At 42.0% G+C, this 72,089-nt stretch overlaps 1 pseudogene; it reads left to right on the plus strand.

Moving 5' to 3' along the window:
• Positions 1–6,599: 6,599 nt before the first annotated feature.
• Positions 6,600–9,241, plus strand: LOC131813026 (large ribosomal subunit protein uL30-like; annotated as a pseudogene).
• The last annotated feature ends 62,848 nt before the right edge of the window (positions 9,242–72,089 follow it).

Below are 72,089 nucleotides of genomic sequence, written 5' to 3' on the forward strand. Positions count from 1 at the left end.
ACGGGTTATGCTATGATTTGGACCTAGACAGTGGTGGTGGTGCAGGAAATGGGAAAAGTGGATAAATTCTGGGGTTACTGGAAAATTATATTAAGAGCTTATTGATTGATTGATTGATTGATTGATTGAATATTTGATGGAATGTGTGTTTAAGAAGAAAAGATGAGTCGGGACAATGCCCAGGTAGTTGACTATGATAACTGGTTGGGTGGTGGCATGTTTCATCAGCATAGGAAACACAACATTTAGGTTCTGTTGGCTACTACTTCTTCTTGTTATACCCTTCTTCCCATATCTGGACAGCAGGCAGACATGCTAGGAATTTAAACATTGTTCTTTCAGTAACTGGGAGAACCTGAAGCTGGTTGGTCAGACGAATGACGTGAAGCAAGTTGTTCCTTAGGCAGAGTTTGTGGTTTACAGTGATGCAAGACCGATGACTCTATCTTGTATCAGTTTTGGTCTGTTCATATTTAATGTTCTTCATGGCATTAATGGGGCCTCATCTTTTGCATAGATAAAGCACAATTTTCTGGTAGAAAGTTTCAACTGTAAAAGAGAGTGAGAAAAACAACACTCTCCAACTTAATGAGAACATAGACTGCCCAGATTCCCAGGGAGAGGGTGTCTGTCAATCTGATTATTATTATTCAGAGGTCCCATCCCTTTGTATCTCCATCAGCCTAGGGTGACATCCCAAATGAAGTCTGTCTATCACATTGTCCTGTATCCTCCCTCCAGCGTGGTCCTCCTTTATGATCTTTGGTTAAACTCATTGCTCATAGCTCCACGCAGGCAGCTCTGGACTTCTCCAAATGCCCTCTGGCCAGGGAGGGCTCTTCTGTGATATTTGATCTGCCAGCTGGTGTCAAACAGGCTTGGTTTTTCCTCAGAGTAAATGCACTGCAGAGAAACTATAAAAAACACATATCGTGATGACATGAATCCAGATACAACATGATAGGCAATTTCCCCCTTCTCCTTAGTAGCCTTACTCTAGTTTTTTTTTAAACTTTGTAATAACATGATCCCACATTTTATGCAACAGAAGATTTGGACTCTGTTTGGTGCATTATAATGGAGCAACAATAAAAACCGCAATGAAACTGTTAACAATTATGGTAACAACAGCAGCCAACTTTAGAGTGTGTTTATTACATGCCAGGCCTTGTGCTAAACGTTTTATGTATGCTTATCTCATTTAATCACCATTAGAATCCTTAGTGATGGGCAATTTTTGTGTCCATATTACACATAAGATTTAGATCAAATAATTTGCCCAAATGGCTAATATGGAGTGAAGCCGAACTTCAGCTGCAGGTCTTTCTGATTTGGTTCGCCTGGTGCGTTAAGCATATTCACATGATACTGGATATTCACATCGGACTGCCCCGGAAGGTTTTTGGATGCGTTGGGTTTGACCTGAGCTTTGTCTTGATGAAGGACTTGCAGTCTAGACTGGTTTACTTTACTGAGTGCTGTACAGGGCCCTGACATCCTGCTGGATGGGAAATGATAGAAACACATTAGGCAATCAAAATGTAAACGTTTTCACTTAAAGAGCAAATTGTGGAACACGTAGGGGACTTGAGATCCATCACATTGGAATTCAGCAGCCAGGGTAAAAGATCCAGGTATGGTAATAAGTTCAGACCAAGAGAATGTCTGTGGAGTGGTGATTTAATTAAAGATAGAGGGATAGGTTTCATACCCCCACTGCTACTGACACAGGCAAGTGGCCAGGGCTCTGGAGGACAGGTGACAATCAGTGCCATCCGCTAGGGCTCCGGGGGAGATTTGCAGAGACTTCTTGTTGGAACTCTTTTTTGACTAATATCTTAGAACCCATTCATGCATTTATTATGGCATCTACACCAGGCAGGAAATGTTAAAGAGTGATGAGGACCAGACGTGCAAGCACTAGGCAATGGGACAACCAGAGAGCACACGCTCCTTACAGAACGGCAACCTCCACTTAACTCTAGCCCATAGTGGTATATGGTTATTTCATCTATCAGGGTGTTCTAGAAGAAACCCGAAGCCCAAAATGAAGTCATATGCTCCCATGACAGCAAACAGAAACCAATTACAATGTCAAACCTGTCCCAAGAATGTGACCTTTCAACAGCCAATCCACAATTTCCAGATCAGCACTAGTGAGGTCATGAGCAACGACCGACCAACAAAAACCTTGTCATTCCCTCACCCCCAAAAGAAAGATGCCCTGGGCAGAAACAATCCCCATCCCCCTCCCTTTTTGTCCTTTTGCTAATAATTTCCTTGACCCACCCACGTGTCTCTAAAAACCTTCCCTATGTACAACTCCTCAGAGCATCTTTCTACTTGCTGTATGTAATGCTGCCTGATTCGTGAATCGCTTAATGAAGCCGATTAGATCTTCACATTTTCTCGGTTGAATTTTGTGTTGAATTACAAAGGTAAGCTGGGCATCAGAATGCCTGTGTGAAATACGCAGACCTGTAAATACTAGGCAAAATAAAGAAGAAAGTCCTTCTGGTCCACATCTGTTGGGCAAATAAATCCCATGTTTCTGGTTGGAAATACAAAATTTATTCAAATGTCACTTGCTCTAGGAAGCCTCTGTGTTACGTTTCTAGGGCTGCTATAACAAAGTACTACCATCTGGGTGGCTAGAAACAACAGACATTTTTCCTGTCATCATTTTGGAGACTAAAATTTGAAATCAAAATATCAGTAAGGCCATATCCCCTCAGAAACCTGCAAAGGAATCCTCCCTCCCCTCTGCCTAGCTTCCTGAGGTTTTACTGACAATCAGTGGGGGGGAGCTGGGGGCAGGGCGTGGGGAGGGAAGGAAATTTCCAACCCTCTAATCCCTTGGTAGTTTCCACAGATAATCAGCCCCAATCCCTAGGTGCTTTCCAGATGTCACTCATTAACATAACAAAAGATGCTCTTACTGCTCTCATCCCTTAAGAAATTCCAAGGGGCTCTGTTTCCCAGACCAAATATATATTTTTTGTTATAAATCACAATATGCCAAATATCTGGGGAGAAGGGTTTCTGGAAGGCATCAGAGAAGAGTTATTTATGCTGGAGGGTACAGTCCGAAAGGATGAATAGAATTTCTTAGGTGGGAAGGGGAGTTGGGGATAGAGCACATTCTGGGCCCAAGCAAAGCCCCGGCAGGAGTTTATAAGAATGCTAAGAAGTTTGGGAGAAGGGGGTGGTATTATGGACATTGGGGAGGGTATGTGTTTTGGTGAGTGCTGTGAAGTGTGTAAATCTGGTGATTCACAGACCTGTACCCCTGGGGATAAAAATATATGTTTATAAAAAATAAAAAATTATATTAAAAAAATAATAATAATAATAACAAAAAATTAAAAAAAAATTCTAAAAAAAAAAAAAGAATGCTAAGAAGTTGGGGAGACTCTCCAGGCAAAGACAAGGCACAACTCAAGCCACGGCCAGAGGGCAGAGTGCTTGAGAAGAAGTGACTGGCAGTGATGGGGGCATGTCAGGAGGAAGGGTGAGAAAGGAGACTAGAAAATCAGGTAGGGCCATCAAAGGAAGGACCTTGAATCCCAGGGTAAGGACTGTGAATCAGGGTAGGGGCCCTGGGATGGGGAAAAAAAAGTATCCTTTTGAGGTTTTCTCATGTTCTCAGGTAGAATAAATAAGAGGCAAAATTTGGTCCACAGAGTCATGTGGACAGGTGTACAAGAGAGGACCTCTTTTACTCTTATAACTGAAAGTAATTTCTTTTTTTTTTTTTTAAAGATTTTATTTATGTGACAGACAGAGATCACAAGTAGGCAGAGAGGCAGACAGAGAGAGAGGAGGAAGCGGGCTCCCTGCTGAGCAGAGAGCCTGATGCAGGACTCGATTCCAGGACCCTGGGATCATGACCTGAGCTGAAGGCAGAGGCTTAACCCACTGAGCCACCCAGGTGCCCCAACTGAAAGTAATTTCTGTTTTAAGCCACTGTTCTACTGCATGGTGATCATTTCTTTACCAGAGATGTGGGTAAATTCTCCCTTCTGGGAAGCTGGGTCTAAGTCCTGTGGGATGTACAGGGCATAGTCATGCTGAGTGTGGACTCTGTCAAGATCCGTTTTTCTCCTCTTCTGGCCCTGGCAGCTTACCAGGAAGCTGCTGAATCCTGCCATCTTCTGCACCACAAATCTCTCCACATGGACCATCTTTTCAGACCACAGTCTGTGCCGCAACCCACGATGCACTGTCTTGTCTTTGGGCAATTCTAGAAACATCTCTCAGCCCTGCCTGCCCAGACCCTGGGCTCTTAGAAGCTTCAGATGCCCTAGACCTATGCTGGATTTCTCTTAATTTCTTGGTCACCCTCGGGCAGAAAGAACCAAGGGCACCTTCCTCAAACACGTCAATAATGTCCAACATGCTTAATTTGTTTCACTTTTTACCTTTCCTCTTCAGTTTGAATAATCATTCTTGATCTCAACATCATCAGTGAGGGGGGATTCTCTTTGTAAATCTAATTCAGAGATTCTTAATATGGAGGCTAATAGAATTTTAAAGGTCCTTGAACTTAGACGGGGGAAAAATGCAACCTTTACTTTTATTAACTTCTGACTAAAATGTGTCATTTCCTTCCCTTACGAATCTAAGCAACAAATCAGATTGGTTTTAACAGTATCTGTGGCTTGTAAAATACAGAAATAATAGATATTTTCATAACCACATTACAGTAATTACAGATATCCTGAAGTATTATTGACATATTTTATATATATATATATATAACTCCTTCCAAATTATAGTAGTCATTATAGTATCTTGTTAATATTTCAACAAAGAAGCACATATATTACTCTATTATGAAATTCTAAACTTTTAATAAGTGTATTTCTGTATAATTGGCTTCCTCTATGTATTTATATATTTCATTTTTCGGGAAGAATTATTAATTAAAAAAAAAACACCTTTGGGGTTCCTGGGTGGCTCAGTCTGTTAAGTGTCCCACTCTTGATTTCAGCTCAGGTCATGATCCCTGGGTCCTGAGATGGAGCCCCACATCAAGGGGTCTGCTTCTCTCTCTCTCCCTCTGCCCCTCCCTGAACACACACACTTACTACCCCCCTACCCACATAAGTAAGTAAATAAATCTTAAAAAAAAAACCAAAAACCCCACAACTTTGAAATGGTGAAAAATGAGCGCTATAGTCTCCTATAGAATGTGAAACAATCTCTAATGCTCCCTCTGGTTACTTGATTGTGCAGTAGTCTTCACCTTTCATTGTCTTTAAGCTATTTTATAACTCTACGAATTGAGCAAACGGACCAGTGGAAATAACTCTTGTCTGGAGAGGTGAAATGTGTCCTGTAGAGGTATAGAAGCTCCATCTCTGAACTTTCCCAAGCACCCAGGTGCAAGCAAGCTTTGCATGCACTAATACATTCATGTCAGCATCTCTGATCGCCTATATATATGTCTGGTTTTGGATTTGCCCTTTGAACTGGTTTTTAACACCTTCCAGATTCTTTGATTCACTAGTGCATTAAACCAATACTCGGGAAATCCGTTCATTTTGCAGTTGTGTAAGAGTTGCGATTTTGTGTTGTAAAATTATTTGCAATATGGCTTATGCATGGAAAGAACTATTCTCAGGTGCTGTTAGCAAGAGGGGATGGTCAGGGGAGCCAGAAATAGCAAGGGAACGATTGTTTTCATCTGACAGAAAAGGAAGGGTCTAGAGTGATGTTAAGGGCTTTGTCTAAAGTCACTCTAGAATCCCAATCATCATTTTCCACAAGACTATATTCCACAGAAAGGGGCATGGGGGGGGGGGGTCACTGTCCACTTTGCACTGAAGGCAGAACCCAGGAGAGGCTGGGTACAGGCAGAGCATCCTCAGGCACGCAGCTCTGTATGCTGAGCAGCCATTTGGTTCCTCACTGTAGCTGTCGTTTTTCTCAGTAGGACCACGGCGGGGAAGTGTCAAGCTGGTTCCCCATTGTACACATCAATGTAGCTGTGTTGTTGCTGGTATATCTTTTTTTTTTTTTTTTTTTTTTTATCACAAGTCTGGGCCTTCTGGTAATAGACAAAACATGAGCCTCTGCTCGCTTGCTTTCCCCTGTGCGTGTCATCGGTGTAATCAGGGAACAGGTGGGTGCAAGCGATTAATAGGGAGGGAGGGAACTGAAGGAGAGGGGATCTACTCAAGGGGAGGGGGGAAGCAGGAGTTAATTTGACCCTGAAGCTTAGAGGCACTGTCTCCTCTAGCAAGGCTGCCACCACAGTTATCGGTGGGAACAGCCTTTCTCTGGGCTCTCAGTCTCATTTCCAGTCTGGGCATGCTTGAGAAGCCATTACCATATTTATAGAGCTACCTGGCCCCACGGCACACGCATGAGAGGGTTAGAAAGACCTATCTATTTTTCCAGCTGTGCTGCTATCCTTGGCGGCAAGGCTGGAGGGGGAGAAGGGAGGGCCCGGTCCCAGTATTAGGACAGACGAGAATTAGCCTGCGGAGGCTGGCCAGAGAGGAGGGACCCGCTGGCCTCCTGCTTGTCTCTCCCAAGGGGTCAAGCTGAGCCAGGGTGGCTAGTGTTGATCTCTCAAGGCTGTAATAACGAGCATGGAGGACTACTGGTGAGCGAGAGGATTGCCCAGGAGCTATAGTCAATGTTTGTTCGCCTTCACCCTCAACCCAATTCCCTTATTGAAATGCAAAGCTGCCAGCAGATGGTGGTGGGTTGGGAAGGGGGGTGTCTGGAAGCAGCGCCTGAAAGTGGACAGAGCATGAATTTAAGAGACAAAGAGATCTTATTAGTTGTATAACCTTGGGCAGATTATCTAATTTCTCTGACCCTCATTTTAGTCGTTTACACAAAGGGGATGATAATGAATTGTTGGGAGAATTTAATTACAGACATAGTTGGATGTGTCTTAATAAGTGCTCCTCTTCCTTCACCAAGTCATTCTGCTCCACACTTAACGTTTTGCCTCACATCATTACATAGGATGTTTGTTGTAGTGGCCATAAATGCCTGTGTGAATGTATCCACCCCCTCCCTACCTCATCGCCGAGCACATGTGTGCTTCTGTGTTCTCTCTCTCTTTTTCTCTCTCTCTCTTTTGCTCTCATGTACACGTGATTTTGTCCTAATCTTCAACTGTGCCATATCGACCTTGTCCTTTATACAAGTTAGTGGGCCCTGCAACTAGCAAAGTGGCTCTGATTCTCAGGACTATAGTCCCAAATAAGGGTCCTGAGACATTTCTGATTGTTTGTGTCTCTAGGCACCCAGTGTTCCCAAGACCATTTGGTAACAATATCAAGGTTGCAGTGAGAGCTATTGCCAGCATGCTTTAGCCCTTGCTCAGTCTAGCTAAACTTAACTATATTGGTAACAATTTGAGATTTTATTTCATCTCATGCTCTGAAGGGCTGATGAGCAAGAGAGAGCAAGCATCTTGAAGTAAACCTTTGGTTCCAGGAGAGCTCTACAACTGAGCCACAAAAGATACTATGGAGTCTTCATGTTGGGACCATCTGTGGGCGTTAGTCACAACCCCCATTTCCTCTTTTCCTTTAATTAGGACACCTGATCCCCAAGGGAGAGGGAAAATTTGGGTATCAGTTGAAAAAACAAATATATGCCGAGAAAAATACTTGCAAATAGAAGGGCATCACAGCTGCATATGCATATTATGGGGGTGGGTGGGTGGAAGTGGGTTCCTGGCAATTAGAGAGGCCCTCCAAGCACAGGCCTCTGGACAGAGATGCCAGGGCAAAAGCAAGAGAAGGCCAGATTGAAGGTGGGGAGAAGTGAGGTGTTCTCAGAAAGTACAGGTCACAGTGTGAAGATAAAAGAGAGAGAAAGAAAGAAAGAGAGAGAGTGCTATAGAACCAGGAAGCTAGAAAATCTGTCCTGACCCACTTAATCTTCCCAAAAGTCAGGGAAGACTAAGCTCACATCAGAATAGGCAACAGAAAAGGATCAAGTTTGAGTCCCATACAAATTTATTAGTGAAGGGAAAGGGGACCGGAGAGGACAATAATATGTCTATTGGCAATTTATTGGCAATGAAAGTGCACCATAAAAACATACTCTAGACAGATGAAAACTGTGGGCTCAAATTTCAAAATGAACTAAAAGAAATTAAGGTAATAATGGAGAAATGAAAGAAAACATAAATCTGTAACAGAAACAGTAATAAAGTTACAAACTCCAAAAGAATTAGAAAATTTTAAAAACTCTGTTTTAGAAATAAACATTAAAGTGGAAAGAACAAAGAGTGAATGAATGCAGTAGAAAATAACCTAAAAATAAAGGTGAATAGGAGTAAAATTTTAGACAACAAAACAAATGAAGAGATTAAAAAAAAAAAGATTTGATAAAAAGTGACAGAAATAGAAAACAGGTAAGGGCAACAAACATGTATATAATAGGTAAGAGCTCACAAAAGAAGAAAACCAAGCAATGGAACAGAAATCATAAAAACCACCCAACCAAACAACAGCTCTTTTCTGGCTGGAACCAGGGAGGGTGCAGAAGAGAAGACAAAGAAGTTTCCTGCTATGCCAGAAACCCTTAAGAAACAGCAAAATAATTTTGCAGAGTTGAAGATCAAGAGTCTGAGAAAGAAGTCTGCCCAAAAGATTCTTGGAAAGGAAGGGGGAAGCTTATCTCTGAAAAAGGTAAACATTACCACAAGGAATATAGGAAAATGCTCAGAACGGAGATTCAAATGAATAGAGTGGCAAGAAAAGCTAGCAACCTCTGCATACCTGCAGAACCCAAACTGGCACTTTTCTCAGCATCAGAAGTATCAATTGTGTAAGCCCAAAGGTTGGAAAAGGGTTGCAGCTTCTTCACCTTTGCCAGATTGTCAAACGCAGCTTTGTTAAGCTCAGCAAGGCTTCGGTGAAAATGGTAAGGCTTGTGGAACCATACATAGCATGAGGGGCCCAAAGTCAGGAAATGAATTGATCTACAAGCATGGTTATGGCAAAATCGACAGGAAGTGAATGGCCCTGACATAACACATTGACTGTTCCGTCTCTTGGTAAATACGGCATCTTCTGCACGGAGGATCCGATTCACTAGATCTACTGTGAGAGAACGTTTCAAAGAAGCAAACGACTTCTTAAAGTCCTTCAGATGTTCTTCTCCATGAGGGAGAAGGAAGAAAAAGACCACACATTTTGTGGAAGATGCAGATACTGGCAATAGGGAAAACCATATCCACAGGCTTACTAGAAGGATGAACTAAGGTATCTACCATGATTATTTTTGTAACCTGGCCAGTTAATAAATGATGATTTTCACACTGAAAAACAACCCGATAACAACAACAAAAAACCCAGCTTAAAACAAATTTGTTAAAAAAAAAAAAAAAAAAAAAAAAAAGATCTGTAGGCACATACTGGAAAGGAACATATCCTTGAGAAAAATGAACCAGAATGACCAATATCAAAACATTCTAAAAAATGCCTTGAGCTCCCAGGTAAAAGAACTAAGTCACTCACTTAAAAAGGAAAGAAAATTTGATGGCTATCAGATTTCTTGACAGCAACACTTTATATCAGGAGACAATGGAATGACATATTTAAGATACTCAAGGAAAAAAAAAATATGAGCCATATATTATTAATCCAGCTGAACTTACCTTCTAGTATAAAGACTGCAGACAAATTCCTATCAATAATCAGGAACTCAGGAAATATTGTCCCCAGGAGTCTTTTCCTGAGTAAACTACCAAAGAATGAAATTGAGTGGAGAGACATTGACATAAGGCCTGGTGGCGAACATTAAATATATAACTACCTGTAGAACAAAGTATGAATGATGCTTATAAGGGAGAAGGTATCCGCCAAAACAACTATATGCTCTGAAATTGTAGGAACACAGCATCAACTTTTAAAAAGGTGGAAAGCAAATAAAAAGTAGATTAAGCTCATGATCACTTTACAGTTATTACCTAGGAATAAAAAGATATTGTTTCAAATCAATTCCTGGGATAGAAGGTGATGAAGAAGAGATTATTAGCAAATTTTAATATTATTCAGAGTAGTAAACCAATAGACAATTGCCATAAATACAAAAATACCGACATAAAGGAGGCAGTTTGAACAAACTTACAAACTTTCTTACGTACTCTATCCCCCCTTTAAAAATGTACAAATATAGAAATAAATAAAATAGACCAAATTATGAAAGACTATTTGTATAAAATATAATAGATTTATAAATACAATATAAAGCATGACAGAGCAAAAGGCAAATATAACAACCTTATCTATAAGTATCACGAGCTTAATTCACCTCTTCAAAAAATTTAGATTCTCTAACAAAATAAATTGCATACAATGCTGTAAATAAGAGATTTAGACCTTGAAATTATGAGGTAGAAACAGGTTAAAAATAAAGCAAAACGACGGGAGCATATATACAAGGCAAATGGAAATAAAAATAAATCAGAGGACATTTTCATCACCCCAAAAAGATACCCAACCCCATTAGCAGATAATCTTCAGTTTCCTCAAATCCTCCAGTCCTAGGGAACTAATCTACTTTATATCTCTATAGATTTTCCCATCCTATACATTTCATCTCAATCAAATCTTACAACATGTGCTCTTTTATGATTGTCTTCTTTTACTTAGCATAAAGTTTTCAAGATTCATCCATGCTAAGCATGCATCCTTTCTAGTCCTTTTGACTGCCAAATAATATTCTATCGAATGAATAATTCACTGCATTGATGGTTGCACAATTCTGCAAATATACTAAAGAACATTCTACTATTTAAATGGGTAAGTTTTTGGTATATGAATTATATCCTAGTAAAGCTGTCATCAAAAAAAAAGTATAATAAATCAAGGTTCACAGTCTGCATATCAGAAACGGTAGAATTTCAATAAAGTGACCAATTTGTCCAGTCAGCCTGGGATCTTCCTGTGTTTAGCACTGAAATTCTCGTGTCCTGGTAAATACACGGACAAACCGGAATGTTGGTCACTATAAATGTAGACCATTGCTATTTAAAGGAAACATAGAAAAGTATTTATAATGTTATATACTGTAAAACACAATAAAGACAGAGTTGTTAATAATACTTAAGCATGCCAAACCACAAGAAAAACATAAAGTAAAAATTCTAGAAACAAGAAAGAATATAAATTCATAGGAGTATCTAACATACCTAGCACAATCCAAAATTTATGAAGTAGGCAAAGTTTGATGCAATTTAGAAGACCTAACCAACACAGTGAATAAAATAGGTAACTGAATCTTAGTAATTCAGAACACAGATTATTTTCAAGGGTGTATAGAATATTCACGTAATTGTCTATACTTTAGGACACACACACATATACCCTTCAGGAAGTTCCAAAGAATAGAAATAATAGATTTTATGATGACATTCAAGAAAAGTAGAAATGATAGAAAAAAAATTTTTTTTTTTAAAGATTTTATTTATTTATTTGACAGAGAGAGATTACAAGTAGTCAGAGAGGCATGCAGAGAGAGAGAGGAGGAAGCAGGCTCCCTGCCGAGCAGAGAGCCCGATGCGGGACTCGATCCCAGGACCCTGAGATCATGACCTGAGCCGAAGGCAGCGGCTTAACCCACTGAGCCACCCAGGCGCCCCAGAAAAAATTTTTTTTAAAGTTTTCTGTGTCAGGAGATTTTTTTAAAGGTTTACTTAAAAACCTTGGGGAAAGTGAAATAAAATTATCCAATTATTTGAAAATGATAGTAGTAATGAAATGCAGTATGTAAAATCTGCAGAATAAAACTTAAGCATTTGTCAGAGAAAAAATCAGAGCATGAAATACCAATGTTGAATAAATTAAAAAGATAAAAATAAATGAATAAAATACCCAACTCAATAAAGTTAGAAAAACTAGAACAAAGTAAACTAAAAGAGAGTAGACGGAGGAATTAATGAAGTTGAAAGGGGATTAATGAAGTGGGAAACTTAATTTAGGAAGTCCAAAACTTAGTACTTTAAAAAAATATCCGTAAAGATACTTGCAAGCCTAATGGAGACATTGGTGGAAGAAAACATTCATACATAATATAAAAAATAGCAAGGGGAAATATCTATTAAAAGAAAAAAAATAATCTCAAGGGATTATTTTGTATGTTTTGCATGGAATATACCTGAAAATCAGAGAAATTCATCTTTTTAAAGAAAACTACATCTTAACAAACTTCAGAAAGTTGCAAACAAACCATCTTCGAAAAATTAGTGAAAGTTGTTACAAAGTTCCTCATACAAATTCACTAGGACAGGTACTTCCATATTTGAATTCTACCGAATCTTTAAAATCAGATTATGTCAATGTTCCTTAAATTATTGCAAAGTATGGAAACATAAGGTACTCTTCCAAATTCATTTTATAAGATGAACATAATGGTTGTTCCGTCTTCCTTAGCAAAGCTTGCATCAAAAAATAAAGGTACAAGTCAACATTGCTTATGAATATCAATGCAAAAAAAGTAACATCAGCATGTTAAAAAGACATATATTACACCAAGTGGATTTTATTTCAAGAACAGAGTGTGGTTCAATATTAATAAATCTATTAATATTATCCATCATATTAATAGAACTAAGAAGAAAAAAATCATATGACATGTTTATAGATGGATGAGCCATTTAACAAAATCCAACACATTACACATGTTGAATAAACTCAGTGAAATGGGAAATATCAGAGGATATTTCCTTAGTCCGTGCCAACATTTCCATTCATTATCCAAATTAATCCTAATGACACTCTTACAAGGTAGGTAATATTCCTATTTGCTTATAAGAAAACTGTGGGTTTGAGAGAGAAAATAAATTATACAAGGATGCACGCATATCATTAATATGTGGAAAAGCTGGTATTTGAATTTAGTATCATCTGACTCCAAATCCTATTAGCATCTATACCCACATTATTCTTCTTTCTACTGGCTCTTCAAAATTGTCCTTGATCACCATAGCTCTCAGCTTCCACTTCTTGATTCTTTCATTCCTTCCTTCTCCCCTTCCTTCCTTCCTCAATCCTTCCTTCCTTCCTCCCTCTCTCCTTCCCTCCCCCACTCCTTTCCTTCTTTCCTTTCCCATGGCATTGCCTCTCCAATGCTAGAGGCATTGACTGCCTCTAGCAAGTCATTTGTACTCTTCAAGTGGACTCCACCCAGTGCTCTGTTCATTTCACTTTATGACCTAGAGACAGTTATGTCTGCTTGAGTCTCCTATTTCCCACCGTGCTATGAGCTCTCTGAGAGAAAGCCTCCCACCACACATGCCCATCCTACAGAGCGTCTTGGGTGTTCTTGAGTTCAGAGGAGTATCTGTGCATGGCCTGTTGATCATTTTTTGATTAAGTTCTGGAATGAGAAGGTGGACTCCAAGAATTCAAAATTAATACTGATACTTATCATCTGCATAGCAATATGATCATTGTCCCCATATGTATTGATTATACTTCTATATCCCTAGATATCCCCTTGAAGACTCACTGCCCCTTGCCATGTGGCTGAAGTAAGGCTGAAGTCCTCTCCAGGCTTCTACTGATTCAAGATGAGAATAAGTGACGTGGGGCGCAGAGAAGGAGTTTATCTTTGTCAGTGCCCCTCTACCGCTTAGACACTCCGTGAGTTTTGCTTCCATCACATACTACTTCATTCTTATTGTAAAACGTACACCAGAACCATCATGATGAAAGTGACTTATTCCTACTACATGAGAGTATATTATATTTTATAGGGGAACTGTGGGCAGTCAAGGCTGGAAGGAACCACATCAGCCAGGACACATTTCCTAGCTTTCTGCTCATTTTCTACACTCCTTTGTTTCCTTCCTCCTTTTTTTTTTTTAACCTTTCCTCCTCCACCTTTTCCTGTAGAGGAAGAGCCCCCAATTCAACCACCTGTATGATAAAGAACAGTGCATCAGTTTTCTTACGTCTTCATGCCTTCCTTATAAAGCCGGTATGTCAAAATTTACACTTGTTCTCTCCAAAAAGATCATTCTGTCTTTAGTGCCTTCCATTAAGTTTATAAACATAGCCCCCTCATTGTTATAGCTATGAGATACAAGCATCCCCATGGGCCACAGGGGCAGATAGAATAAAGTCCAGGGAACATACATCAGATAAAAGTTGTTGATGCAGGGGCTCCTGGCTGACTCTGAGGGTTAAGGGTCTGCCTTTGGCTCAAGTCGTGATTCCAGGATCTTGGGACCAAGTCCTGCACTGGGCTCCTTGCTCAGCGGGAGCCTGCTTCTCCCTCTGCCTGTGCTCCTTCTGCTTGTGCCCTCTCTCTCTGTATCTCTCTGTCTCAAATGAATAAATAAAATCTTAAAAAAAAAAAACTTGTTGTTGGGGGTATGCTATGGAAAATGGTTTGGTGATTTTCCCCAAAAGTTAAATGCCATATATATACTAGGAATTCCATATATCCATACAGAAACTTACTTACACATGAATGTTTATAGAAACATTATCATAATAGCCAAAAGGTGGAAATGACTTAACTTCTCAAATTCTCATCATCATCAACTTCTCAAATCCTCATCAACAGGATAAACAAAATTTGGTATATCCACACAGTAGAATATTACTCAGCTATAAAAAGAATCAAGTACTGATCCATGCTACAATGCGGATGAACCTTGGAAAAATTAAGTTGAGTGAAAGAAGCCAGACACAAAAGGTTACATATTACATGGTTTCTTTGTATGCTACATTCATAATGGGGCCATTCTACAGACAGGAAGCAGATGAAAGGTTGCCAGGTAATGGGGGTGCAGAGAAGAAGACGTGATCACTTGATGTGATCAATAAAGGAAGGAGAGAGGGGAGGAGGAAGAAAGGGAGGAAGGAAGAAAGAAAAGTAATGTGAGATGATGAAAATTTCTTAAATTTTGCTCGTTGCAAAACACCGAATTTTTTTAAATACCACTCTACTGTACACTTTGAAATGGTCAATTTTATGATATGTGAATTTTATCTCAATAAAAATAGGTATATGACACACACACACACCACACAAATAGGTAGTGGTCAATGGTATACATAGTATTACTTGGGGATCAGTGGGGGAAAACAAAATCAAACCGTAGGTATCTTGTGCCAGATGTCCTTGAAAGGTGAACCTGGGATGACAGCTTGAGGCTCCCAGATTCTATTGCACCTGCTTTCAGCTGGCGGAAGCCGGCCTAGGGCTCAACTCTGTGGCTGACACTGAGGAAGAGTCCATTAGTAAAACCCAATTTAATCTTCAAAAAATGAAGTGTTTCCCCATTGACCTCAAGGAGGCCACAGAGTCCCAGGAAATATCGTGCTCATGATCTTCTATGTCAGCACATTTACTTCCCTTTAATGGTCTTCAGTCCAAGGAAGGCCTGTCTCCTCATTGGACAGTGTGTTCTCAGGGGAGAAAAACTGACAGCTCAGGTGCCCACAAAGAATGAGAAAGGCCTGTGGTTCGAATGTCATCATCCAGGAGCCATGTTTAAATGTCTTTTGTTTAAAAATTACAGCAGCTTAGAAGAAAATGCGAGCTTATTCAAGGGGTTGTGGAGGCTGAAGGAGACCTAGGGATGGAACTGCCAAGAAGTGGATTTGGGCTTGGGGTCCTTAAGGCCCCCGCTGCCCCCCGGAGCTTGTCAGTGCTCCCCCCTGCTGCTGCACATGGGAGGCACCCACAGGGAGCTCTCCATCCTGCAGAAGAAGAGACAATGAGTTACCTGCTTTCGAACCTGTGCGAAGCGTAGTTTCCAACTGATAGAAAGTATACCTGGGGGGCACCTGGGGGGCTCAGCGGGTTAAAGCCTCTGCCTTCGGCTTGGGTCATGATCCCAGGGTCCTGGGATCAAGCCCCACATCGGGGTCTCTGCTCAGAGGGGAGCCTGCTTCCTCTCTCTCTCTGCCTGTCTCTCTGCCTACTTGTGATTTCTGTCTGTTAAATAAAATCTTAAAAAAAAAAAAAAAGAAAGAAAGAAAGTATACCTGGAAAGAACATTCGAACCTGGTCATTATCTTTTCTGTGGAGCAAGTGGTCAAAAAACAAAGGTGCCAATATGTCCTCCAACCATTTTTTGTCTCCTTTCAAATAAACTCACTGTACCTTTCACATAGAGTTTCCCTTCCTAGCGCATTTCATAAATGCCTGTATTTCTAGAAATTGCCGCTGACTCCAGATATTTCTTTCTATGTGTTAAAATGTGTGCATTATCCTATGTCAGACCATCTTAAAATCTTTAAAGTTACCAATATATGACAAAGACTGATCTCACAGGTTAAATGACAAATGACAACATTTGTCTTCCCAGGTGTGTATGTGAACAAAAATCTTCAATACCTTCATCCACAAAGAGAGAAGCACAGAATTTGAGAAATCCAATAGCTCAAAGCTCTCAGTGAATATTTTGGGGGGAAAATACTAAATGAATAAATCATAGGGAGTATCTACTAGAAATCAGAATAGCTGGATTTCAACTCTAGATCTGCCTGCCCCTCAGAAACTGTGTGCTCCTGTGGAAAGATCAGGTCCTACCAGCGAAAGAGAAAAGGACAGGAAGAGAGGCAGGAAAGATGCATGTTGGAGATTCGAAATTGGGAGTGTTATGGAGACTGGCTGAAAATTGAGAGGTAGGTTGGGGTTAAACTGTGAAAAATATTGAATATCTTATGAAGGAACTTGAACTTGGTCTGGTATAAAATGTGTTTTCACTTATGGTTTTCTAGCAAATGATTAGCATGATCAAAGCAGCATTTGACAAAGAAATAGAAAGAGGACACTTACAAAGTGGAGGACAGAATATTTTGACAAAGACTGGGACCCGAGGGATCATTTAGATGCTCCAGTCCAGGCTCCAATCTAGGATGGAGACAGTGTCCACGTATCTGGGAGTGGAAGTTCATGGAACGGGGAGTGATGATGGCCTGGGGGAGGCAGGAGCCAAAGGGTAGTTAGATGTCACACTGGATGATCAATCTAGATTTTTCAGGAGTTCTATAGGGAGAAAATACAATATTAAGAACACAGAGCTGGCATCAGACTCATTCTTATTGGACTCCGGGATCTGTCACTTAATAAATCTGTGAAATGAGCTGTGTCTTCACTCAGCATCTTAGTTTATACATCTGTAAAATGGGAATAACGATAATAGTCACTTCCTAGGACTCAAGGAGGAAAATAATAAAGTAATGTTGCAAAGTAATCACCACATGGGAAAATGGCCAATAAACCTTACATACAGCTGTTAATTACGTATAATTACATATTATGTGATAGGTGGAGAATATAAAATAAAATGGGTTTAAAGGTGACATTTTCCAGAGGTCAAACACCCTTAAGCAAAATCAGGGATTATTTTGTTTTATTTTGTTGCTGTTGTTGCTCCTGTGTGGTCTGAACACCACAAAGCATTTCCATCTTTGCTTCTCTCTTCTCTTTGTAGAGGTTTTGTTCTCTTGGAAGAGTCTGTCCCCATCATAAGAAGCAGAACTAGAAGAGTTTATAATCAGACATCTCAACTTCGTCAACAAAGACAGGCTGGCTTCCCTGGAGCACCATTTAAGATTTTCCAGGGGGTGGGAAATGTCTGATTGGCCTCATTTGGCCATGTCACTCATGGGAAAATCACTGTAGCAGAGGTGGGTAGGAGGATCAAACCCTCATTCTTAATACATGGCTGGAGTGGGGAAGAAGCATTACAAAAATAGTCTAGTTGGAGACCTATCGATTCTGCTGAGCTGGCTTTATAAGTTTGTATAAGGTCCTTCCTCATGCCATGGTGGACACAATTTGTTTGTCTATGCTTTCTTTGCTGGGCATAGGCACTGGACAAGGTAAGTGCTCCCTACCTTTATGCTCCCAGCTTCCCTTCTTTCAGTGCTCCCATTATAGACTCTTGACCAGATAACATCTCAGATACTTGGGCATTGAGGGGCTGTGTGGTTGGGTCATGCTGTCTTTGCCTGGGCCAGTCACCCTTCCATCACTTGAGATTCTGGGCAGAGCTGTGAATGAACACATTTCAAATGCTATCAATATTTTATGAATTTCCATCCACTTACTTTAATGGGGAACCATAAAAGCATTTAACCATATTACACCCCATCTCTCAGGCACCGCATTATTCCAACAGAGCTGTTTTATTAGAGTCAACCACCAGGGCCTTCGGGATGGCTTTATCCACCTCTCCCCCACCCCCAATTTGTTCACTGGCATGTATGTAAGTCTGTTAGTCTGTCTACCAACCTATCTCCAATCTATGTATATTTATCAAATAAAATCAGCCAATAGCAAAGGGAACATCACGCCGGTGCTCATGTGTACATACACCCACACGTGTGCACACATTTATATGCATGCACTCTAGCGCACTGAGAAAGGTTTCATCTCTTGGCCTTGCTTGACTAGACTTGGGCTTTAAAAGGACATTTGGTTTTATGGACTCCCCTGGGTTCTCTTTTAGAGCATTTACTCCTTTGTCTTCTGGGGGTAAAAATCTCAGGGAAGCATCTTACCTGAAGTTTAAATATCTGAAATTAATGGTTAAGCATCCAGGCATTGGAGTTAGATGGACATCGGCTTCACAGCTCCACTGTACCACTTACCTTTATGATCTGGGGCAAATCACCTGACCTCACAGTGTCCTCTCTATAAAAGGGGCCTTTCAGAAGCTATCTTTCCAGGTACCGAGGATCAGGTGAGAGAGTGTGGGAACACATAGTGCAGGACCTGCACGGCAAAAGGATGAGGGCAAAAACAAGCTTTCTGAAGCTGAAGGGCTCAGAGCCATTTTTTCTTTTCACTTCCTAGAACTTCTGGTCTGCAACATGTATTTGTTTCTGGAGATGGCTTCTGTCTGCACCATCTGCCTGAGCCCTGCTTTCCTCTCATCCCTGCTTATCTACCATCCCTAACCTCCTGCAAAACCCAGCTTCACACCCCAGCTGGGTCAGAACTTCACTCCATTTCGTCTCTTCTGAGAAGCCTTCCTCCGTGTCCCTGGACTGGATTAGGAAACTTTCTCTGAGCTCCCCATCACCACCCAATCTCTTTCCATAATGCAGTATTTAGCTCACTCTGTTATAATTGCCTCTGGATGACAAGCTCTCTGTGGTCAGAGCTCAAGCATTGTTTCTCAGCACAACTAACGAAGCCCATGGGATCTGAGCTCTGCCAACCTTCTCTCTTGAAGATCTTTTAACCAACCTCTCTTCTCCATCCATTGAGTCTAGCCACCATTTTGTTGAGCACTCACTCTGTGTCAGACAGATTCTAACCACAGTATGTGCAATAACTAATTCAATCCTACATCAGCATTATGAGAGAGACTATGCTGATGCCTGTACAAGTGAGGATGTTGAGGTTAGGAGATGATAGGAAATTTACACAAAGTCCCCAGCTCTTAAGAAGCAGTGCCAAGTTTCCAGTCTTATGGTCTCATTCCAGAGACTTCACCCACTACCGTGCTGCACTCCTTATTCATGTACTCTGTTCTACCCATCGCTCCAACAAAGCTGACCTCCACACAGCAAAGCTGACCTCTACCCATCGCTCCAACAAAGCTGACCTCCAACACCCATGTCATGTTCAATGTCAACTTATAGCATCTGTACACGCTATCCCTTCCCCCGCAGAGCCTGTCTGCCTCCCGGCTTATCCTCCACTTGTCCCTCAGACACCAGAACACTTTCCTCAATGCCTTGTCTGTGTTTGCACCTCATGGGGCACTTACAGTGTGCTCATCTGTTTACTTGCCTTTTTACCAATTAGGCTGGAGGCTTCTTGGGGTAGGAGTTGTGCCTTTTTCATGTTCCCGGTACCTAGTGCAGTTCCCAGTCCCTGATGGACAATTTGTATCTACTGGTTGAAGAAATTCTTTTGACATTCCTGAGAGCAGAAAGCCTTTCTCAATATTGTCATCTCTTTGAATCCTGGCTTCCTCATAAATTGTATATGTAAATCTCTATCTTTGATAACATGGTTACCGGCACACATAACTAAGTAAGATGCCAGAGCAAATGAAATAACTGCTAGAGAGAGGTACAAGCAATGTGTGTCTGTCTGAATTAGATAGGGACCAGCCAAATGAGTCTGAGCACTCGAAAGTTAGCTAGCATCTACAGAGAGTTTGGGGTAAGGGTTTGGTGTCTCACTGTAATCTCACTATGAATCCTTGAGGAGGAAACTGTGTTCACAAGGAAAATGGAGAAATGGGAAAATAAAGTATGGACTTTATACCTAAACCTCTGGGCCCATGTAGCTCTATCCAAATGCTGAGCATCTTTGAGAAGAGGTTCTGGCATACAAGGTTTATGGTAAGATGCTTAAACATTTCCTATACCACCGAATCTAAACAGTAGGGTCTGAAGAACAGTCTTTGAATCCACTTACTTGAAAAGGCTTTGGACAAGAAGGACTACCTGCTTCTTCATCTAGAAGAATGGGAATCCATAGCAAAAAGGAGCAGGAACTCAGACTTACTCCATTTTTCAGCAAATTTCTGAAAGCTGTGTGCGGTCTGGTCCATACCTTCTGGCTAAAATACTGGACATGAGGCAGAAAAGTTCTTCTCCTGCTTAAAACATCTCACTTAAAAGACTAGGCATGGAGATAATTAGACAATGGGTATGAGACAAAGTACACACAAAGATGGGTAGTGTCAAGTATCAAGTGTTACGGCCAGAAAAATCAAACTAAGGCTTTCAGTAGCCTTACTACTGAGTCAGAAGACATAGAGACTTGAAATAAAATGGTGGCAGATGAGTAATGAAAAGATGAAGATTCTAGATGTTTGCTACAACCAGAGGTAGAATTTGCTTTGTCAGCTTTCTGGCCAATAGATCAAGGTCATTGACAAGTATAGAGCTCACAAGGGTTCACCAGAAGAATCATGAACTTCTAAGTTAATAGTCAAGGAGGACCTTGGCTGTAGGTGCTCTACTTTTCACTGGCTCCTGTTCTCATCTATTTCAGTGAGTCTGGGGGTGGTGTCTGAGTGGGATCACCATGCTTTCCTCCCTTCCCTAGTTCCCTAAGATCCCCTATCCTTAACACAAAAGTGAATCATTTCTGACATAGAAATGAAATCAGCTGCCAAGCTACATCAGGTGCCTGTGTTCCTTCCTCACCACCACCCCCCATCACTTCCAGCAAAACCTTTCTCCTGAGCAGACAGAAAACATTTCAGCCTTGTGACAGCCCCCTGTCACTCTGATGCTGCGTGTCTCGTTTCTGACATGATAACTGAGTGCGTGAGACAGACAGTGTTTGTGTGATGCTGGCAGCTTTGTAGTGGAATCACAAGGCTGGGAAGAAGGAGGCAGGTCAGGGCTGGGACATCTGCGAACCCAGGTCTATTCGCCCTCTGTACATCTCCTGCCCGACAGGTTGAGGCAACAGCAACAAGCCTTCTCAGTCATGAAGAATCCCAGCCCATTGTTCAAGGAACCTGGAGCTACAAAACTCTATCTGAGTCTGATGGTTTCACTAAAACCCAGCTCAACTCATTGAATACACATTTACTTAGATCCTGTTTTGTGCCATGCAAATATGTTTGATGCCAGGAGGAGGAGGGGAATGAAGAAGAAGAAAATTATAATGGTGGTTCCTTTTGAAGATATGCTTTCTGTGATGTTCTGTGATTTATAGATGAATCTACATTTAATCATCTCCCAGTAACACTGTGCATAAGGTATTAATAGCCCCATATTACAGATAAAGAAACCCAGGCTCAGAGAAGGGAAGTAACATGCTAAGCTCATACCAATACTCAGTAATGGATCTAGAATTATAAATTAATTGTCTTTGGTTCCAAAGCTTCTTATGTTCACCTTTGTGTTCTACTTTCTCCAATGAGTCCTGCGTAGTAAGCCACAAAGCTTTATATATATGTGTGCATCACAATAAATGTGGGCTTAATTATAAGTAACCATGCATATATGCTTAATTACACATCCTGCTACCTGCAGGATTAATTACATGTTGTGGAACATTCACACAATCAGAAGAGGTGACATTTGATGACATTAAAAGAGCTAGGAGAACATAAATGGGAAATTTTTAAACAGTTGCATATGTGTGCTTTCTTATAACTTTGTAGCTTATTTTGTAGCTTATAACTTTGTGTGTGTGTGTGTGTGTGTGTGTGTGTACTAAAGAAAGTCTTATTGTAACCCAAAGAAGGAAGCATGCTATAGGGCATTTGTAGGTCTTAGAGTAAGACAGAACTGCATTTGAACACTTTCTTCATTTCCTGGTAACTATGTGACAATATTAACCTCTCTGGACCTCAGTGTCTTCATCTAGGACATGGAATAATAGTATCTATATTGTGGAATTATACTGAGGGTTGAATAATAGAACATACGTGAAGTCTACATAGTTAACAAGTATTGAATCTTACTTTGTACAAAGCCTTCAGATACAATCCTATTTGATCCCAATAATAACCTTGGGCAAGATACTACTCTGCTACTATTATTATTCCTTTTTAGTAAGAGTTAAAAATGAGGCTTAAATAATTTGTTTAATCAATAAATAGCAACATGAGACTAGAATTCAGTAAGTCTGACCTCAAAAACTACTTGTAGGTGGACAAGTTAGACTCCATTGATAGACAGGATGGCTAAGATCTGTCTGAACATCCCAAGAATGGCAGAATATATATACTTTTACTGCACTAGGGTGACTTCTTTGACAGAAAGGTCTACTGGGGGGACCTCTACCATCCTGTGATCCTGCAAGAACATTTTGTTATACATAGGACATTGCTTGGAAATTGCTCCCATTGTCTCTTTTGGATGATTGAGGTACATGGATCGCATGCATATACTGTATATTGAAAGAAAACAGCTCTCCCCCCCCCCCCCGCTTTTTTTGTATCCATGGATGTTTCCATAGCTCATGCCTCTAAATAGAGCAGGTTCAATTACCAAAGATGTTTTTCTAAAAGATGTAGATTAATACCAATTAACAGGTCAAGATAGGAGTTGAGACCTTAGCCTGATCACAGAATGAGTTGTGATTTCATGTCATCTGACACATGCATAATTACACACACCAGGAAACATCCACCAATGTGTGCATCACAATAAATGTGTGCTTAATTACAAGTCACCATGCATATATGCTTAATTACACATCCTGCTACCTGCAGGATTAATTACATGTCGTGGAACACGCACACAATCAGAAGAGGTGACATTTGATGACATTAAAAGAGCTAAGAGAACATAAAGGAGCAATTTTTAAACAGTTGCATAATACGTGTGCTTTTTTCTCTCTGCAGAAGGCATCAGACATTAATTTCTACTCAATCAATCAAGAAGCACTTATTGAACAAGTCCTGTCAATTTTATTTTTATAGCGTCTCCCCCATGTAGACCTCCCTTTCCATTTTCATGATTCCTAATGTCTTCACCTCTCACCTGAGAGTCCAAGGTGATGGGAAGGACACTGCACCCAAATCTCTCCCTCACTCTCAGCCAACAGTCTGGTCCAAGTCACCAGCATCTCTTACCTGTATGACTGCAGAGATCCCACGCAAATCTCTCCCTGACTCTCAGCCCACAGCCTGGTCCAAGTCATCAGCATCCCTTACCTGTATGACTGCAGAGATCCGTAACAGATCCCCTGTTTTCCCCCAGGCCTTAAACTCTCCACCCCCAGCCAGGGGCTCAAAACCCTATTCCGGTCCTCTCAGTTCTCACCTGAAAACCCCTCAATGATTTTGCATCTATCCAGAACAGAGCTGAACATTCTGAGCTTGAACTGCAAAGCCGTGTTTGTTCTGGCCCTTACCCACTCTTTTGATGTCTTACTACCTTGACCTCTCTTCCTAACATCCAGCCACACTGCTTTCTCTCCAACCTTCCAGTAGACCATTCTTCTTCCTACCTCAAGATCATTCACGCATACTGATTTCTCTGTCCCCCAAAGTTCTTCTTCCTTTTCACATATCTAATTAAATCCTACCTAACCCTCAGATTCCAGCTCAAATAAACTTTTTCCAGGAATGCTTTCACTAGAGGCCCAGACCAGGTTAGGTTCCAATATTAAACTCTGTACTTTTACTTCATAAGAAACGATCACTGGGGCACCCTGGGTGACTCTTAAGTATCCTTCTTCGGCTCAGATCATGATCTCAGGGTCCTGGAATTGAGCCTCACATTGGGCTTCCTGCTTGCCAGGGAGTCTGCTTCTCCCTCTGCCTCTTCCCCCTAGCTTATGCTCTCTCACTCACTCTCTGTCTCTCAAATAAATAAAATCTTTTAAAAAATTATCACAATAATCATCATGGGTCATCTGTGCAATATTCCTATTAATGTCTGCCTCAGTCCCTAGAAGGTCTGCAAAGACTATGTTTGGGTGTATTTTTATTTTCCATTATGTTCTCCTGGTATAGTGCCTGGCACACAATAACCTTCTAGTAAAATTACCAGCTTTCATAAATAAAAATAGGGGATCCTCAGCTAAATTTGAATTTCAGGTAAATAACTATTTTTTATTTAAAAGTATGTCCAATGCAATATTTGGAACATACTTATGATAAAACTAATTTGTGCTTACTTGAAATTCAAATCTAACTGGATATAGTATATTTTATCTGGCAACTCTACTTAATATGTGATGATTGAGTGAATAAATCAATCGGTAATTAGATGAAGATTCTGAAGACCTTGATTGAAACTCAACTCTGGTTTCTAGTTTATCCTCACAGGCCACTTCAATATTCTCCCAAATATAATGAGAGTTCATATATAAACCTCTGACTCCTATCTAATATTGACACAAAATGGTGAGAAGCTGGGGTAAAAGCCAAATAATGAGCCCTTTCTGCTGCAGTCCTCTCTAGGACAGTTTTTTGTTTCTAAAATGATCTGACTGGTTGAGTCATTCCATTCACCTCCTCCAAATTCTAGCTCTCCCTCATGACCCGCCAGAGTTATAATATCCCATTTTGCATATTATTCTAGGTCTTTTGTCATTTGAGACTGTCTTTTTTTTAAATTAATTTTTTATTTTTTATAAACATATATATTTATCCCCAGGGGTACAGGTGTGTGAATCACCAGGTTTACACACTTCACAGCACTCACCAAAGAGCGAGAGCAAGAGTGCATGCACTCAAGCTATGGGGAGGGATAAAGGGAGAAGAAAAGAGAGAATCTAAAGCAGAATCCACACTGAGAACAGAGCCCACCCAGCTCAGGGCTCGATCTCATGATCCTGAGATCATGACCTGACCTGAAACCAAGAGTCACACACTTAACAGACTCAGCCACCCAGGTGCCCCTGAGGCTGTTGCATTTTAAGTCTAACAGGCAGGTCTGGAACTAATATTAACATTAGTGCTTAAGGAAATAAAGATCAATGCAAAAAACCCATGATGAAAAAAATATTGAAAGTTTAAATAAAAACAGAATCAGTAGGATTGATTTCATTTTATTTTTTTTGCTTTTGCTTCAGGCTCCAATATGATGTTGCACAGCACCTTTTATTGAAACTTTTGATATTTTGCTTATTGTGGTTTTATTTGCATTATTTCTGATCTTTTAAGAAAGTATTTTGAATTGAATATTTAAAAAAATATATATTGAAAAAGGATACTGAACGTAAGACTTATTTTGACTGCTAAGTATTTTGTACCTCTTTGCATTTAGCACCTAGGCTCTGTGCCTTAAGTCCTTCCCTCTTGTCCCCACTCTTGTAAGTAGAGCCAAACTTTGGGAGGATACTCAGAATGGGCAGGGCATCAGGGACAGGGATAGGAGAGTTGGAAGTGCCACGCTAAATTTATCCTGCAGGCCAAGAAGAATAGAATGGTTTTGAGCTAGAGACCAATTCTGCTTTGAATTTTAGAGAGGTATTCTGCTGCTGGTCTGATCCAGAGAAAGGGTTGGAGGGACTGTCACTAAGGCTCGGAGACCGAGGAAGGCAGTGCCATCAGCATTGCGCAAGATCAGGGCCAAGGAGGAAGCGGTGAGGATGGATGGACTCAGCAACCAGCATGATGACAATGGACTAACTAGATTTGCTGGGAAGGAGCACCATCTCCTTTATCTTTACATTTTGGCTATTCTCTACTGTCTGTTTCTGTTCGACTTAGCACGTCTTGTCGGAAAAGAGCAGGCAGGGAGGGAGCGTAGAGGGCGGGCTTGTTAGCTTCAGTGAGTAGGATTCTGACTAGATGGATGCTTCCTGATTTATTTGCAGACCTTCTGGGCATTTTCCCAACCCCTACATAAATTAGTTCCCCAGAGATCCATACATTGAGTAGCATACTCATTGTTCCCTCCATATATGTTCCCAGAGGTGGGCCAAAAAATTCACTTTCTGAAATGGTCTGGAAAGGGACTGTGTTACTGACACTCTCCCCCATGGTATTTGTATTTCAAAAAGCAACATGCTCAGGAATCCATCATTTCAATTAAAGCTCATCTAGGTCTCCTGTGAAAAAAAATATCAATATGGCAGAGTCCCCAACCCAGGAGGAATCAAATTTAACTTTCAGCTGGAAACCACCATGAGCATGCTATGAGGTCTTGAATCCACTGCATGGCTTTTCTGTGCTTCAGCCTTACCTTTGGGAGGAAGCTTCCAGTAGATAGATGATCCTGAACTGTGAGCTTTAAATCTTGATGTTGGTACTCATTGGTTGTGTGCCCTCAGTCAAGTTATTTCACCTTTCTGAAACACACATTCCCTCTCTTCCTGTCCAAGAGGGAGAGACATGCCCTTCCTTGTAGGGTTGTGATGAGGATAGAAGGAGTTAATGCCTGGCAAGTGTTTAAAACTTCCCAGTATTCAATAAATGATAGCCATCCCCTCCCTGCAATGGTTAATGGAGATGAGTAGTCGAAAAGAATGTGCCAAAAAAAGAGTGGAATGCCACTTTTTCAGCTGGCAAAAACTCAATACCATTACATGCCAAGATTTGCTGATACAATGAATAATTTTGGAGTAATTTTACAATTGTGTATACAGAATGCCAAAATTCAATATGAGGGTGGGTTTTGATGAGATGGAGTCATTCTGGCTAATTGTAGTGCTGTATAGGGAAATGCCTCTTGTGTTTTGTGTCTTGGTAATATTTTTTCAACTGTGTACTTAAAAAATAATAATTTCCCATCAATGATCTCTTGAAAATTTCCAGGATGAGAAAAAGGAGACACAAGTACACTAGCTCCAGACCATTGTATGTTATGGTCCTAAATTTCAATTGCAAAAACAGTCATAGATTTTAAGTCTTTGTGATTTTTTTTTTTTTGATATTTGACTTATTTATTCCTTTAATATGTTTTTAAAGTTGGGTCACAAGTCAAGAGGAGCACAATCTCACCCCTTGGTGCTAAACAACATGTAAACTTTAAGGACTTTTCCCCCATCGTAAAATGGAAGCCATACTTGCTGCTTAAATGTGGTATAAAATGAAATGAGAGAATGTACGAAGAGCTCAGCTTGGCGTCTGAGACAGAGCAAGGATTCGATCACTGGTCATGTGACTATCATCATTAGAATAGTGATGACTAGTGAAAGTCTTTTCTTTTTTTCTTCAAATATTTTCTGATTTTCTACTGAAACATTTTTTCCAGCCATGTAAGTGGGCCTCAGTTTTAACCCTGTGGCTCTGTAATGTGATTTCTGTTTTGTTAGTATTTTGTATTATGCCATAGAATAATTACTCTCATTTTTATTTATAGATAAAACAAATGACTTTTTATCCTATGAGAAATGCACTTTTCCACAGCAAAATGAGGTTCGTGAGATAACCACAACCTGGATTCTTGTAAAAAGTTTGTCAATTTATTCAAAGTTATGAAGCAAGATCTTTGATTCTGAACCCTTTTCACTCTCCTTCCAATTTTTTTGAACTTAACGTTATCTCTGTGGATTTTCTTTCAGAATATTTAAATTTGAATTTGACTTCATATCCTTTGGAATATGGTTGAGATACTCCCTTTCTTTTCCCTCCCCTTTGTTTTGCCATTAGTTGGTGTGTTCTCAGTGAATGCAAATTCATTTTTACATCAGCAAAAGGAAAATTGAATAAGGAAGGCCATCTGATATGTAGTAAATCAAACAAAAACACAATGAATTTCAAAGCCAAGTATAAATTTAAGACACAGCATGATGTGTAGGAAAGAACAATGAGCTCAAATCAGGCGATTTGGAGTCTACTTTAGACTTTGCCACTGACTCACTGCATGACCTTGGGAAAGTCATTTTGCTTCTGCAGGTTTCTGGTTCTATTTTGGTAAAATTAAGTGTAGTGCTAAATAACCATGAATTAACCATGATTTCAATTAAACATGTCATAATTCCATTAATGAATCTAAAAAAGTTAAACTTGAACCTCAGTCAAGTGTTAGAAAGCAATCTGAGTTTTACCAAGATTAAATTGTATATTGAAGTGACCTAATTTTTTCCTATCATGGATGTACTAGATTGAGGAGTCTTAAGTATCACATGTCTTGATTTGACATGTTGGCATGGAACTTGATCAAGTTTCTCCTTATGTGTTTCTGTACAAATTAGGAAAATGTGTACCAGATCAGTGGCAAATAAACCCAAGAGATGACTGGAATCTCCAGAGGAGTTATATCAGCATGCACATTTCTGAATCTCATTCTAACAAGTTCTGATTGAGGTGGTCCTGGGTCAGAGCTGGTGATCACAATGAGCTCCAGTTGATTCTGAGGATCATCTTGGCTTCAAAACCACTGGACAAGATTATAACCAGGTGGACTAGTTTGTTGAATTACCAGGGTGCATATGTGTCTTGATGCTTTCCAACTTGTGTATGCATGACTTAGAAAAGATATAGAAGGGATATTGATCAGATGCATAAATGTTACAGATATGTTAGATGACAAAATGAAGGCTTCCTTACATCGATGGGTAGAATAATGAATAGAAACAAGCAAAATAAAATTTAGGGGATGCAAGGACTCTTGAACTTCATTTACAAGTTTTGAAATTAAATGTATGGTATCAGATAGGAAGTATCTGACCTGTAAGTGCCTCCTGTGGAACAGACATTGAGAAATAAGAGGACTGGAGTCAAGGAAACTTCCTGAGAATAAAATTATTTTCATGCACAAACACTTTGTACATGGTAATTCTATTGCTAATTATTTGAGGAACCTCTACACCATCTTCCTTGGTGGCTGTACCATTTTGCATTTCCACCAATGGTATGTGAGTTTCCTTTTTTTTTTTACATCCTTGCAAACACTTGTTATCTCTTACATTTTTGATAATAGCATCCTGGCAGGTATGAAGTGATGATGTCTCACTGTAATTTTGACTTGCATTTCCTTGATTGTCACCCACCATATGATCCAACAGTTCCACTTCCAGATATTTATCTGACATAATTGAAATCAGGATCTTGAAGTGGTATCAATACTCCTGTGTTCATTGCAGTGCTGTTCACAGTGGTCAAGGTATGGAAACAATCTACATGTCCATCAACAGATGAATAGATAAAGAAAGTATACATACAATGGGGTAATATTCTGCAATATTAAAAAGGAAAGTCTACAATATGTAGCAATATAAATGAATCTTGAGGACATGCGAAGTGAAATAAACCAGTCATAGGCTGACACATACCACATGATTCTGCTTATTTGAGGTAGCTAAAAGAGGCAAAATTGTTGAGCCAAATGGTGGAATGGTGGTCATCAGGGATTGGAGGGAGGGGAAAATGAAGAGTTGCTAATTAATAGGCATACAATTTTAGTTAAGCATGATGAATAAGTTCCAGAGACCTACTGTATAATAGCAATGCCCATAATCAAAAATACTACATTGCTCACCTAAAAATTTGGTAAGAGGGTAGCTCATGTTAAGTGTTCTAACACTAATAAAACAAAGAAAAACACTTGTGTAGAATGCAAAATATTATAAACACAAAATGGCAACAACTGATCTCAGAGGCAAAATCAAATGGTTGTTAAGAGTCAGAGTCCTAGATACACATCTTGACTTTAACTTGGAAACATTATTTAACTATCGTATGGCTTGGCTCTTTCATCTATAATATGGGAATAATACCTTCCTGACTGGGACTGCATTAAGGATTAACACACTTAGCATATTGCCAGGCACATGGCACTCAGTAAACAATATCGATTATTTCAGGTATCATAATATAGTGCCCAGAATGAAGAAGGAACAGAGCTGTACTTTGTTAATTGTCAGGTGAGACGAGAAGACTCACAGCCAGTTTGGAAAACAAACCTTTAGAAGATCTATAGGCCAAAAATAATGTGCTCAAAGGCAGGAGGTGGCACATGACCAAGATGGTGAGTGCCTGTTAAGTATAATTAAATGCATTTGAAGGTGTTCAGAGATTTTTCTCTTGAGAAGCAAAGCCAGAAGACAACATCAATCCAACCAAAGGGTAATGACAAGAAAACAGCTTTGTTTTTGGCTCCACAAGGCAAGCTTCATTTGGGTTAGACATAAGGGTTGGACACTTCCCATAGTTAGAAGATCTTGGGTTTCCTGAAGCAGGAGACAGTCCTCAACCTTCACTGTGTTCAAGACCCATGATCAAGGTCTTTGTGGAGAGGACTCCTTCCTAAGCTCAGAGTTTGCCTACTTGGACTAAGCCCTCTAAACCCCTCTCAAAAGTTAGGATTAAAAGGTGGAAGTGATGGAGGCCTTCCTGGTGACTTCCTGAGGACGATAATATGCAGGGTGAGTGTACCTAGAAATGGGTGAGTTTGCCAATGACTTGTAGCTCTGAAGATGGAAAGTGATCTGTGCTCCCATCTAGTTCAATGCATCTGTCTTTTCTCCCAGGGCATCAGCCAAGTGCCTGCATACTGGGCTCATCAGTCTTTCTTGAACTACAGAATTGGGGGGTTGCATTTGACAAATGAACCTCTTCAGAAAAACATACTTCTTCAAATTAGGTTCTGATTGCGTTGGGGAGGAGCAATTGCCTGTAACCTGTTAGTATTTTAGGAAGTTGCATACCCCTGAGTGATTTGAGAGCCAGCAGCCTTGGAGAGTCCTGGACTGACCCCCACCTTGTTAACCTTCCCTTGCTTTCCACCTTCAACCTCCCTGCAAGGATCTGTCTGAGTCTGAGCTTTAGGAAGCTCTGTGTGGCTCACCAAAACAGGACACTGATGGAATCCTAGTATGGGGATCTTGCAATCAAGCAGGGTTAGGGTTAGGAAGTTATGGTACTTGTATTCTCAAGACTGGTGTAGACCCAGGAAATGTGTGTAGTCCCACCTTCTTTTAATCAATGAATCCACTTGGCAATATCTCTATGAAGTGGCTTTTAACTCCTCTTAAATATCCCCCAAATTGGGCAACTCAGCACTGTCGGATAGCCCATTCTCGTATTGTACAGCTCTGAGAACTGGAAAGGTCTTATTGAGGCCAAATCAATACGGAATGCTTAGCTCCTTTGGGGAATAATACTAACGAGGATGATCATAACAGTCTACATTTACTGAACACTTACTACCAATTAAGCAGTCTAGTAAATACATTTTCTGGTTGAATCCTGATTATCATGCTATCAGAGACATGTCATACATCCTATTTTATCGATTAAGAAACTGAGTCCAGGGAGGTTTCTGTGATTTCCTCAAGCATCAGAGGTGAGTTTCCTATGATTGAAAGGGCTTATCCCCTGAGCCTTCCTTATACTCTAAATGCAAGTCTGTGGGTCCTCTCCTGAATGCAGCCTCCTTAAAACCCCTTGTCTTGGAAAGAGACTAGATCTTTGATCTGCACTTCATCTCAAACCTGTCACCAGGTTGGCTCCAGAGCAGAGGTTTCAAACTTGTGGGACTCTATGAGCCCATTTTGCAACTATTTTTTTTTTTTTTTTAATGTCCTGGACTTCTAAGATGTCAATTAGAGAGAAGTTCCAAGGCTCATAAAAGTTTAAAAACTATTTCCGTAGACCAGAATATAGATATATAATCTAAATAGTAATGGGATATTTTAGGCCAATCACATATTATAATACCAGCCCACCCCCAAATCCAACTCTGAAAGCATTTGTGAACAATGGCATCTAATAAAGGAGGGGCTTACATGTCCATCAGGCAGCAATGCTTTCTAAGCATCTACTTTACCTATCCTGATTCTTTCTCTGGTGTTGCAATCCTCGTAACACTGCTATCTCTTCCTCTGTCTCCCTCTTTATTTCTTTCGCTTTCCTTGAAACACAAATACACACTCTCAACACCCACAGACCCAGCTGTCTTCTCCCTGTGCGTACATTTACACCTAGTTTCTCCTCCACACCCAACTACCTTGACTTTCACCCTTGGGAGCTTGACATCTGTATTAATCATGACTTTTCATTCATTCAAGTTCTCTATTCTTGATGCTTTGATGTAGGGGGTGGGGTGTACTTGCTGACTCTGACAAGACTGCCTTCAATTCTTACAGACAGCTGTCATACGCCAGCCGTCCAATCCAAAGCCCATACCCCAACCACCACCGTTGTGTGGCTCTTACACCCTGAGCCACTACTCTTCTGCCCTAATCATCCTGGGGCCAAGTGCCAGAAAACAGGGGATAACCCCTATATCTCAGAGCCCATTGCAATTATTTATTTATTTTTTTAAAGATTTTATTTATTTATTTGACGCAGAGAGAGAGAGAGATCACAGGTAGACAGAGAGAGGGGAAAGCAGGCTCCCTGCTGAGCAGAGAGCCCGATGTGGGGCTCGATGCCAGGACCCTGGGATCATGACCTGAGCTGAAGGCAGAGGCTTAATCCACTGAGCCACCCAGGCGCCCCTGCAATTATTTAAATTAGACAAGCTTGGTTGCCCTGCCTCACTCATTCCTTCCCATGGAAACCTCAATAGAAGGTCTTGTCCATGTTTGCCCACCCCCATTTGCCTTCAGACTGATCCTGTTGCTTCCTCAGAGAGCCTACGTGAAGCATGGGATTTATGTGTACCACAAACTCTTCTCTGGCAATCATTTCCTGACCAGCGAGCCCGCCATACGTGAATCATAATAAAACCTGTGTTTTAAAGCAACTCTCCTTTTTTCAGAGATTAGCCTCTTGCTCTCGGCTTCTGCAATCTGCTTTTTCAACAGTGATTTTCGCAATGAAACCAAATCTGCGTCCCGAGATGCTTCCTTCTAGAAGAAGTACATAGACATGTGGATTCTAAAGAAACACTTTATCCCCCCAACTAAAGACACAAACGTATGCAGCTACGCAAGAGAATGCATCCTATCCCCGACCTTTACTGACCACCCTAGCTCTTATCCTGCCTCTACCTGAGCCCTTCACAGCCCTCTCACAGCTGTGGTCTTCCTGGACTTCATCCTCTTTCTTTCTCCTTAAATACAGCCTGACACATGTCCCTCTTGGCCTGAGCTGCTCCAACTGTTCTGAGAAATGACCCCAAGGCCACTTCTTCCTCTGTGTGTCCTTCATCTTCACTCCCCATATAACATGTACCCCAGACCTGACGTCACTGGCTTAGAGATTCCTGGTAGCTCTCTGCTTCTGTACCAGGTTGGGCACTCCATGAGGCTGGGGTCCCCACAGCACCCGGCTTTCAGCGAGCTCACAACAAATATTTCCTGGTTGAATGAATGAATGAGTGAGTGTGACGTGTGCTCTCTGTCCTTTGCCTTGCCCTTTCCTCCTAGCCATCACCCATCAGGTGTGCACACACACGCAGCATTTACCTTGGGGCAAATACCCACGGAACATCCCTAAGGAAACCATTCAATTCCTTATATATGATTTATAGGCAGTGTGTCTTGAACTGAGTGGTAAAGGGAGAACTTATTTTTTTTTTTTTAATACATGAGAAAGATCTGAAAATATGGATTTGGACTCAGGGAAGAGAAATCAAAGAGGCAGGAAAAAAAGGAGAGGGGATGAGTGAGTGAAAAAACGGAAGGAAGGAAGGGAGAATGGAGAGAGAGAAAGAAAGGAGGAAGGAGGAAGAGAAAAACAAGCTGATGGATTCTTCTTGCCAGGACAGGTCTCTCATTTGGTATACCCTGGGAAAGTGGGGTATGGGACCCCATTGTCCCAAACCTTAACTTATTTCCCTGTCAACACTATCTCTGCATCGTCAAATTATTCTTGGACCACAATCAACATGTAGGGATGTTAACCCCTGACTTGTACCTGGACGCACATTTCTAGAAACACTCCAGATTAGGAAAGTCTGAACTAGCACCAATGGAAGCCATCCAGATGGGAACTGTTCGGTGGGCTGTGCTCCCCACCCCTTGCCCTTTCTCCAGACTGAGGACAGGTGCAGTTCTGGTACCTCTGTGGCCTTCCACTTCTTTCTCTCTGTCTTAAGAAACATGACAGATAGGCACAAGCTCTGGATTAAAATGATTCGTGTGACCTACCTAAGCTCCATGAAGCAGATGGCAGTGGAACAATAAGTAAGCTTTGGGTGTGCCAAATCAGGGGTGGGAAAGCTATTCCATTCGGGAGAATCAGGGGACACTCCAGGCCCTTCTCCCTACCCCCGGCAGCTCATGCATCCAGAGACTTCGCCGGGATGCCACCGGTAATTGCTAGCTCCATAAAGACGTTGCTGGCTCCAGTTTAGAGAGGATGAAGACATCTGGGTGTCTCAGCCTGTCTGCTTACTTGAACAGAGATGTCACTCCCTGTCTCTTTCCGATCCTTGTTTATCTCTTTCCTCCCTTGGTCCCTGCTCTATACTGTGGTAATTTCAGCCACGGGGGAGGAAAAAAAGAAGTCAGATATGGAGATATCACTGGAGCAAATGGCATTTACCGTTAATGTGGCGGCAAGTGGCCTCCTCCCTGACTTGTCATGTTTTAACTCTCTTAAGGAAGGAGGTGACAGGGCACTTCTCTTCTCCAGGCCCAAAGGCCAGGGAAGACGTTTCATCTGGATCATTAACTCTAAGGTATGATTTTCCCAACCGCACCTCTCTGTGGAATGTGTGCATTGAGGGGAAATGGTGACATAGCAGCATTAGCTAGCAGAGCCCAGTGCTGAGCGTCAAGACCTCGGCTCCAGTCCACGTCCATGGCTTACAAGCTGTGTGTCCCCAGATTCCCAGTCCCAAGCCTCCGGGTTCTCACCTGCAAAAGGAAGGTGGCTGCCTGTGCCTGGCCTGCTTCGAATAGCAATGGGGAGGCTATCATGAGAAAGTGTGAAAGTCGTTGGAGGCTAAAGCTCTACTGACGTATTCATTACGATGAAGGCTACATTTTGTACTGACTTCCCAACACCCTTGCAGCTCCAGCTCCCCATGGATCAAATCCTCCCCTCAGAAAAGTTTCCAATACCAATCATTTCCATGTTAGCATCATTGCATCTCTTTGTCCCTGGGTTCTCCAGTTCCAAACCACTCTTGGCCATGCCAGCAGAAATATCTCTCAGAAACACAAGTCTGACCCTGCTCACACCTCCACAGGTGTTCCCGAAGGCACACGTTTGCTTACTGGACATGGTCTGACGGAAGTTAGTCATCACAGACTCCACATGCCAGGCACCGTCGGAGGTGCTGAAACTAGAGCATCAGTGAGACAAGAGAGGTCTCCCCTTCAAGGAGAGACAGAAAATAAACAGGAAGATGATCAGAGAAGATCATCTTAGTTAGTGGTAAGTTATAGGAGGGTAGTAAAACCAGGAATAAGGCAGGAAGGATGGGCGTGTGGGCAACACTGGATATCTGATCTCCACCCAAGTAAGGAAGGAAGCAGCTGCATGCAGCTTGGGGATGGGGAGGTTAACAGGACAAGAAACTAGCAATTACAGAGAACTGACAGAATGATGGGCTTGGCAGAGCTGCAGAAAGGGGGCTGATGTGGGAAGCAAGGGGTGGTCGGCAGGAGGCATGGGGACTGAGGAAGGCAGGTCCCTGTAGACTATAATAAGTTCTCATCTGTATCCTGGGCACAAAAAGAAGATTTTGCAGGGTGTAAAGTAGGGGAAAGGTATGATCATACTCACCTTTTACAAAGATCAATCTAGCTGCACTATGGAGAATGGAATTTTTGTAGTTGAAATTCCAAAAGTGACACTTGGACCCCTTCACTCATCGGGTCTGACTTCCACTTTCAGCCACGTCTTCTAGCTCTGCCACTTGTCCGCAGCTCTTGGCACACACCACTATCTATGGTCCTAAATAGCATGTCCTTTCACACTTTTAATTCAGCTGTTGCTGTTCTCTCTTCTGATAAAGCCCTTGCTAGTGTTCCAGGTAGCCTCATACCTCTGGCCATCCTGCCGTGTGCTTGGAGGTGGAACCAGAACCAGAACGTTGTCAAGGGCCTGGAGCAGTATTGGGGGGCTTAATCATATGGGGAATATTTACTGCTCACACGCTGTGTGCCTGGAACTGTACTGGGCTCCTAGGATGCAGGAAAAATGACACTGATACAGTCCCTGTCCACATGGACCTCATCATCTGAAGAGTGAGGGAGTGTATCCAGGAAATACGGAAGAGGTGAGAAAGCCTATACTATGAAAGATAATCCAGGGCTGGCAGAACTTCTCTTGGAAGCCAAGAATCATAGATTGATGGTTTCCTGGAATCTTCAGCTTATAGAACCAAATCAGACCAGAAAAAAAAAAAAATCAGGAGTTAGAAATGCATGTTTATTAAGTCCCTGGAGGATGGGGTGGCTGTATGAGCTTAGAAGTGACAGAAGACACCACAAAGGAAAAGACATACAGCAAACTGGGAAAATACCCACAGCAAATATGACAAAGGATTACTATCTTTATTATGTAAAGAGCGCATGCAAATCAATTAAATTCAGGGAGACCCCAGCAGATAAGTGAGCAGAGGGCACAAAGAGACAATTCTCAAAAGAGGGAAATACATACAACTGGTGAACAAACACAAGAAAAACATGTTCATTCTCTCTAATAATCAAAGAAACGCTTATTAAAACCAGGCAATAACATTTTTCGCCTATTGAATTAACAAAGTTTGAATGCAAACAAGAGGAGGATGGCCAGCCAGTGCTTTCGAGAACGGGATGACTGGGACTCTCAGGCTTTGCTGGGAGACGTGTAAACCAGGGCAACTGTTTTTGGAAAACAATTTGGCAATGTGCATGAAGCGTCTTAAAATATGATTTTATTTTAGTAATTTAATTTCTGAGATTTTTTTTTTCCTAAAGAAAGATTCCAAAAATAGAGAAAGGATCTATGCATGAAGATTTTTTCCCCCCCCTCCGGAGCATTATTTATAGTAGCCAAAGGGTGGGGAGAGAAGAACGAAATGGGAAATTAGAGAGGTACAGATAGCCATATAAGGAAACATTCTGTGGCCATTTAAAAAGATGTTTATGAAATGCTAAAGTTAAGTGAAAAAGGAGGACAGAAAAAGAAACTCTGCTTTGAGTATGATTGTGCTTATAGGGAAAATATCACAGGCACGTTGACTTAAAAATTTCCACATTGTTAGATAGAGCAGAGCGTCGCTAGGGACGTTGGTCTGGGTCCAGTGATGTGGGCTTAGCCATGCAGCTCATACCTCCTTGATTGTTGGAGACTTGGCAAAAGAAACAGGGAGCAGTCCCAGGCTTCCTTGGGGGAGCCTGACTTGATTCTCCAACTTCTGAGATACCTCCATGATTTTAAGAAACCAGGTTAGCGTTCGTTTCACAAATGAGAAAACTTAGATCCAGAACGGTTTAGTGTCTTGCTCAGGGTTGCCCAGGTTCATGGTAGAGCTGGTCCCAGGGTCCAGGCCTTCTGAATTCAAACCAATACAACCTTCCTCCCCAATATGCATCTGGATTAGTGGATAAGATTTGCACATATTTGGCCGTGCTCGTGATCACCCACACGCATGCTTGTGGATGTGCACGCCTTTATGTATATTCAGAGGACAAGTGAGCAACGAATGTGGTCTGCTTAGAACTCAAAGGCAGCAATTGTTGGTCATCCTAAATGTCTGTGGGTTTCACCCCGTTTGGGGCATAGGCTTTGTGGGCATCCTGTGCATCTCTTGATATGTCTTAGCTGGTTTTTCTGTTGCCAACTGGCTTCCCGTTCTGCTGGGGCCACTGGGCTTCACAGCAGCCCTATCCCGGGGCCAGACTCTTCCTGTAACTTGGCGGGGAATCAGGGGGAGGGGCTCTTGGGAAGGCACTGGTCTGGTTCCCAGGGACCCGTGTTTCTTTGCAGGCAGCCATCAAGGCACCATCCAGCCTGCTTCTCGGGCGCCGATAAATGTCCCTCTCCTCTGCTCCCCCTGCTTCACTCAGCCCAGAAGGAGATCTGTTTGCTTTCATCACTCAGACATGCACTTGCCTCTTGCCTCTTGCGGCTTAATTAGCTCTAATGGGGGTGGAGACTGTCCTTGGACGGCTTCCCGCAACTGCCCTCTGCTGGCCAGTAGCCGCATAGGCGGCCGGCTCTGGGGACCCAGAAGCTGTGGTTTTTACAGTGTTTACCAGTGTTTCCCAGAGCGATCCTGACCTGGAGATGCAGTTATGACAAAAGACCTTTCTGCCAGTCCTAGCACACGGAGCCGCCCCAATCTCCAAGAATTAAATCGAATCTGCAAGAATTAACAGGTACAAAAATGCCTTCCTTGTGTCCACTGGGAAGATGTGTTATTAAAATTAGCCTGGGTCAGGTTCCTGGGTGGCTCAGTGGGTTAAGGCCTCTGCCCTGGGCTCAGGTCATGATCCCAGGATCCTGGGATCAAGCCCCGCATCCGGATCAGCAGGGAGCCTGCTTCCCTTCCTCTCTCTCTGCCTGCCTCTCTGCTTACTTGTGATCTCTGTCAAATAAATAAATAAAATCTTTAAAAAAAAATTAACCTAGGTGTTGAAAAGTACCATTTTAACTTTATGATCTGGAGCAAGCTGCTGTGCTTCTCTGGGCCTCGACTTTCCCATCTGTAAAATGGGCACACAACAGTGTCTATCATTAGGTTCCTGAGCACCGTAACTGAGAAAGACTGCCAAACAAGGCAAATGGTGACTGTTACTATTGATACAGAGACTATTTATGCTTGCAGTTGGAGCCTACAGTGCGACTGCTTAGTCTTCATGGCAGTGATGGGGGAAGGCTATGTGAATGGAATGCTTTCGAAAGCTGGGTCTCAATGCATTGCTAGGATTTAACACTTTTAGTTTTACTACTACTACTACTACTACTACTACTACTATTATTATGATGTGCCAAGAGACAAGATATCCAAGAGATAAGAAGGGTACAGAAATGAATAATTCACTGGACCCAAGTCAGAGTAACCACTACATTCAAATTTAAATGGAGAAGTCTTATATTCAATGGGTGCATGTTTTAAAAATAATAATGACCACACAATGGCACATGTGTCTAGCACTTTTCAAGTTGCAGAGTCCTTTTATGGGCCCCTCAGAGAGATAACGGATGTGAGCACTTCAGAAAATAGACAGCTTTCTGCAAAATTAAGGTGATTTGTATTGAGGGATGAAGTTTATCTATATCCTTCATTGACTAAAAAAATCATTTGTTTGCTCCTATTAGATTGATAAAGATGATCATAGAACCATGGGATCGTGGACCCTCAGAGCAAGGAAAGACTTCTCTGTCCCTCTTTCCATTCATTGCTGTCCACAGAATGCCTGTCAGGAAGGAATCCATACTCTGTTTGATTGCTTCTGGGGATGGAGCGCTCACTTCCACTCCACATAGAGGTTCATCTGTCATCGGATAAGCAGAGACAGTGAGTGATCAGCCTCTCTTTCCCTCTTACTGCCTTAATCTTGACAACCGATTATGTTCATTTTGCCGCTAAATATCTCTCAGCATCTTCATCATTACTCTCTGCACACATACCACTTCTGTTGCAATGATCGTAATTCTGTCTTTGGACTGTCTGCCAACTTAAAACTCGCTCCCTTCACTCCCAGCCTATTCTACCCATTGCTTTGTCACATGCAAGCCTGAGGTCCCATGCCGCAGCCTGGAGTGGTGCAGCCTGCTCAACAATACCTGTGATGGCCTCCACAGCCCAGCCTCTAGCCTCCTCCAGGAGCAGGGGTTGGCATGTGACAACCTATGGGCCAAAGGCAGCCCACAGCCCATGTGTGCCATGAACAAAGGATGTTTGTGACATTTTAATTTTTTTTTAAGATTTTATTTTTGTTTATTTGAGGGAGAGAGAGACAGAGACAGCACAAGTAGGGGAGAGGCAGAGGACAAGGGAGAAGCAGACTACCTGCTGAGCTGGGAGCCTGATATGGGGCTCCATCCTAGGACCTGAAGATCATGACCTGACCTGAAGGCAGACACTTAACCACCTGAACCATCCAGGTGCACAACATTTTTAAGATTTTTTTTTTTTTTTTTTTTTTTTTTGTCAGAGAGAGAGGAGCGAGAGTGAGCACAAGCAGACAGAGTGGTAGGCAGAGGCAGAGGCAGAGGGAGAAGCAGGCTCCCTGCCTAGCAAGGAACCCAACGTGGGACTCGATCTCAGGACGCTGGGATCATGACCTGAGCCGAAGGCAGCTGCTTAACAAACTGAGCCACCCAGGTGTCCTGCACAACATTTTTAAATGTAAATTGTGAAATAGAGTGTTAGCCTTTTGGTTGCTTGTGGACTTTGAGGACACTGTCTCTTGGCCTTTAAAGCCTAGAATATTTATCATCTGACCCTTCACTGAAAAAGTTTAGTGACCCTTACTCTGGGGGTGTCAGCTCCTGACATTCCGCCACACACTTGGCTTGTCAGCCACTTGGGATAACTCACCAGACTCGAAGCGCGAGGTGCTTGATAGACCTCTGTCTCTGACGACACCAACCTACCCTACCTTTCTCTCTGGTACACTCTCCGTAGCCTTTTAAAGTTGATGCTGATGCTGATAGCTAGCGAGGGCCAGGCACAGAGTACGTGCCATGCACAGTTGAAAGCACTTTACATGTATTAACTCACTTAAGCCATACAAGCCTGTGGGGGAATCACTATTATTCCTGTTTTACAGAGGAGGAAAACGACATGCCAGAGATCAGTTCTCTTGCCCAAAGTTACAGAGCGCTGAAGTGGACAGTTGATTGAAGACACGGTTCTAATGTCCTTGGAGCGAGCCGGCTCGGGATTTCTGCAGATAATCTGCTGTACCCTTTGCTCGGATAACTGAATGCCCACCTGGCTGAGAACGTGTCCCCCAGAAGATCATCACTGCTTCTGCCAATGACCTCCTGCTGACCTGAATGGGGACCTGCTGGGGGTCAGGGGTCCCATATTTTGCACTTTTAGTTTCCTCCCCAGTACCTATTCCTAGACCCAACTCACTGCTGGTGCGGAGAACAATGCTTCAGTGAACCAGATTGCAGGGCTCCTGCTGGGAGTCCACGGACAGTGGGGGCCCTGGCGAGCTCCAGCTCCAGGAAAAGGGCTGTTGACTCGAGAGGCAAGGAATAAGGGAGGATCCTGGAATTTGAAACTCTTGATCTGAGGCTTGATTGATGATGGGATGTGGATGGGACGGGTTCTTCCAGGATGAACTTCCTGAAAAAGACTGGAGGTGTAAGCCAGGAAGCGCAAGGATACCGGGTTCTAGAAAGGTGACAAAAAGAAAAACACCTCCAGGTAGAGGTCTTATACATCTCCTATGTAATAAATGGCACTAAAAAGTTTGGAATGCTGTTTAATGGCGGGGAAAAGGCATTCTTTATGCTCTTAGGTCCAGGAGTGGAGGCTAAGTCAGAGGGAGGTAGGTATGAAAGCTCACTTAGAAATTCTTTGTCTCTGGGGTGCCTGAGTGGCTCAGTCGGTTAAGCAACTGCCTTCAGCTTGGGTTATGATCCCAGAGTCCCAGGATTGAGTCCCATATTGGTGTTCTCTGCTCAGCAGGGAGGCTGCTTCTCCTTCTGACCTTGCCCTGGCTCATGCTCTCTTAAATAAAAATTGAAACAAACAAACAAACAAACTTTTAATCTCTGGCTTATTACCATGGGATCTAGAGAGTCTTCTTTCTTACCATCTTGGGGTTTCAGGATAAGAGTGCAGTAGGTTCTTTTCAGTCGATGTTGGAGAACTATAGCTGCTTAAAAGATGGGGATGGCTTAATGATCGCCTAGTTCTACCCAATAGAGAGAAATCTTAGGCAAGAAGAAAGTAATTCACTAGAAGGACAGTGACATCATGCAAGCTGTGGTTGACAGGCACTACCAGATTTGCAACCTGCTTCTCATTTCCGAATACCACTTCCACTCTCTCTACTGGCTTCCTCTGTGAGGCACAGAATGTGGCTCTCTGTGGTTCTCACCATTCATGTTTCATGACGGCCTCCACAGCGGACTCAGTCTCTTCCTTTAGTTCCGGTGTGCAAATCTAGGGAAAACTGATTGGCCTGGCTTATATGCAGGAGTTACTTCTGGGCCTGTTTGCTATGGCCAGGGCCCAGGGCCAAGCTGCACAGGCATGGCCATCAGGGTCGCACCATCGCGGACTGTGGAGATGCCCCAAGTGGGGATGGTGGTCTTGTGAGCTGGGTGGCTGCTTCAGTTCATATCCACCTCAAAAGGGGAGAAGCAGGGAGCCTGCAACACTGTTAGATAGTCTCCACCAGAAATCTCATTTTTTCAAAGAAGCTGAGATTAAAAAACTCTGTTTTGAGTCTTGGGTCTTCCTTTTAGGAAGAAAAGTATAACAGGCCCCCTACATGCTAGCTGTTTTATATTGAATCTTCAAGGCAAGCATATGAAACGGTAATATATATTCCTATCTTGCACATGAGGAAACAGAAGCTCTGGGGGCATCAGTAATCTCTACCTGAGGATGCTTGGCTGGTGAAGAGTTAGCCCAGGAGGGCCATCTAAGTCCTTTGATATCCCAAACACTTCTCCCTCTCTTTATACAGCTCTATACCTTCTACTAACTAGAAAGTTGCTCTACCCTCTGGGCCATTGGTTTCTTCTTTATGGGAAGTGACCCTTTCTAATGCAAACATTCATCTTTTCTATTTAATTGTCACACCCTTTTCTGCTTTTCCCAACCTCCACAAACCTACACGTCTGTAACTCCATGATAACGCACACATTGCCTTATAACAGGAGAAAGACACTCCTGGCCTATGAATTTCTGGGCAGTAAAGTAATGTGTTAGTCTCTTACTCTGGGAAGACAAAACACAGACTCTACAGACCAGGCTGTAAGCTCAGCTTTCAGGCTAACTTCTGTGTGAACTTCAAGGAGATGCTCCTCTTCTGAACCTTGGTTTGCTTACTCCATAGACCCAGGGAATGTGTGGTTGGGCTACTGAAGGACTCTCTCTAAAGCCGGTTCGTGCAAGTGGATTTCTCAGCTATAGGCCCTTCCCTCAGTCACATCTCCCCAAGGTCCTTCATTTTCTCATCCGTAAAAGTTGGAAGTTGAACAAAACATGTTGCCTCTTTCCAGCTCTCAAGTTTTCAGCCTCTTGCTTCTCTGCACATGAAACCAACATTTGTCCAGCCTCACCCCTCCTCCTACCCCTACAGAGACCCTACAGAGACTCCTGGCCCTGCACCACCACCTCCCCGGCCTCTCTCCCCCCATCAGTCTAGTGACCCACTCACCACCCCCACCCCGCCTGTGCTCCCAGAGATAACTGGAGCAACAGGCTCTCCTCTCCTGGCTCTTAAGGTGGCCACACACTGGGCTAAATAAGCTGTTTACCAGTGCAGGGAAGGATGACATTTAGAGTATCACATCTTTTTTTTAAGCTTTGCTTTAAAGGGAAGCTGGTTTGGGAATGCGTTGGGAAGATGTCCCTTTAATTTGGTACTTGGGGCTCTCTGAAGAAAAGGTCTTCTGTGTCTCCTTGGTTGCTTCCTAAGAGCTGAAAGATCAATGCTATTTTTCTTACTTCCCAAGCCCCTTGGAAATTATTTGGTTCCACCTAGAACTTGCCATGGTGGCCAGGCTCTGAAGCTCTGGACGTGAAGTTAAAAAGCCTGATTGGCTGTGTGACTTTGGGGGAGTCATCTCACTTTTCAGGGCTTTGGATTCCCCCCTCTGTGAAGTTTTAGCCTAATAATTACACTTACTAAGACACTCTCTAACCATAACAAGATCCCGAGTCTATGTCCTAGACACTGTCTATGAAGATCTCCATGCATCATCTCACCTAACCCTCATAATAGCTAATAGAAATAGTAATAGAAATACTATTGCTATTTACTTTGCAGATGAGACCATTAAAGCTCAAAGAAGTGAAAGAACTTGCATAGTCTGGAAGATGGCCTCACCCAACATTCAAATCCAGTTCTCTGTAACCCCTGTATCCTTAGCCTTCTGCCAAACAGCTGGGTAAGACTACATAGACAGTGTTCTCGTGACCTGTTGCTACCAACTTAGTAAGATAAAACAACCACCATTACACCATGCTTCTGGATTCCGTGGGGAAAGAAGTTGGGTGGGAATAGGGTGGTTGCCTTATATCTGCTTCACAGTGTCTGGAGTTTCAGCTTGGAAGATTCAAGAAGTCTAGAAGCTGGTCTAGCCTCTGGGTTGGTGTGATTCACCAATGGGTCTCATTCTGAAACCACTCACTGGAACGTCCACATTTAACTTTCTGTGTAGACCAGGTGCCCTCACAGCAGGGTGGTCCGCAGATGTTTGGACTGCTTACATATTGGCACAGGGGCTCCAAGTATGAATGCTCTAGTGAAGCAGTAGAAGCTAGGCAGACTTTTATGATCTAGTCTTAGAAATCACGTGGCAGCACTTCTTCCTGTAAACTGGTTAAAGCAGTTATATACCTGATCAGATTCAAGGGGGAGGGCATATCGATCCACCTCTCAATGGATGGAGTTTTAAAGGTTTTTGCAGCCATGTTCTAAAACCACCATCGATGGGATCAGCTATGATCTATGTTGGGGCATCTGGCTAGATGGATAAAGATTAAAGAATCTAATGGGATCAGGGCCAAAGGCCATAGGCCGTTGGTTCTATGATCAGCCTAAAAATGAGCTTTCCAAGAGTCCAAAGAATAGAGGCCCAAATGATGGAGAAAGCTCGTCTTGATCTTAGTCAGCACTGGTTTTTGAGACGACCTAATCTAGGGTATCCTAGAACGACACCAAGGCTTCCAGGCAGAGGTGATGGTCAAGGATGATCAGGGAGCAGATTATGACCATTTAATTTTGTTTCCTGATGATGGATCATGGTGGTGGGCATGGGTTTTGGAATCAGTCAGACACAGGTTTAGAGGCAAGCTTGACCCATTTCCCAATTCTGTGAACCTGAGCAAATGACTTGACCTTTCTAAGTTTGGTTCATTTTTATGTGAAATAAGATAATACAAGTTTCCTTACCAGGATTGTTGCAAGAAGTCAAGTGGAAAGCGCCAACATGGCCCCTGGAGCACAAACACACTTATAAGTTTTAGTTATAATTATTCATCACTCAATCCCTAATTAAACATGTGTTTATTGAACACTTAATATGTGACAACCACTGTACCAAGTGTTTGTTATTTTTACCATTGTTGCTACTGTTATCATCAGCAGATGTGGTCTACCTGCTTGGAGAAGGTCCTCAGATGGAAATTGAGAGTTCAGGGGAAGGGTTGAGCTGCCAGAGACATGGATGAAGCAGGCTGGGGTTCAGGGAACCCAGACCAATAGCCCGATCTGTCACCTGGGTCACCCACAAGGACAGGGAAAGCCCCAAACTCCATCTGGGCACATGGGTCCTGAGAGTCTCCTTGACTCATCCTTTATGGGGTGGATGTAACTTATCAGGCTAGACTTGGGTAGGGGTTTAGTGGGTCCCTGCAGTGACAGTTGTCAGTGCCTGAGATGTAGGAGTACGGGAGTAGGGTAGAACCAGGGGCCACACTCTCCTCCCCAGAGTTGTGAACCTCCATGAGACAACAGGCAAGAATGGGCTTTGTAAACAGGGAAGGTATGACAACGTTAGGATAATGTGTGTGATGGGCCTCGGAAGCCAGCCTTGTGGCCTGCAGTTTTCTCCATTTCTTAATGTGATTGTGTAAGGAAAAGAGCATACCCTGAAGTCAGACTCTGCTTCTTAATAACTGGGATGATATATTTTTTTAAGATTTTATTTATTCATTTGACAGAGATCACAAGTAGGCAGAGAGAGGAAGGGAAGCAGGCTCCCTGCTGAGCAGAGAGCCTGCTGCGGGGCTCGATCCTAGGACCCTGAGATCATGACCTGAGCTGAAGGCAGAGGCTTTAACCGGCGCCCCTAACTGGGATACCTTTGACAAATTTCTTTTCTCTGAACCTCTGCCTTCCCACCTGTTAAATGTGAATAGTGACAACATTAACTATCTTAATTGGTGTGTGAGTATTAAACCAAACCTCCATGTGAAGATTTGGTCATGGAGTAAGCCTGTGTTATTCAAGCCGTCCAGGGACTCTGCATTAGGCTCCCTTGATGCACCTGTTTAAATTACAGTCCTTACATCTACTCCTATGAGAATTTCTTCACCCTTATTTTGCTACATATTTCCATATAGCTTTGATCTTCTGATATATACAGTATTATCTCTCTCCTTCTTTATTGTCTGTTTCCCCCATTTTCCTTCCTGTAAACACCATAAGAGTGGAGACTTTTGCTGCTGTGCATCCAGCCCTTAGAACAGTGCATGATAAGTGAGAATAATACAAAAAACAAAAACAAACAAACAAAAAACCCACAAGAATGAATGAATGAGAATTTCTGGATTCTCAAATCAGCCTTCTCTTAAGTCATCCCAAACGATTCTTACAAACACACAGGTTGGAGGACCACCATAGGAAGTGCTTAATCAACACTGGTTGTTTTTCCCCTTCCTTTCTCTTTAAGTATCTTAAATTTGTTTAACTTGTTCAAAGAACCAAATTACCAAGGTTAGATAAGAGGGTAACTCTGGGATGAATAGGATTATCTGGTAGCCCCCATTCTCTGTTGCAGAACTATCCAGACCTTGAAGGGAGAAGGCTCTGTTCTGGTGTATTCTGATAGCAGAAGGATATGCAACACTTAGGCATTGACCCTCATGACTGGGTGCCTAGAGTGTAGGATCCTGGGAATCCTGGAGAAAGCAGTCTACCTACTGACCCCACCTTCTGCTCAATTTGACCCAGGGCCTTGCTTGCTTGATGCCCATCACATTAGACTTGGGAGGTGGCCTAACTTAAGACCAAATAGGGTATGTCCTCTGCTCTAGAAGGATGGACAATGGTTCAGAACTGGACCCTGCTTCCTGGACTGATCTGGCTCTGGTTTGGAGAGAACCCAGGATGGCTGGCTGACCAACATCCAAAAGTCATGGAAATAGGTAGAGGGTTGAGTTCCTGTCTGAGACTGGGGAAGACAGGGAAGGGAACTGACATGCACGGCATACCTTCTACCCTTTTGTTCATATATCACCTCTCTGGCTTTGATGGTTTTGAAGGTTTGGCTGTTACTGGTTGTATGACTGGGTCATTGACTTCCCTCTCTGAGCCTTGGTTGTATTATCCATAAGCTGGAAGTGGCAGTAACATCTTATGGGGGTCCTCATGTGGATTTAATGAAGACCAAAGAACTCCATTGGGCATACAGTATGCCCTAGATGTTTTCCTTCTTTCTTTTTTAACTCCACAAATCTCAGTTTATGTGAGGGAAAACAAAGGAGAACATCAGATGGAGCAGGATGTCTGCTGCTGGGCATGTAATATGCAGCTCTGGGGATAAGAGCCAAGGGGAGGGACGTGCACGCTGGGGGAATTTTGGAGCCACTTGACTTAAGAAGCTCAAGCTAATCAGTCCCTCTCAGCTCATCATGGACGTTGCAATCAGGGCTCCCCCTGCTCACCTGCTGCTCTGCCCTTGGGGAATCTGCCAGAGCCAATCATGGAGCTTTGTTCTCCCAGCTCAGCTCCTTGGAGGAGCACTCTGGGCTTGGCCAGGAGAGACAGCAGGAGGACTCATGGAATCCTGGGCATTGGGTATAGATCTAGATGGCCCTGTGCAATACCTTCAATTCTCTCACAAGGGTAAAGAGAGGATGTGACTTAGCCAAGGTCACAGAGATAGCTGGATTGAGAGAAAAGAGGAGATTTTTATATTTACTGATGTTGCCATTCATTCACTCAAGAGGTTTTATTGATCTTCTATTATGAGTGCAGGGCATCACAGGTCACACAAAGCCACACTGCATTCCTAATTCTACCTCCTTTCTAGAGCCCCATACTTTTTTCTCTAAAGACCAAAGTCACTCCTGTGGTAATTTTACTCAGGCCTGGACAAGGGCCATGGAGGTTCCTGCTGGCCCCTTTGTCCCCTGCCTCCAGCTCAGTCTTAGATTCTCAAGCCCTAAAAATTGCTCAGGACACCAGGAAATAGTGGATCCAGTTGAAGTCAGTGGAATTTACTTTATTTGAATTGACTTGAACTGAATGAAATAGAATTACAAAACTAAATGGAAATAATTGAATTGAAATATAACAAATTGGGTTGAATCAGGATTAATTGAAATGAAATCAGTTGAGAATGTATTGAATCATGGTACTACTAAAGGTTTGGACATCACCTCCCCGACCCTGCTCCTCGTATCCTGAGAGAATTAAAGCCCAACAAAGGGGAGCATGGGGCAGGGTGTGATGGAGGGTCAATGACTTTGAGAAGGTCGAGAAAGTGGCAGAGCCAGGCTTCCAAGCCAGGTCATCTGACTCCCTGGTCAGCATCTGTCTCACTATCCCATATTTCCAGAATGAGTGGGGTCTGAGGCTGGGTTTCTGAGAAACAAGCCAGAAGTCAGTAGAAATCAGCAAGTGAAAAGAACTTTGGGAAAAATGGTGTGCAAAATTTTTGGAACCGCTCCACCTTCTAATGAATAACCAAACTTGTTGACCTCTGACATTGTCTTTCCAAGATAGTTCTTATCTGGGCTGTGGTGGGTACATGGTACCTAGGCTCTGAGCCTACTTTGGCCATGATTCTTTATGAAATTGAATTTACTTTGAGGAATAGAGATTATACTTGTAGCTGACTACCCTCCTTGAATTCCCAATCACAAGATCACTGTGCCTAAAAGTCCACTGTTAATACCGTTCCTTGGATAATGTTTTAAAAATATTCTATTAAAATATATATGTGCTAGCTGGAGGAGATAGCATATTTAATATCCACATTTTAGTGTATTAACCTTATTGTATCAACTATCTGACACCAGAATGAAGGCTTGTGTGGATGGTGGAATGAAGTATGATTTGCAATAGAGAAGTTGGTTTGGATGGGTATTATGTAAAAATGTTATTTTTAAAAATTGATACAAATTGCTCTATCCAGGAATTTAAATCTGAAAGTCTCTATAATGAGGAGGCATTAGTTTTATGATGAAAACATTATATAATAATAATCTGGATTCCTAAGGAAAATGCAAATGGTAGTCCATTGACCTCTTGCACACTTCTCTCCCCACAAATGGTCATAACTGCTAATCAGCGCTCAACATAAGAATTAAGCTTCACAAGTAATCTTTATAACAATGAGGGGAGGTAAGTCTGACACTCTTGGCCTCATTTTACAGAGGAGAAACTAAGCCCTGGAGATGTTCAGTAATGCACCTTCTGTCTCACGGGGATTCAGAGGCAGAAAGAGGACCAGAGTTTCCACCTTGGCTGCCTGAACCTGGAAGTCTCTCAGACGTGTTATATATACACTGTGCAACTGCAATCGATTTCCCATCGTCGTTCCTTGGTTGTGTGGGACATGGGAGGCAGAAGTCATGGGGTGGGCACCTCCAAAAGCCAAGGGTGGCTCCAGTCCATTTCACAGACTTGAGCCGCCGGTGGAGCAGCCTCTGGAGTGTGTAATCACGTTAATGAGCTGTGGTGCTTGTCAAGGTATGTGATCCGGACGCTTGTTGCTGTGATCTGGACATAATTGACCCTGCCACAGGAACAGCAAACTGGCCGACAGGCTCTCAGCAAACCACAGGCTGGGCAAAATGACACACTGAGGGATGTGGCCAGCTACCCTGGCTCCACAGTTCTTCAATGTTTATGACACAGTTGTCCTTGCCAACAAGCACTCAAACCAGAAGTAAGGGTCCTGTTGGAATAGATGGGGGGGTGGTGGTGATGGTGATAGATTTTGGCAGCAGGGTGGGTCCTCACTCTACCTGCCTGCAAAGTTTTCAGATGAAAGTGAATTGGACTCAGGAAGATTCCCAAAGGAAAATTGCTGTCACTTCACTTAGACACACACATCTCCAATCTCCATCCATAAAAGGGATCCTCTCAAGATGTGGCTCTACCCTGAGCTCCGTGAACTCCTCCCCGGGAGGAGCCTCAGACAAGCCACTAAGGGGCTTCCATCACTGTGGCTTCATTCCAGGGTCCATCTTTACTCCAGTTCCAGGAACTAGATGTTCTTATGTTACCTTTGGATCAAGTCTCTGCACGTGTTTCCGCCATAAGCCTCATTCACTCCACAAATATTTAATGGGCACAGGCACTGTTTCCATGATAGGCATTATTCTAAATCCTGGGAATATAGAGGTAAACACAGTGGACAATGTCTGCATGGCGATGATAGTCAAGGGGGAGACAAATAAACAACAACAAGAAAGCCAAAATATATACCTTAATTTCAGGAGTGGTAAGTCTTATGAAGACAAATAAATGAAGGAAAAGCATCAAATATATTAATCTAGTTGGCAGGAGTAAAGTGGTGAGGTGGTCAGGGAAGTCTTCTCTAAAGATGAAGCATTTGAACAGAGTCCTGTTTGGTGGGAAAAGGAGTCCTGTTGCTGTCTGGGAGAAAGTGTTCCAGGTGTAGGGGGTCAAAGACAAAGACACTAAGATAGGACAATTGAGGAAGGTCAAGGAGTCATTAGCAGGCCAACAAGGCTTCAGTGAAATGACGGCAGAGGGCAGCTGTAGGAAATGAAGTCAGATAGGGAGCTGGACCCAATTCCTTACTGTTAGGTTGGCTGGACAGAGCCTTGAAGGCCAAGGTAAGCTTGTTGAAGTTCTGAGTCTGGTCTATGTTCTGCAAGATTCTTCTGATGTTAGTGGGATCTGGGATGGAAGATGGCTCCCTCCATGCTCTTGCCTGATGGTCCCTAAGTTGGCCAATTCCAACTCTCAAATTCTTTCTCTAGGCATCTCCATATAAGCCAAGAGTAGCAGTTATTAAAGCTAAAGACACAGAGAGGGCTTACAAGTCCCCGTGTTTTACTCCTGGGTTCTTTGATCTTTTTTTAATTTTTTTCTTTCCCCTGGGATTGAGCCAAATTCCATTCCAGTTTAAGTCTGGTCCCTGCTCCTTGCTTGTCTTTGCCCCAGTGGGTCAGCGTTACTGTTGCTTGCTCTGATGATCTCTAAAAGTACTCGGAAAGCTGGCTTTGCTAGAATAAAATGGAAGTACTTTGTAATGGAGATTGTAACTGGAAAGAAGTTTGTTTAACTGATGTGTTTTCCTCATTATTGTTGGTGGGAAAAACTGGCCTCAGTCAAAATTTCAGACTCTTGTCTTGCCACACCCCACAGCCCTATTTCAAGTCCGTGAGTGTTTGCACACATTGCACACTCTTCTCTCTGCCAGGAATTGGTATCCCCCACTCCTTCTTCACTGAAACATCTACTCACAAGACAGAATTTTTCTGAGAAGGCTTTTGACGATCCTGGGTTGCTACGCATCTTCGGTGGGTTCATTGGCCCCCTGTCTTCCCCTGTCCCCCTTCGTGTGATGCTCTAATTACCTAGTCCTAAACCTGTCCTCCCCTAGAGAAGGGGAGGGGTGTAACTCGGTAGTTAAAAGCATCACCAGAGTCACACTGCTTGAGTTCAAATTCTGATGCTACTGCTTGCTAGATCCGTAGATTTGGGGTTAGGTTTTTTTAATTTCCTCCCAGCCTCTGTGTACTCATCTCTAAAACTGGGATGATAATAATGCTCTCCTATTAGGCTTATTGGATATGATAATCAATGCCAACCAATCTCCTTGTGTCTCGTTTTACCCCTCTACATAGCTAAAATAGTGAGGTGTTTTTTTTTTTTTTAAATGTGCTCTTTCCACAGGTTTTTTGCCTGCTTATAACCTGTTTCTCATTATTCAAGTCTTAGGTTCCATAACTGTTCAGAAAGGCTTTCCGTGGCCATTGCATTGGAATTAGACTCTACTCCGTCCCATTATTCTTCAGAGTCATAAACAGTGCTATTTACCAAACATTTTCAGTTCTACCTCTTTCTATGGACTGGACAAGATGGCACCTGTTGTTCCCTGATGTTAGGAGGGACCGTATGCCTAGTTGTCAGCAAAAATAACTAATTTTTCTAAGATTCAAAGTTATTTATTATCTAGCTAGCTAGCTAGCTAGCTATTTATTTATATTTAGAGAGAGAAAGAGAGAAGGCAAAGGCATGAGCAACAGGAAGGGGCAGAGGGAGACGGAGAGACAGAATCCCAAGCAGGCTCCACACTCACCTGACTCATGATACTGAGATATGAAATCAAGAGTTGGCTGCTTATCTGACTGAGCCACCCAGGCGCCCCTTCTCATCTTTTCATTACCAATGCAAGACCTTCCAGAGATCTCATTTCCCTCTGGTATGGTAACAGGCAGTTCCCAAGATGAGTATGATCATGAAGATTAGAAAAAATTCCCTTGTCCTCCAGACCCAGGATGTAGCATGAGCAACAATTAAACTTATGACACTGAGACTTGGGGGTAGTTTATTACTGCAACATGACCTAGGCTAAACTGACTAATACACTCTTTGAATTATTTATCTTTCTCTATGAATATGTGTGTTAATTATTTCTCAGTGTCTGCTCTCCCTTGCTTCTATAATCATAGAACTCTCCCTTTTTTTAATATTTTTTTTAAAATTTTTAATAAACATATATGTATTATTAGCCCCGGGGGGACAGGTCTGTGAATCGCCAAGTTTACACACTTCACAGCACTCACCATAGCACATACCCTTCCCAATATCCGTAACCCCACCACCCTCTCCCTCCCCTGCTCCCCCAAGCAATTCTGTTTGTTTTGTGACATTAAGAAGAACTCTCCCTTTTGAGCTAAGGAATGGCTTTGTAGAATAAAGGCTACACCTTCCAGGTCCCCTGACAGTTTAGTATCACATGTGACAAGCTCTGGCCAATGTGATGTGAGCAGAAGTGAAGTTTGCCCCTTCTGAGCCTGACTCTTAAAGAGAAAGCCGTGCCCTCTCCTTCCTATTGGCTAGAAGATGGAAATGCTGATTTCATCTCTAATAAGCAGATAGGGGAGATACTGTTGCGATGACAGAACAAAAGGAGAGAAGGAGTCCATCTTCCTGATGGTGTGGAATTATCACACCAGCCCTGGATTCCTTATACCTAGGTTGTTCTATGATTAAAAATAAAGTTTTGATCTGTAGAACCTGTGTTATTTGGGGTTGCTATTCTAGCGATCAAGTCTGTTCCCCAATATCCTACTTCAAGTCATCTTGCTCATTTATTCAATTGACTGATGTCTATTACCATGGCCCCATCACACATGCACACACCTGTATCTTCTCACAGAACAGGAATTCTTTCTTTCTTATTCATGGCTGCATCCACAGAGCTTAGCACACTGCCTGTCATAGAGTAAGTGCCTAAGAATATCTGTTGCATAATGAAGTATAAATGACATACAGTAATCTCCAAATAAATCATTATTGACTGTTAGTAGGTATTACTCTTCTTTACACTTCAGAACAGTCTTTTCTATGATCTGCCAAGACCGTTTCTGAGGCCTCTGATGTTTCTCTCGCCTACAAGAGCATTTCTCTTCTTTCTTATTTGCCAAGTCCTTCACGAATAAGCTCTGGACTGATGTCAGAGATGTGCAGAATGCAATGGCTATAAAGGACCTTAGCGGTCACATGGCATGGCCCTCTCAATTTACAAGCATGAGAACAAGCTCAGAGAGGGGAGATTAGCTTGTGTTTTAGTCCGTTTGGGCTATTGTAATAGAAGACCATAGATTGGGTGGCTTAATGACAACAGAAATTTATTTCTTACTGTTCTGAGGCGGGAAGACCAAGACCAGGGTGCCAGCAGATTCGGTGTCTGGCGAATCCACTTCCTGATGGTAACTGCTGACTTCTTGTATCCTCCATGACAAGAGAGGGCAAGAGACCCCCAACATTTATTTTCTAAAGGCATGAATCTCACTGATGAGGGTTCTACCCTCAGGACCTAACTGGCCCCCAAAGTCCCCATATCCCAATACTAACACCCCAGGACTGAGAATTGCAAAGTATGAATTTGGGGGTGGAGTCCAGTCCATAGCAATTTGTTACAAGTCACACGGTGAATTGGTGAGAGAAGGGCCCTTCTTTTAGTATGCTTATTGTCACCAGAATTTCCAGCTCCTCTTAGGTGAGTTATTCTTTGATCAGACTTCAAAGATATAGGTGGATTGTATTTCTTAACATCTCTTCTATTGGGACTTTACAGTTGCTGTGAGATAGTGTCCCCACCTTTGCACTTCACGACTTTCCCGCATTTGGAACCCAAAAGGGCTAAAGCCAGAAAGTCCCTCAAAGGTGAGTTAGGTAATGTCTTTGTTCTCCACGGGGATACTGAAGCCCGGAATGACAAAGAAACTCCTCTGACCACACTTGGTTCATTGAGAGACACTGGGAGGAACTTCTGGCATCTCTATGGAAATGTCATCCGAAGTGAGAGTTAGACATTTTGGGAGATCATGTCATGGTCCAGGAGGTATTACAGCCAAGGCTTGACAGGGGATAACAGGGTTATGGGTGAGAGACTCAGCGATCATATGAGTGTCAATAAGAACAAATCATGTGAGTTTCAGTAAAATCTGCTGCCAACACTGAGAACAAATATAACTCAACACAGTAAATATGGCATATAATAAAATCTAATATAGCAAAGTCAATGAGATGGTGTGCATCTGCTTTCTTCACCAGTGTTAGCCTTCGTCAAGTCCAGGAGAAGTGAAAGAAAAACTAGAAAAATAATGTCCATCATAGCACAGGTGCCTGGTAAATGTCCTTGAAGTCAGTTCATTTGACCCATTCAGCTTTTTGCAGCTTCCCCTCTTCTTCTGATCCCCAGTGGACATCTTACGGTTGCAGGCAGTTGAAGGTTTGGAGGGATCCCCAGCATCATCTGGCCCACATTTCCCAGAAGATTTGATCAATAAGTTCCTCCATTAAAAAAAAAAAAAATGCTTGTTTGATCAAATACTCAGGATGCGAGCAAACATAGTCATGGTTCTGGGATATCCCATGTTACAAACAAACAAACAAACAAACAAACAAAAATTACCAAAAAGGAAAAAAAAATGTGTGGAACTTCTCAACTCCATATTTCTCTACAATATGTGGTCACAAAACCCTTTTTAAAATTGATTTTGCAAACCATGAATATGGCAGAGAATAGTTTGGAAAAATCACTGTAGCCCAAACCCCTCACCTGGTGTGTGAAAAAAAAAAAAAAATAGAGGCTCAGAGGAGGAAAAGTGGCAGAGTTAGGACGAGAACCTGGGTCCTCTAACCTGGAGTCGACTATATGTGGTGTCTTCCTGTGAGAGAGATGGCATGTTCTTAAAGCAGTTCTGATTGGTCCATGTTTCATTTAACAGCTCATCTGTCAATCGATAGTGTCACAGAAATATGCAACCAAGACACTGTGTTGTGAAATGAATGGATTTACAGACCAGGAGACCAGCCCTGTGCTCCGCTCATTAAGAAAAATCTGTGTGCTGAACATCGGTGTGACAGGCCCATCGAGGGATTTGTTTAGCTCATTTAGAGTAATGGAGACGTGGGATTAACCATTTTAAAATCAAGCCACTGTGCTTCCGTGGCCCCAAGTGCAACTCAGCCACCCAGCTGAGCCTACTTGGATGCTATCTTGTTTCTAATCTCCATGCCCAGCTGTGCTCTCCTCTATAGTCCAAGCCTCTGGGGCGTGGCCTGGGGCTTCCCTCCACAGAGCATGGACTGACCAGAGGCCTGGAGGAGCAACTCGGAAGTTAGTCATTGACTTTCTGCTCTCTCATGGCTCCCTTCTCAAATTTTCATACATAGTGGAGTTGGTATCACAAGTGGGTTTTGCAGACTCACATGGGAACCCTACCTATAACTGCTCCCACCCTTTCCTTGACTTCTTCCCTCCATGCAACTGGAACATACCCTCGCCCTCTTCCTGCCAATGACCACTCCCCCTGCTTGCTCTCTGCACTCCTACACCCACCACTATTTCCATTTGTCTTCCAACCTCCTTCTCCAACACCAACATTTCCCTCTCTATGGTTCTTTTCAGCAGTTTACGAATACACTCTATTATTTTCCTTTTGCATATGCATAAACAGAAAGGTTAATTAAGTCACTTCAGCTACTAAAAATGTTCTCTATTCTTCTCCATATCCAGAGTTCTCAAAAGCATTGTCTCTTTTGCATGTAGTCTCTATTCCTCACCAAGTTATTGCATCTTCAGCACACTCGATTTCTGCTTTATCACTTCAGCCTAAATTAGGCCACCTTCATGTTGCAAAATCTAAGGTGTAGTCTGAAGTCTTCACTTCACTTGACCTCTCAACCATCTGAAAAACATTGCCATTCTCCTTGGAATCCTCTTCTGATTCTCCTCCCACTTGGCTGTACTCATTCTCCATTTCTCCTGCCAGCCCCTCCTTTTCTACCTAAGATATTAAGCTCCCCAGAGCTTGATTCTGAGTCTCCTTCCCTGTTGAATTCCTTGCTTTGCTTTATTGTGATCTGTGTTTCTCACTGCTCACTTCCTCGGTGGATAGCACAGACCCTTCCCATGATTAAGCTTCATGTCTATGCAATGTGTCCCACATTTATCCCCGTGATCCAACTTCCTGACGGCTGTCCCCAACTGCAATCTTCACCTCTTGCCAGCATCCTGTTTCTTTTCCTCTCATGTTTCTCATATCCCTTAATCACCTAATTTATTTTTTTTAAGATTTATTTATTTGAGAGAGAGAGAGAGAGCATGAGAGGGAGGGGCCGAGGGAAAAGGAGAGAGAGAATCCCAAGCAGACTCCGTGTTGAAGAGGATCCTGAGAACACTACCTGAGCCAAATCCAAGAGTCCAACACTCAACCAATTATGTTAACCAGGCATCCCAATCCCTAATCCTTAATTTTTTACGTCAGAAACTTGGGAGCCATTTTTGACACCTTGCTTTCCCTCTTCCCTCTGGTAGCACAAATCGTCAATCACAAAATCTTAGAGAATCTATGTCCAAAATGCAGGACAGGTCTATTGACTCTTCACCATTCACTCCTTCTCCTCAGGATCAAAGACAACCACCAAGTCACCTGATGCCCTTCTGCAGAATTCTCAACATTAGAGACAGCATGCTTGGTTTCATTTCTTTAGGTCATGATCATTTTACCCAACCACTTAAAACCTCCAGTGGCTTCTGTTTAGTCCTAGAATGCAGGTCACAATCTTTCTTCTCATCTACAAAGACCCGGCAAAATGTGAACCCCCCCCCCCATCCTACCTCTCTCCACTCTCCTTATCTGCAGGGTCCACTCATTCTGGCATTTCATTTGCTCCTTTAATGCCACCTGCTCCTTCCTATCTCAAGGCATCTACACCTGCTGGTCCCTTCCCTTTAAAAAAAAAAGAATACTCATTTCTTACCATCACCCCTGAGAGAAATATCTCCTGACCGGCTGGATCGGGTTAGTCCTCCCCTCTACCACCATTAAAACTCATGACCTCCTATATTTTTCTTTCATTACATTTATCAATAATTTAATTATACAGACTTCACATCTGCATCCTTGATTGGAACATAACATCCATGAGGGCAGGCAACAAGGCTTAAATGTTTTATGATTCCAGCAGGAGCCCTGTGGTTGTCATATAATCCTTGTGCAATTAATGCATGTGGAAGAAATACAAATAAATGGCATGAGACTGTTTTTGGAAATGAAGGGCATCAGATGTAGAATATTCATCTCTCTCTAGCTGTCTATGGCCTTCTCTGGGAAATGGAGAGGGTGGGGAAAGCCCACCTTGTCTATTTCATGAGTTCATAATGACAGCGAGCTGCAGCGGGCTTGGTGGATCTCTGTAAATACACAGCAAACTATTTGTTATTGCTCTTTGCTTCAGACTGTCTCTGAAAGGAGGAGCGTGGGCTGCTTTTGTGATAGGAAGATACAAGCTTAGATTTCTAGAATGGCCCTAAGAAAGTCTATCTCTCTGGATCTCAGTACTTCCAGGTATAAAAAGGAAGCAATTGGGCCAGACATGCCTGCAAGGTCCATTCCTCCCGTGTTAATCCATGACCAGCTCGTGCACAGCAAGGTACAGAGATGGCCTAATCAAATGCTTCGGCAGATAACTTGTGCTGTCGCAGATGATCACTAGGAAGGGGGAAATTCATCTCCAGAGCAAGGCCACGTTTAGAGGACGACTCTGTTGCTGTGGTGCCATATGGACAATTCTCATGAACGAGCTCTGGGCTTGGTTTCAGGGGCCAGGGTGTCAATTCCAGGTCTGTTGCTTGTCAGTGGTAGAACCCAGAACTGCTTTTTTATACTTGTGAAGCCTCAGCATCCTCACTGGAAACACACAGGAGTCCCATGACTGACCTCAGTGAGCCAAAGTGGGGGAGAAAACAAGATCATGGTCAGGGAAGTCAGCTGTCAAATCAAAAAGGCTGCACACCATTTTCAGCAGGCAGGCACCTGACATCTCCCGAAAAGTGGAAGTGGGCCCTATTTTCCTTCTACAGAGGAGCCTGCTATAGAGCTTTGGAAACAAAAGGTGACACGAGCAGCCCCAGCACTTTAAAGCAGCAAATTGTTCCCAGTCCTTAGCCTGCAGCACAGTGCACAATTTTTTATCCAGAGATGGCAAAAATTGGGCCTGGAGTAACTTGATACTGCAGGCTATTGTCTCACAAATGATTTATAGCCAAGGCTGCTCTGTGCTCAGAAGTTTGCACACTGCCCAAGGCCCCCTCTCCAGAAGGGAATCTTGCCTCCCCTTGGGAATGGGTCTCTGGAGATGAATATGAAAACTCTGTTTATCCTCTGATACTCCCTGGAAGCTGTTTCTGGCTATGTTCTAAGAATATCGAAGGTCCATCCCTGTGGAGTGGTTAGTAAGGGACAAGACCTCCTGGTAAGAGGTATGTCTTAAATTGTGTCTGCTAAAAAAAAAAAAAAAAAAAAAAAAAATAGCTGTGTGTGTGTGTATGTGCATGTGCTCACGCGTGCCCTTGCGTGTGTGTGAAAAGGACATCAAATACAAATAGTTTAAAATCCAAACTCTGTTTTCAACATTTTGAGGAACCTCCATGCTGTTTTCCAGAGTGGCTGCACCAGCTTGCATTCCCACCAACAGTGTAGGAGGGTTCCCCTTTCTCCGCATCCTCGCCAGCATCTGTCATTTCCTGACTTGTTGATTTTAGCCATTCTGACTGGTGTGAGGTGATATCTCATTGTGGTTTTGATTTGTATTTCCCTGATGCCGAGTGATATGGAGCACTTTTTCATGTGTCTGTTCGCCATCTGGATGTCTTCTTTGCAGAAATGTCTGTTCATGTCCTCTGCCCATTTCTTGATTGGATTACTTGTTCTGTGAAGTGTGTAAACCTGGTGATTCACAGACCTGTACCCCTGGGGATAAAAATATATGTTTATAAAAAATAAAAAAAGTATAAAAAAAAAAATCCAAACTCTGCCATTTATTGACTTTAACAACTTGGAAAGGTTGTTTACTTGTTTGAGCTGCTATTTCCTCTCCCATGAAAGGAGATATTAATGCCTCTGTGATGGGATCATGCGAGGCTCAAAAGATGAAATGCAGGTCAAGCCTTTGGCTCTATGCGTGACACATTCTAGGGGCTTACTGGGTGTCAGGGATTTTTCTTCCTTTAGGAAAGGGCAAGAGGTCACCTTGGGCCATTCAGTTTGAAAGGTGGTGCCTACAGCAGCTGTTCCTCACTTTTGTGGCTGTTATCAGTCATCTACTGCTGTGTAACAAGCAACCACAAATCTCAAGGCCATGCAATGAGCCTTTATTTATCCTCCAGCCCTGCTGATCTTGGCTGAACCCAAGCAGGTGGTCCTAGGCTGCAAATCAGCAAGGTCCACCCGCCGGGCTCCTGGTCCCCCTTGGGCCAACAGGTGAGACAGATATGTTCTTGTAGATATGGCAGAACTGCAAGACAGCAAATGGAGACACAAGATGGCTTTGGAAGCCTAGGTTGAAAATGGACACTCTGTTGTTTCCAACCCTCTTCCACTGTCCAAAGCCAGGCATGTGATTTAGCTCAAATTTAGGAGGTGTTAAAATGCACTTGGCATTTTAGGAAGGAAGGAAGGAAGGAAAAATCACTTGACAAAAGTTATGAATGCAGGACAGGATAAAGAGCTGGGGCCATTAATAAAATCTAGCACAGCTGCAATGCATCCAAATACTGTTCCATTTTCATGTATGTGGAAGGGGAACACACCATAAAAGGTGAAATGAAGTCCTTCCTCCTTCCTTTCTAAGCAGGAGGAAGATAAATATTTTTCCCCCTGCTTCCAGTAGCTAAAGCTGAATTAAAGCAGACCAATCATATATTTCAGCCCAGGATATTGATGTTTTCTTTTGAATTCTATTTGTTTTTACTTTCTAAAATCACTTTGGATTCATCTTTTTATTAAGTAATGTATGCACATCGTGCAAAAGTCAAATGATCTAAACAGCCATATTACAGTAAAAAGACATCTCCTGTCTCCCATTTCTTCATCTTTTACTTGATGAAACTCTTATAACCAAGATGGTCTGCAGTCTTCCGGGGAAATCTACTTAGGTACATGCAACAGCATAGCCATCCCTTTTTTGCTTAATGTGAAGGATACACACACCATTCTGTACCTTGATTTCTCACTTGACAATATATCTTGTAGATCTTGCCATGATAGGTGTAACTACTTTTTGTTAAACAACTGCCAATATTCCTTTAAAAGGGGGGACTGTGAGTCCTTAAGGAGGAATCCAAAGATTTGGGGTTAGTTAGAAATCACTTCTGTGGCTTCAGTGCGGTTGGGAGTTCAACAATAGGACATGAATAGAGGGTCAGTGTTGGGAGAAGAGGATGCCAGAAGTAGATCATTCCAGGGCCAAGAGCTTGGCTGTGCTCTGTCTCTTTCCATTCCTACCTGAGTCTGGTCCAAAAGCCTTTCCAACAGAACTCTGCACCACCCCTCTCCCTCCAAGTACCGTTCCTCTCTGCTGAAGTTTACACAAAGTTGGTTTCTTTCATCAGCAATCAAGAACCCTAACTAATACAGAATGTTGCTAGGAGCAGGCTATCTGCAGGAGACCTGGGATCGATAGGACCAGTGTAGGGCTGAAGACAGCAACAATCCACTGGTACTGAATGATGGGAATCTCAGAGTAAGAGGTAGTGAATGGGGAGGCACCAGCGCAGGGTCTGAGCATTCATGCACCAAGTGTTTCTTGAGTTCTTAACATGGGCTGGACGTGATCGTCAGTGTTGAGGATCTAGTGAAAGGAAAGTAGACAAGGTCTCTGGCCTCAGGGAACTCACATGCTAGCGCAGCAGAGACAATAAAGAAGCTAACAAATGTCCGGCATAACATCAGGTAGCGATACGTCTTAGGAAAAAGGAACAGAAGATGACAGGGATACCATTTTAATAAGAGAGAAGAAAAGAGGCCACCAGGCTCCACCAGCACCAGATTCTGCTCACTCAGTGCCTTTTCCACCATGGATCGGCAGTCGTCCAGCCCATGGATTTTGAAACCTATCTCCCTTATTATTTATTCTCTAAAAATTTGCTGTAATGTTTGACCTCTCCACTAGAGCTGAGTATTTCCTGTAAAGATGCTGTAAGTTGCAATGCTCTCTCCCCAGGCGGGAGCCTTCCTTCACAAAGACCACTTACTAAAACTCCACTGTGAACTGGGGAACAAAGAAGCTCTAGGGAGATGAGACAAAATGAGTGAAGCTTTCCACTGAAAGCCTCAGTGACTCCATGTAGTTTATAGAATCTCTCATTCCATTTGGCACTTGGGGTGCTCCATGTCCAGATTTTCAGCACTCCTTCTAATTTCTCCCCCTTAGAATATTTTCCAGCAAATGGTCATTCCCTTCCCTTTCCCCCTGGGGTGGGGCACAATTTTCTGTTCCACTTTGGGATTGGCAGGGGCCAGTACAAGGTGAAGGCAGAGGCAACGCAATCGAAGGTTCTAAATGTTCTTGTGCCTGTGGCTTGTTCTCTTGAGCTTCTGTGTACGTCCTTGAGGACAGACCTGTTCTGCCACTTCTCCAAGGAGGATGTAGGCACCTGTGGATGAGACATGTATGGAACAATGTCTGGAGTATGAGTGGGAAAAGAAGGTAAAAGCTTGTTGCCATAAGCCACTAAGTTTGGGGGTTGGTTATGTAGCAGGTTTGCAGCAACTGGTAATACTTTAATAATGAACTCAACAGGGCCACCTTCATGGCTCAGTGGGTTAAGCCTCTGCCTTTGGTTCAGGCCATGATCTCAGAGTCCTGGGATTGAGCCCTTTGTTGGACTCTCTGCTCAGTGGAGAGCCTGCTTCGCTCTCTCTCTCTATGCCTGCCTCTCTGCCTACTTGTGATCTCTGTCTGTCAAATAAATAAATAAAATATTAAAAAAATAAAAAAAAAATAATGAACTCAATAATTCACTGTTTATCTCCATAGGGATTGTTGCCCGTAGGGCCCAAGCCATCTGAGCTAGGTTCTCTCTCTAGGCATCATACCTCCATGTCTAAAGCGTCCTTGCTAAGAAGATGTCCTGGAGACAAGAAAACGTGGGCTTGAGTTCCTGTCTGGCCACTTATTAGCTTTGGGGAATCATTCAGTTTCCTTGTACTTTAATCTTCTCCAGTGTAAAGTGAGATTAATAACGTTTACCTTTGTAGACTCTTGCCAGGATTCAGCATATCACATATGTAAAGCTTGGCACTTACTATATGCTCAGTATATGTTTCGATTTTTATTACATGTTTTCTTAGATAACATTGCAATAATGCTTTGAGGCAAGGTGTATTATTACCACCATTTTACATGGGAAAAAAGGGAGACGTGGACAAGTTAATTTACTTGTCTCACAGTTATCAAGTGGTGAGCTGAGGATACACACCAGGCAGCTGGACCCAGAAACTTTACCTTCACGGCCGTATTATGGGGCGTGGATGATTGCTGAGATTTCTTTCAGTTTCTCTGCTACGTGGTTCCTTGGTCAGAAATATAAGTGCCAGGGTGTAAATAAGGGAGGTATGTTCTCTGAGCTCAGCCTTTTCCAAAGTGTGAGATGCACACTGGTGGTGGTCCAAGAGGCAATTTAGATGGGACAGGACCCCGAAGACAGCAGACATCCAATCACATTGTAAGAAAGTCATTTCCTTTCCAATTATCTTCAAATGTCAAAGAAAAACAAAATCTTAGTTGGGTGCTAGCATCTTTTACACTTTTAACACTTGCTAACCTCACCACTTCCATCCTTTTTTATAACAAAGTAAGAGCTTGATCTAGGCAGAGAGCTTCTCTTTTTTTTAAATTTATTTTTTATTTTCAGCATAACAGTATTCATTATTTTTGCATCACACCCAGTGTTCCATGCAATCCGTGCCCTCTATAATACCCACCACCTGGTACCCCGACCTCCCACCCCCTGCCCCTTCAAAGCCCTCAGATTGTTTTTCAGAGTCCATAGTCTCTCATGGTTCACCTCCCCTTCCAATTTCCCCCAATTCCCTTCTCCTCTCTAACTCTCCATGTCCTCCATGCTATTTGTTATGCTCCACAAATAAGTGAAACCATATGATAATTGACTCTCTCTGCTTGACTTACTTCATTCAGCATAATCTCTTCCAGTCCCATCCATGTTGCTACAAAAGTTGGGTATTCATCCTTTCTGATGGAGGCAGAATACTCCATAGTGTATATGGACCACATCATCCTTATCCATTCGTCCGTTGAAGGGCATCTTGATTCTTTCCACAGTTCGGCGACTATGGCCATTGCTGCTATATACATTGGGGTACAGATGGCCCTTCTTTTCACTACATCTGTATCTTTGGGGTAAATACCCAGTAGTGCAATGGCAGGGTCATAGGGAAGTTCTATTTTTAATTTCTTGAGGAATCTCCACAGTGTTCTCCAAAGAGGCTGCACCAACTTGCATTCCCACCAACAGTGGAAGAGGGTTCCCCTTTCTCCACATCCCCTCCAACACATATTGTTTCCTGTCTTGCTAATTTTGGCCATTAGGCAGAGAGCTTCTGATAAGAAACAGCATCCTGTTAGAATTTCACTAACCAAGTTGCCTCTCTGTGAGTGGTATCATTACCATTGTAATATTCCCACTGTCTTCTATTTAAACATGTGTTTTTGACTTTCCCTTTAGTATGGAAGTTTAAAGCCCCCCTGGGAGAAGCATTTCTTTAACTAAAAAGGGTACCCCTGGGGATAAAAATATATGTTTATAAAAATAAAAAATTATATATAAAAAAATAACTAAAAAGGGTTAATAGAAGGAAAACAAGTTACATAAATAAAGAACATAAATGGTCTCTGAATAACAAAAATCATGAAGGTGGTGGTTGAAACGATGGTCAGTTAGGAAGGACTGTTTCATGAAGGGTTGGCATTTTACTTTTGTCTACCTCTTGCCCCACCCACACTACAGAACCAGTATTTCAGTCCCCATGGAAGTCCAGTAACTCAGAAGGATCCCTTGGCAGCGAAACTGGGGACAGTGGTAAACGTTTGAAACACAAGTATCACACCTGTTTGTTTGAGTTTACACAGCCCCCTAAAAAAATCCCAAACTGGACAGCAGAAACCCTGGATCTCTTCTGGTTAGCTGTGTGACTGCAAACAACCTGCTCCAGCAAGCTGAGCCCCAACAGCCTCATTTACAAAAACAGGTATTTTAAATAGATGATATGCAAGGCCTCAGCCATTGCAAAAGTGTGTGAATATTTTCAATATTATTTTTATTAAAAGAAGCACTTTACCATTGAGAATTTCAAATGTTTTTATAATAAAGCCCCAGAATCCAGGGCAACAATATATTTGCAATAGAAAGTGCATTAGCATATTTTGATAGTTTTTGATCATTTGTGCATGTATTAAAATGAAACATTTGGTAAAAATTAAACATTATATGCAAATGAGTGCAACAAGCCTACTTTTGGAATAATAATTCATTATCTCCCTTATAATATATGTGAGTGGCTTCGTTTTATTTTCCAGTACACTGTAGCCATTAAGTCAGCATGTTGGAAGTTGACCAAGAAAGTGTAACTGAGGATCCAATCTTTCATTTACATAAATCCCAGAATTACACCTGTCGAAACTGTATGCTATTAATAGGTAACAAGACTGTCACTCGATGTTCATTTATAATGTTGTCACTGGAACCTAATAAACATTTAGGACATATTTCAGAAATTGTTGTAAATTTTTTAAAAATTTTTTTGCCAGGAAGAAGAAAGCATGTTTGTGCTATAACAAAAACGTTTTACACTGGAAAGATACTGCTAGCAGAGGTGTTGACTTTTTCCCTTGCATATTTTTTCCTTCTTTTGCTTTTTCAAAACAAGAGTCCACATAATTGTGGTATTAAGCTGGAATGAAATAGGACAATCTTGTGCTTCACTGCCTTCATGTTTTCAGTAAGGATATTTTGACCCAACTTTCTTACGGTTGCACAGTTACTAGAGGTGCTAGAACTAGACCCCAAGGCTCTTGACTTCCTGTTAAGTATGTTTATGTATTTCTGCATGCATTGATATGTATGATATAAATACAGAGACTATAAATATATATGCAAACATGACAACCATTATGGGGATTATTCTTCAAGGTCACGTCTAGAGAATCATGGAGTGAGTCAAGCTTCTCATCAATACTGTAGTTTTATTTCCTCCCCCATCTCCTTCTGGAATGGCCAAATCAACCAAATAACAGTCTTTTTTCCACACTGCCACCACGGACAGCCCAAGCTGCTTTTTGGGGACATGAACTCATGCTACACCATGGCACTGTTTGCTGGAAATTTTAATTCCGATAAATTTTGTTTCTTGCAGTAAATTGTACATTCTTTGAGGAGTCTGCCCATTCTCTCCCCAGATTTCTATGTTTTGTGACATCTGTTCCAGGACTAGAATGGAGAATGACTAAAATGTAAAGAACCTTAAACATAAAATAGTCCAACCTACTTCTTTTACTGAAATTAGTGGTTTGTCTAAGATTGCATAGCAAGTGAAAGAAGGGTCCTAATAAAATATACGCAGATATCAGATGTCAGTAAAATAAAACAGCAGATTAGCACTGGAAATGGTTCTGTTGCACATTTGTGCCTTTAAGATCACTAAAAAGTATGTCAACCTTATTTCATAAAATAAACCTTAAGATCAGGTGAATAGATTTTATATATGTTATGTATATTTATATATTTTTTATATATTATATATAACATACGTCTTGTATGATATATTATATTTATATTTATTACAATATTATATATTTATTTTTATATTTTTATTTGTGTATTTTGTTTTTATATTACAAATATAATATTTTTATATTATATTTATTATATAATGTATTATGTAGTTATATAATGTTATATAATCATATATAATAACATATAGTTATATAATGTATATATAATATACATTATTATATACTAACATACATTATATATTATATATAATATATTAATATAATATATTAAATAATTATATATTATATGTAATTATATATAATTATATAATATATATTATATAATACATATATATTTATGTGTAATATGTTATATATAGTTATGCATATATACATATATAATACATGTGATTACATTTATATATAATATATATTATATTTATACCATATATTTTATATACATATATATTATATATACATGTGACTATGTGTATGTTGCTATGTTAAATAAGCAAGTAAATCCATGGCCACAGTCCCCAAGCAGCATGAATAAAAAAAGAGTCACTGGGACATAGTCACAGAGACTAAATCTCTAGATGGTCTGCAGTGTGAACTCCAGCAATAGTGAAGAACCTCTGGCCCTGAGACCATGTGAAGACAGGTAAACAACACCCATCACCTTTCCTAACTTCCCAAGCCCAGAGTGAAGCATGATGCTCTTCAAAGGTGCACAATAGAATTGTAACAGAGCACCAACAGGCTTTAGGCTCTGAAATCAGACCGACCTGAATCTGACTCCTGGCTCCTCTTTACTAGCTGTATGTCTGTTGGGCAAATTGATTACTTTTTGAGAGCTTTCTCTACTTTGTAAAATGGATCTAATGATATCTACTTGTTAGGACTGCTGTTAACATTAAATTAAAAGTGAAAACTTAGCATTTTAGACAAGTAACTCTCATACAACAAGTGACCTCTAAAGAGTAGCCATCAATAACAGTGATGGCATAAATTATGGAAGCCACTCAAGTGTCCATCGATAGAGAAATGAATAAAGAAGAAGTGGTATATATACCATGGAATATTACTCAGCCATAAAAAAGAGTGGAATCTTGCCATTTGCAACAATGTGGATGGATCTAGAGAGTGCAATGCTAGGAGAAATAAGTCAGAGAAAGACAAATAGTATATGATTTTACTCATACGTGGAATTTAAGAAATAAAATGAACAAAGAAAAAAGAGGAAAAAAAAATCAGATGTTTAATGGTAGAAAACAAATTAATGGTTACAGAGGGAGCTGGGTGAAATGGGTGAAAGGGATTAAGAGTAAATCCACTGTGATGAGTATTGAGAAATGTATAGAAGTGTTGAATCACAGTATTGTTCACCTGCAACAAATACTGGAATTTTAAAATAATAATAAAAATAAAATAAAATAAATAACAGTAGTGGTATTCATAACTGTAGAATTTAACAACATACTAGAAAAGCAAGACCCTGATTGAATCTAGTAGCACTAATTATGAGCTGCTGTACACTATAACCACATTATTCTTATCCTCTCTGGACTGTAAGTTCCTTGGGGGGAAATGCATCCTAATCACATCACACATATGAAAACTGAGACTCAGATCAATGCTCCAGACTCCAACTATTATTCCCAAGAAATCCTAAAATTCAATTAGTATCAATTGATATGGAAATTTTTGCCTATTTTTAAGACAAAAAAAAGCACAGTATTCCTTTGCTTACCAGATCATTGTGACCAGGTTCCTCCTATCTGGTGCAATATTCTAGGCCCCCCATGTGAGCCCAATCTACCCTTCCTGTCTCCTCTCAATCCATGCCTCCCCATGAAGAATATATTTCGGACCCTCCAGTCTTCTCACCATTTCCTGAAAATGCTCTATCTATTCGTTCTTCCCTGCTGTCATCTTCGCCCTCTTTTCTGCCTCAATAAGTGCAACTTAATATTCAAGAACCAACTGTGAAACATTCTCCAAACAATCAGGAAGATGGGGATGATAGCAGTAGTCACCATTTACGGAGCCCTTATCCATGCCAGACACCTTGTTCTTGGAAGTCACACCATGTCCCGTGATGCCATTATGACAGCTGTCTTATTGATTGTGCATCTTGAAAATTTCCATCTATCTGTCATTTTCCTACTCAACATGACATGAGGGCAGATCACTTACCAGCGCTTTCCCAGCACAGATCCTGTTGTTGGTTCACAATCACTATCTGTTGAACTGACAAATGGTAGGATTAGGGTTATAATTAATAAGTGTTTGTTGAATGAAAATACTGCAGAGAAAGTTTAAATATCAGACTGGAGATTGGGTGAATGACTCTCAATTACCTATCAATTGTAAGATTCACAATCTAGCTACCCTCTTGTTCAAAGAAATCCCCTCACACTGGGAATTAAGAATAGAAATAAGAAGTAGAGACAGTGTGATCTCATGCATATTTGAGCTCCCAGATCTCCCTATCCAAAAAGGCTCAGACGTGGATTCATATGCAGTCGCACATCTGGAGCTATTCCTTCCCCACTGCCTTGGCAGAATCCCTGTGGCTTTGCAGCAGACCGTGCATGAGGGTATCTATAAATAATCACCCAAATGTAATGCCACCCAGCCCGCCAGGTTAAATATAGACATTGGATTAGCTCCAGGGAGGAGGGGACAAGTGATTCCCAACTCAAAGAAATTGTTATGAATTCCATTTGCTGCGTGAATATGTACATTGGATGTTTCCTTCCATAAGGACACCAAAATAGCAATTAACTCAAGGCTAATGTTATAGCTGCTACTGTCTCCCCTGCTTAATCTCTCCCCATCTGGACCCCAACACAGATGCTGATGTGTCTAAATGTGTATGTCAAATGACAGCTCTCTCTACACCTGTTCTAAGTATACCTGCCCTGCCCCCTGCTCACCGCCTCTGCTTCCCTTTGGTGGGAGAAGGTGTTGCATGGGTGACGACACACCATCTTTCCCTTTTATATCATGGATCTCCATAGGATGGTGGAAAGGACTGACCTGTGACTTCAGTCAGAAATGGGTTGAGTCTTTGTTTCCCAATTTACTGGTTGTGTGGTCTTGGGGAAGTTAGTTAACCTCTCTGGTTCTCATCAATTTCTCTATTTATAAAATGGAGATTATCTAGCTTACTTGATAGTATAAGTTTCTCTATGTAAATTGGGAAGATTTTGTAAGCTTCTTTATGTAAATTGCCTGGCCCACTAGCAGACTCTGAGTGAAGTAACTCCTCTCCTTCTCACCCCATAATCTCATTTTATAGACCTCTGGAGATGAAATGGTCATTAGTGATTATCTGGCCCACTGCTTGCATTTGCAAGGAAATTGCAGGTTAGAGAGGTAAATAATGTGCTTCAGAGGTGTCAGATTGAGTTAAAGATGGGGCTAGGACCAGGATTCATGTGTACTACCTCCGGAGCCAGAGTTTCTCCCCACATCATTCATTCCCTCATTTATTCATTAATCCTTCATGCACGCATGTTTTCATGTTTGTTGAGCACCTATCAAGCAGCAGGTACTGAAAATATGGAAATGAGCCAACAAATGCAACCCTCCCCACCACCAAAGATGCAACCAAGTTGGTCAAGAAAAAAAAGCTAATAATATTAGCTAATATTTTTGAGCTCTCTTCCTACTCCACTTAGTGCTTGGAATTGTTCTAAAGACTTTACATGCTTGACTCCTTTAATTCTCCCAGCCTATATGAGTTATAGATTCCTATGAGAAAAACCGAGGCACGGGGGTTGAATGATTTGCACAAGATTACATGGCTAGTAAGTGGTTGTTACAGGATTTGACCCCAAGCAGTGTTATTTCCAAGTTCATGCTGTTAACCACTAAATTTTACCATCTCCTGATGCAGAAATAAGACCAGCGAGTTTAACACAACAATCCAGAGACTGTACGAATTCAATGTTGGGCCACTCCCACTATCCAGTGGGTGTCAGGGGAAGGGACTCATTTGGGGAGTGATGTTGTCTATCTGATATTGTTAATGGGCTAGGATGTCATTAACTTCAGAGGTGGCAATCTGCTAGAAATAAGACTCCAAGCGAATCACAGAAACACAAGATAAAGGAGACCAACCATGGGTTTGGGAACACTTCATGATTTGCATGTCACTTTCACACCTATTGGCTTGAGCAGCACAATATACCGCCTTAGTCATGAGGGCAGGGCATGGATGATAATTCTAATTCTACAAGTAAAAATAACTAGACTCAGGGATAGTAGCTTTGGTCAAAAATGCTAAGCAAAGTCATAGCAGGGCTGATTATACCACAGGATAGGGGTCTGTGGTTATTTAGGGCACTCCCTGTCCTTGACCTGGCTCCCATTCCCTTTTGTTGTTGTTGTTGTTATTTGGCTTAAAAAATGAAGAAACCCCCAGCAAACAAGAGAAAGGAATAATTAGTGGGCCCATCAGCCTGCCTTCCCAAATATCCAATGTTGTTGTTGTCAGGGTTCAGTATGGCTCTTAAGTTCAGACAGATTGCACTAAAATCCTCCAACAGAACCCACAGGGTAGATATTCTACATTGTTGTCTAAAGAGAGAAGGATTTTTTGCCAGAAAAGCTAGGCTAGAGGGAATGATACACTTGTATTTTTGCCCTGAGAGAAAGATTTACCAACCCTACAGTGAACAAAAGTAGGGCGCAGATAAGCCCATCCTTTTTTTAAAAAGAAACTGTGCTTTGGGATCATACAAAGGTTCTGCTCTCTATGACAAGAAAGTGATAACATTATCTGTTGGAAGCTTTTTTAAAGACACTGGTAACACTCTGATGGTCCAACACATAACCTCTGTGGCCTCTGACAGCATATCATTTTGAGGACACATTTCTGATTGGATGAGTCAGCAGTGAAATGTATCTCTGAATAGGCGGCCCTGCTATGTAAGCGCTGGCCAATGTGAACAGTTTTCCACCGCATTACCATCAAGGGTTGTCAACATCTCTTTGAAAAACATGATGTAAAACCAAGGGCCTTCTCTTAAAAAGATGTACATAGGCACACACATGCAAATTTTTAATACATTTTCCAGGAGCCCACAGACACCCTGAGGCCTAAACATAGAAATTCTGGTCATCCAGATACAAAAATGTAAAAATCCCAGAGTTTTAAAATTTTGTAGTTACATTTAAGATGGGTTGGATTTGCATATTTCCATGAACAGGGACTGTGTTTTATTCACTATTATGTCTTCAGTGACAAGGAACAAAATACGTATTCCAAGTTATTTGGTTGAATTAAACTGACTTAAAATATAGTTAAATGCTCTATCAGTTAGCTATTACTGCTTAACAAACTATCCCAAAAGATAATGGCTTAAAACAAAAACCATTTATTTAACTCATGATTCTGCAGGTTAGCAATTTGGACAGGGCTCAGCTGGAAAGTTCCTTTGGTCTCAGCTAGGTTCCCTCATGTTTTGGGGTGGGTTTGTTTTGTTTTTTAATTATGTTCAGTTAGCCAACATACAGTACATTATTAGCTTTTGATGTAGTGTATGACGATTCATTAGTTGCTTATAATACCCAGTGCTCACTACGACATGCACCCTCCTTAATACCCTCATGCATTTTGGGTCAGTTTCAAGTCAGATACAAATTATTTTCGCTGATAGCGATTGAACATTACATCTGGGGCCTCAACTGGGACAACC

This window comes from Mustela lutreola, chromosome 12, assembly GCF_030435805.1.
Source record: "Mustela lutreola isolate mMusLut2 chromosome 12, mMusLut2.pri, whole genome shotgun sequence".
Taxonomy (NCBI): domain Eukaryota; kingdom Metazoa; phylum Chordata; class Mammalia; order Carnivora; family Mustelidae; genus Mustela; species Mustela lutreola.